This window comes from Oratosquilla oratoria, chromosome 31, assembly GCF_046742065.1.
Source record: "Oratosquilla oratoria isolate Oo_2021 chromosome 31, ASM4674206v1, whole genome shotgun sequence".
In the NCBI taxonomy this organism is placed as follows: Eukaryota; Metazoa; Arthropoda; class Malacostraca; order Stomatopoda; family Squillidae; genus Oratosquilla; species Oratosquilla oratoria.
Genome location: NC_134807.1, coordinates 23,548,951 through 23,603,950, shown reverse-complemented (window position 1 = coordinate 23,603,950; position 55,000 = coordinate 23,548,951). Strand labels below are relative to the sequence as shown.

Below are 55,000 nucleotides of genomic sequence, written 5' to 3'. Positions count from 1 at the left end.
TACCTACATTGCTACTAGTTTGGGAGCGCTAACCGTGGCCAAACTAAAGCGGAACGCACCTAGGAACGCACCTAGGAACGCGCCCAACTCTAGAAGGTAATTTAGTAATGGAGTCCTTCAGGTTTCGGTATTGTCATCCGTGATGGTTCTGATGTAAGTAAATGGCATGGAAAAGACTGGTTATTCTAATATCGCATGCAATGCCAAGATGGCTCGAGTCAGGTGTGAATATTTGTAAAATGGTTGTTAAATGGATGGAATAAGAGGAAACTTATGGTGTTCAACGACGGGAAATTAAACAGTTGCTCAAACAGAAGGAAAGGAATCTGTGATTCTTGATCATGGAGGATTCATTTAACACCTGGAAAATATGTTCCCAGGACGCCAGGAGACATACGAACAGTTGACCAACACGAGGCTGTAATATCACAACATTGACAAGAGATATGACGAGAAAAATCCACCCAAAGTTGGAATACGCAGTAATATCATGCTCTTCACTCTAAGAGAAAGTTACGAAATTAAACAGAATTCAAAAGATGACAACTAAAAGCGTTCTTATCCTTATCAACAGATCGTACGACGAAAGATTAACCAGAGAGGTTAGTATTGCATATTCTCGAAGTCGGCGTGACGTCAATATCACGTGACCAGAAGCCCGCCATATTCAACTGGAAGGAAAACACTGAACACAGTTCTTCAATTGTTCTTGGTATGTGGGCATAGCAGACTTCAAAATATCTTGCCAATACCAGGAAGCTTTGTTTCCTGAGGCTAATGTCCGATATATAGATAAACTAGCCATGTTTGGCTTACAACTGTGTCCACATAAGCTGGCAGCTGTTCAGTGGCTGAACAACTCAATAAATGACCAATGATGGAATATCCTTATTATTTGATTAAATATCCTCGTGAGTATTTTTTTTTTGTGATGTAGGCCTAGGAAGCTGTGTGCAAATATTTTTTATTCTAGCTTGTAAACTCTTGGTGTAACATAGGCCTACTCCTCATGGGCAAAAATTATGTGCATTTCACCTGAATCTATTGATAATTTCTGATAGAAATTATTTTATATATTTAGATGAGACAGCATTAAACTTAATATAATTTTAATTATGCAATATATATATATATATATATATATATATATATATGACGTAACCGGAGTAAGAAGCACAGGAGTCTTAGTCTTGAGTTTATTCCTGACTAGTTTCGCAGGTATGCTTTTTCAAAGGAATGCAAAACTAGTCATGAATAAACTCAAGACTAAGACTCCTGTGTTTCCTACTCCGCTTACGTCAACCTGTCAGAATGTCTCAGCAATATATTATATATATATATATATATATATATATATATATATATATAATATATATATTATATATATATATACATATATATACATATATGAATATATACATATACATATATATGCATATATGTGTATATATATATATATACATATATATATATATATATATATATATATACATATTATAAAGAGTAAATTGAAGTTCAGTTTATCTAACTTGATCATGTTGATTCCATATTTGTTTGAATGAATGAATGAATGCTGGGGCAATTATAACTAGCAATGCCCATTGTAATGACATTACACATGGGGTCAATGTGCACGTAAGACCTGTAATGGCATGGAAAATTAAACTTGGAATTAACATATTGTAGTCACAGGTTATTGATTGACACATATAAACATTTTGTCGATAAGATTTTTTAATATTAGAACTTAGATACCGGTTTATTGACACTTTCCATATTCTGTTTTCAAATGGAGGTATTTTCTCACAAGAAGCTATGGTCATGTATGAATTCCTCGTTTGTTGTTGTTTTCTCCTAATTAAATATGGCGTCCTGGTTGACAAGGCCGGTGACCCGGATGTGTGAGAATACTGGAAGAAGATAAAATGGCTACATCGTTGGTGTCTAGAACTATGAATCGGGAGGATAACACTGACAAAGTTTTATTAACATTAAACATTAACATTAAAAGTATTAAACCTGAGACATGATATTGAAAGACGAAATAAAGTTTTCCACACGGATGCATTAATTTGTGGAGTACATAAAAAAAGCAAGCGAACAATAGGATTTAATTTTATTTAAATTTTGCTAATTGCAGACAAAGAACCAGGGTCCCACGGGCATAGTTCATGCACTGGTAGTGCATGAACGATGCCCGTGTATATTACATTGAAGTAAATGTGGTAGATATACACTAAATCTTTCGCATTTCTATATAGGTTGGCTGTCAGTTTTGTCATCACTACGCATTTTCATACCTTACTGGAACACTCGCATTTTCGCCGCTTAGTATATCAGAGGGGATAAACTATCACAAAGATTAACACACTTCAGTAGTAATATTGAATTATTGTAAATTAGAATCTGGTTCGTGGTAGATGGAATCATACAATCTGCTCTGATTAAGTGCTGTAATATTGATTTTAAAATAATGTTGCAGTAGATGAGATTTTAAATTTATTAACAATATATCTATAGGGAAACCTGCTTTTTGAGTTTATTTGCAATAGATATTTACAGCTTCATGAGCACCCGACATGCATTCAAACCGACATATCAAACACTTAATCTGTCACAGAATTGGTCCGATAGGGTGGTAAGGGAACAGTAATAGGAATAAGAAGTAAGGACGGGTTCAACCGAATGCATGGAAAAGGCACAAAAACATTTCCTTGTATCTTATATATTTGCTTATTCATTTATCTATTTGTTTGTTATTTATTTTTTACTTCTTTTCCCTTACACTGCTTGCCTTCTTGTTGTCAACCGTCAGTTAGTGTTTATGTTGTTGTTGACAAATTACTACGTCTGTTTTGGTAGTGCAGTATTGTTTTTATCCATCCGACTAATATTATAGTGATACAAAATTTACATTAAAACAATCATTAATGCGCTGTTTAAGGATGACAGAGAATATGTGATAAAGTGACAGAAAATAGACAATTTGGCCTTCCCTGGGCATCCATGAAGAACATTCAAGGAAACTAACATCCTGGCATTACCTATGGAGGTATTTATAATTACTTCATTCATTTGTGGGGTAGAAGCGGTCAAGATTTTAATATAAATGATCTTAAAGCAATGTTTAACAATTAGAGACAAACACGGGAACTGAAGCTGTTGTTGCAATGAGGTCAATTAACTGCACATACGTACGTCATAAAACTAAATCTTTACCTCTTCTTGTATGCTACAATGCCGCGAGGAATTATTTAGCCTTAGCAAACTTAAGTTGATACCCCTACCTTGTCATGTTTTCATATCTACAGTATATTTGATAGCATAAGAACATAAGAATGAAGGAGACTGCAAGAGACCATAAGGTCTACACTAGGCAGCTCCGTATCCATCACCACCTGTCATCCCCATCCATAAAGTTGTCTAATAGTTTCTTTAAAACAACTGATAGTTTCAACGCTTACTACATGGTTACTAAGTTTATTCCATTCGTCGACCACCCTATTAGTAAACCAATTCTTGCCTATTTCCTAACTTTACAAGTTTTTATATATGCTGTGTTTATTGTTGCGAACACAGAAGCAATGTGACTTAATTATTTATCCAATAATCTGGAGTGAGTAGGAAATTTGTAAATTGATGGGAGTGCTCAGTATGTCCTGGTCTCACTGCTTGATATAACGGTAAATGTTTCTTACACCCAATATAACAAATTTGTTCTTTAGATCGACCACATATAAAACTACCTCTACAGAATCGGTAACGTAGCATACAATATTGCACTATATGATTGACAGTAAGTGTAGTATTGAAGACTTATGAACTGCGCATGACCAGTGTTTAGAACAGCGTTTCTCAACGTTTTTACCCTTGCGTAACTTTTGAAATAAATTGCATGTCTTAAGGAACCCCTGCGCAAAAAATAAAGATAAAAAAAAAAAAATGAAAAACACATACCATATCTTTCTCATTTTATTTTCATCGTAATAATAGGTTAGATAGGATGATGTCTATATTACATTATTACAATAACCAAGAATATGTCGTGCGTGTTTAATTATATTACGTATATGAAATTAAATAAAAAATCAAAAGTGCATTAGCTTTATCTTATTTGTTCACGAGGAACCCTTAGGGACCTTTTGCGGAACCTTAGGGTTCCGGGGAACCTTGGTTGAGAAACGCTGTGACATTGACATTGAGGAAGTTTTTAATGCATTTCAAATGTCCGGTAATTTAATAAAAATATATATGCTACATATGTTGGGATAAAGTACGTAAAGTAAACAGAATTTTGATATGACCAAAATTAATGTAGGGATCAGCACATTACATTGTTTTGGCGGGAGTCGACAGAGCTGTCACCGTGGTATTAATAATGTGAAACTGTTTTCAGCTTTGTATTCTTATATAACTAGCTTTTGTACAACACGTATGCCAGACCATTGTTCAGCATTCAGGTGCCAGAACACCACAAGGAAAACAAAAGGACAAGAAATTGGGTATTTCCGGAGCTCAAAGGTCAAAAACCTAAGACAAGTGGTGGAGTGTTGCTGTCAAGCCATCGTACAGTAAAATATACTCACAGTAGTTTCTCCTAATATGCATACGGGTATAATCTAAAAAGCCGCATTTTGAATTCAAATTACTTAAGAAAGAAGACATTATAGGATTATGTAGCTGTCAACAAGGTAAGTTACTTTTTTCGTCAGCCATGTAATGTAATGTAATAATAACGTTGCTCCTTATAAACTTTACCCCTACCTACAACGACTTATGAAAACGGACGTGTACGAATATTGTTACGATTAGTGAGAATAACGCTTCTCACAATACATAAAGGATACACGAAGAAGACGGATATAATTTAGAAATGTGGGTAAAATAACAGAATCACGCAAACACTAATATCATGAAATTTACGTTATCCAATAGTTCCTAACCTAACCGAATATAACGTAAATATTCCATAGAGATGAATAGATCTTTGAAATGGAAAATCGAAAGAAGCAAAAACGTGGTTGCTGCCTAGTAATTCTCTTCAGCTGTAAGGGTGCGCAAGTGTTAGAACTAATTTTGTTACAGTTAGGCTCACAGGTGTAACATCGCATAAGCTTTAATGTAGGTGATAAATGAGAAAGCAATTAAAAATCGAGACTGTTGGAGTCGCTCGTGTAGAGTCAAATGACGTTCAACTAACTTGTCATGTAAAGCAAGTGGGAAATCGCCATTAGTGTCATGACTAATATATTTCTGGATGCCCATGGATGTGGCCCACAGTGAAAGAATCGGAAAACAAGTAATGAAATCGCATCTATGTCCGAACATTTAAATTTAAACTTTTTAGAATAATTTACCATGTCTGTAAAAAAGATATGAATTAAGTTCGTTGATCTGTGAAGCGAATATAGATATCGCATTCGAATATTGGTTTATTTTTCAATATCCCAGGATGGTTTGTTTATTACGGTGGAAATAACCCATCACCACCACCTTTCTAGGACCAGGATAAGCATACCTACCTTATCTTACATACATAAACTTTCGTAGATTTGTGTAGAGAAATTCAAGAAGAGGCCAAATGGTCTTTGACTCTAACTCCGAATGTTTACGTGTGTTCGTAAATAATTTCTAAGTTCTCCCAGTGATTATTTAGATTTTTTTTAACAAAGGATAGCGTGTTTGGTGCTCTGACAATATACTCCGGGAGCATATTCCAGTGATTTAATGTTCTGTGTGTGAATTGCATTTCGTTGCCGATACATCATCTGCACTTTCATCCCTAGCAGCGTTTCCCAATCTGTTGGTGCTGAAATCAATTAATTATAGAGGGTGCTGGGAAGTGATGCACACAAAAATCACATCGATATATGTATCATTGATTACCTACTGGTGCATATTTGACTTTTTCCCATGCTATTTAATTTTTCTACGGTGTTCTTATTTCTTCTACAAACAATATTGTCAATTTGTTTCAGTTCTAAGGAGTCAAGAAAATGAATCATTAAGCAGTACACTTCACTTTCTTTTATCCTTCTAATAACAAGATAGGGGTGCTGGACTGCTTAGACATGACAACAGGGGGTGCTATGGTAGGAAAAGGTTGGTTGGGAAACGCTGGCTTACAGTATGAAGCCGTAGAAAACAAACAAATAAACAAACATATGACCATAGGGTGTTATGGTGCCCGTGGTGAAGTGAGGGATAGATTTAGGCGAGTGATATTATTGGAATGTAGGCGTGTTAGGGTCACAGGTGTTTTTGATGTAAGGGGCGGGGCATGGGTTATTCTGATGTTATTCTGATTGGAATGCATTATTTCTATAATTACTTAATTTATTATTATTATTAGTATTATCATTATCATTATTATTATTGTTATTATTATTATTATTATTACTATTTTTTATTTATTATTATTATTATTATTATTATTATTATTATTAATTATTATTATTATTATTATTATTATTATTATTATTATTATTATTATTATTATTATTATTATTATTATTATTATTATTATTATTATTATTATTATTATTATTATTATTATGAGGAATGGATGCTAAAAGGAGATTGTGTAAAGGAGTGATTGTGCTGACAGCACTGTATGGACCAGAAACATGGAACATAAGAGAGAAGTTTGTGTTTGAGACGATGTGCCTGAGGAGTATGATAAGGGTTACTAGGCTGGATAGAGTGAGAAACGAGGAGGTGAGGAGGAGAGAGGGGGGGGTAGAGAGGGAGTTGTTGTTGTCGTTCCCTAGACTGTCTGTCCGAGCAGTCCCGTCTCCCCAAAGAATGCCATAGCCGAAACTGGGTTTTCCCACAAATCCTTTATAGAGCGTATGTTGTGTTGTTTGCGTGCATGATTGTGTATAATGCAGTCTTCCATTATGTGTTGTATGGTATGGGGTGAAGTGTTACATCCTGGGCAGCTGTTCACAATGCGGTCATCCAGCCTCTTCTGGTAGCTTAGAAGTGCTGGGTGGTGACCGCACCGCAGTCTGGCCAAGTGGACTCTGTCCTTTCGTGGGAGAGAGGATTCAGAAGGGTGGATATCAGGGGGTCTGGCATGCAGCAGTGTGTTGTCTTTCAGTGTGTTAATGGAGCGGTGAGTGATATGATTATGAATATGTTTCCGGAGGCTGGTATTTGGTGGTTGTGGAGGAAGAGAAGAGAGTATCTGTGCGTGATAAAGGTCTTTGGGTGTTGTTTTAATGTTTCTTGGTGTGTGTGGGTGTTCTGCTATGTAGTGTAGCGGGTGTAATGTGTTTGTGGTGGCTGCGGCAAGTGTTTGTGTGCCTCTCATGTCGAGGTGGTCCTTGACTTTGAGGACTTTTGTTTCATGGTGTAAATGGTCTGTAGGTGTTGTATTTGTGCAGCCTGTAATTGTTTTTAGGGCTTTGTTTTGTATGATTTGAAGGGTGTTGTGGTGTGTCTCACTGAGATTAGGAGCCCATGCAGGACTCGCATAATTCATCACTGAGCGTATGCATTGTTTGTATATTGTTGTATTAGTTTCTTTGTTTTGTCCAAATGTTGTTCCAGTGATTGACTTAAGTGCGTTAAGTCTAGGTGTGCATTTGTTTTTTATGTTTGTGATGTGTTGTTTGAAAGACATGGATGTATCGTATGTTACACCAAGAATTTTCGGTGTGTTTGTGTGTGGTATTAGAGTGTTGTTGATGTAGAGATGAGGTATGTATTTGTGTTCTTTTGTCCAGTTGGTGAGAAGTGTTGCTGTAGATTTGGTTGGAGCTATTTTGAGTCTGTTTGTGATGAACCATGTGTTGAGTGTGTCAAGGTATGGCTGGATTATTTCTGCAGCTTTGTCTGTGTTACGATGTGTGCATGTGATTGTTATGTCGTCTGCGTAGGAAGAGATTTGTATTTCTGAGGTGTCTGGCGTGGGTAAGTCATGCATGTATAGATTAAATAGTGTGGGGGATAGAACTGAGCCCTGTGGTACTCCATTCTTAATGTTTCTGATGTGCGATGATTGGCCATTATATGACACGTAAGCATTCCTACCTGCCAGATAATTGGCCAGCCATCTTTTGGTGTTATTGTGCATGTCTGTGTTATATATTTTATAGAGAGGGAGTTGGGAGATAGGGTTGATGAAAAAATATTGGGAGGGTTTGGACACATGGAAAGAATGAGTGAAGAAAGATTATTAAAAGAGGTGTGGAAGGAGTGAACATGTGGGGGCGACCAAGGATGAGATGGATGGATGGGGTAAAAGGGGCATTTGGAAAGAAGAGAATATCTGTTGAGGGAGGAAGGGAGAATATAGGGGTGAATGGAGAATGGTTGTGTATGGATGATACTATGATGCATGGAAGGGAGTAGGGGATGGGGTGAGGGAGTATGTGTAAATGATATTTTGACGCAGCCCGAAAGGATTTCTCCCCGTCTTCTCTTTTTCTGCATGAGGGGACGGAGAGGGGTGTCGCCGATTAAATGAAGCGGATTTCCTGTGGATGTGCTGTCTTGCTACATTGCTTCTGATTCAGGGCAATGGGCAAGATACAGGGATGACCCATCCTCCAGGAAAAGCCAAGAGGGTGGGAATGGGGTGAATGGGAGTGGAGTATGTGGGGATGGAATGGATGGGAGTGGATTTTATGCCTTGTTTTTTGGTTAAATCCCTTGTAAGGGGGAAATAGCCATTGGTATATGTATGTATTATTATTGTTATTATTATTATTATCATTATTCTTATTCTTATTTTTATTATTATCATTATTATTATTATTGTTATTATTATTATTACTATTATTAATTAATTATTATTATTATTATTAGATGGAAAGTGAGAAAAGAAAAATATATTGGAACCCACTAGTGTTTCATGCAGGAAGACCGTTGCGTTCGAATTGTCGGAGAGGAGGAGCAAGAGGTTTTCCCAATTTGATACAAGTCCACAACAATTGCATTACAATGCCGAATACATTGGCCTTCAGAATGACGAGATACAAATGTGGGTATAGGTTGTGTATGAAGCGAGGGGTTGCTGGAGCTGGAGGTGATTGCCGGAGGAAAGATTGGCGGTTGTTACGGGGGAGGGGGAGTTGGGAGGAGTGAGGAGGAGGTTAAGGGTGTACGAACACGTTTAGTATGATACGGTAACATCTCGCTATGTGCACAGTATGGGAGAAATGACTACGCAAATTTCATGCATTCTATATGTTAAACTTAATGGATTCTGTTTCCACCTCTATGGACAAGAGTCACGCAGGTTTGATTTGTGATCGAAGAAGAGGGTGGCTTAGTTATAGGGTAGTTTGTAAATAATTAAAAATATACCATACATAAATCTGTAGCGTGACCCAGCTGGGAATTACTTGGCGTAAAGATATTTCATGGTCACCCCTTCATATGTAAAAGAGAATGTGAGAGAATTGATTTTGTCTTTTTCGTGTATGTATTGGTGATATTGTTAATCAGTTAGAGAAAGTGACGGGATGTTTCATTGGTTAAATTTACATGTATGCTGGCATTCTGAAATAAGTAAATAATAAATAAATAAATAAATATTATAGTTGTTATCATTGATAAATACAACAAGTATGATATGAGCGCAGTGGGTTTGTATTCTGATTTTCTGCCTCTTGTTCAACTCAACGAGTAGATTTTGTTTATTAATTCAACCTCCGTTATGACAATGCTCGTTAATATTTTTATTCTGGCTAACAACAGAAATCCTTATTCACTTTAGGGAAGGAACTTTGGGTACTGATTTTTTTTTTTAGAACGTTGCGTATCGTGATGCATGAGGTGGAATGGGCGGGGGATGGGGGATGAGGTAGTATATGTGGGCAAAATTTGACGCAGCCCGAAGGGATTTCTCCCCGTCTTCTCCTTTTATGCATGGGGGGACGGAGAGGGGAGGTTGACGATTTAATGAAGCGGCCTTGCTGTGGATGTGCTGTGTCTTGCGACACTGCTTCTGACCCAGGGCAGTGGACAAAGTGCAGGGATGACCCGTCATCCAGGAGGTGCTAAGATAAGAGGGAGGGTGGAGGGGTGTGGAGTGTATTCAGGGATGGAATGGGTGGGAATGATTTTATGCCTTTTCCTTTTTGGCTACCTCCCTTGTAAGGGGGGAAAAGCCTTGGTATATGTATGTATGTATGTATGCGTATCGTTCATGTCTCTGTTCTTCAATTTTGCAAGAAACATCTATTTTGAAGCGTTGAGGTCGGATTGAAGTTAAATGGGTTTTTGTTGTGTGACGAAGTGTGTGTGTGTGTGTGTGTGTACATTTAGGCCAGTGTTTCTTAACCGAGGGGTACGAAACCTTAAACCTGAGGGTACGAGACATGATAGCCAATGAAATGGAACTGTATATCTATAATGGGAAAGCAAAGCAAGGTTTGTATAACTAACCCTTTTCATATGTTCGCATTGTATTTGTATTGGATGGGTGTATGAGAAAATGTTCTGAGATGTCAAGAGGTACTAAGGGCACCGAGAAAGGTGAAGAACCACTGGTTTAGACTTTGTCACCTCCCTTAGCGGGGAAAGGGACTTTAGTCACTAGTACTTGTCGTGTACTAGCACAGGTTTGAGTCCTTGGCTGTACCACGTTTCAATTTCTGCATGTTGGCCTCCTCGAGTATCTCGATGTTGATGGCTTAGAATTAAAGTGTATTGTGGTTGATAAAAATGTGATATATATATATATATATATATATATATATATATATATATATACATACATACATACATACATACATACATACACACACACACACACATATATATATATATATATATATATATATATATATATATATATATATATATATATCCCTGTATATATGCGTGTGCGCGCTATGTGGGAGTCACAGAAGTCAGTTACAAGTCAGTTCGAAGGTACCATGGGAGTGGAGGACCAGGGTTGACCTAGGTTGGAGGAGGGGCTAGAGAGGTCAGTAGGAGACAGGTGTCTTATCGTTTCCCAAGATTGTATCGTCCCCTCAGGGGATAGTCCGGTGGTCTTGAAGTGGACACTTTCACCTTACGTGCCTCGATGCCATCACCAGAGCTGAATAAAATCGCCTGGCGACAGATGGAACAGCTCAGAACGAAAGGGCATCGTTGGTGAGACGGTCCGTGGTGTTTGCAAGAGAAGGAAATCTTGTGAGTTTTTTATTTTATTTTAAAAATCTATACAATTCAAGTGGCGTCATGTGGATCTTCGGAATGGAATATATGTATATATATATATATATATATATATATATATATATATATATATATATATATATATATCATGTATTACATCCATTCTTTAGATATGTAAGAATTAAGGTACAATTTGGACGGCTTTGAGTTTCTTTGTCTAGATCTAACTACATACGTTTGATAGTCTATTTAAGTAAATTATATTTACTCTTGCATAGTTTTTGTCATAATGTAAACATAACAGGTATAATTTAGATAATATATATATATATATATAGATATATATGTATATATATATAAATATATATGTATATAAATATATATAATATATATATATATACTGTATATATATATATATACAGTATATATATATATGTATGTATATATATATATACATATATGTAAACATTGCATGAACTAGTTTATACATGCATTCATAACATGTTTCATGTGTATACATATTTTTTAGGTATATATTTATATTATACGTAGATATATGCGTATATCCATGTAACTATGAAATATTTTCATACATGAAATAATGATACATTCTAACATATTTTGCGGTTTTAGAAGAACACGTACAGCAGCAATATATATATATATATATATATATATATATATATATATATATATATATATATATATATATGCTTGCGTGTGCATATAGTTACGCAGATCTTCTAACGGCGAAGAGAAAATTAGGAAAAAAGAAAACGTGAAGGTTGAAGAAAACGGACAGTAGGGTTGCTTACAATCTTAATGTTTCTTTTCCTTTTATTCCTCAGCAAACTTTGGTCAAACCAGAGAACTAAAGTGTGATGCGACGTAGGGAATGACAGGGGGTGGGGGTAGGGATGGGGGGAGCCTGCGGTCACGCACGCACGCACACACAAACACACTCATACACTTGCCTAACTATTTTTTTTTCCCAGGTGCATAGAATGTGTGTATGGTTCTTGTTTTATTTATTTATTATAACATGTTCGGCTTACTCCTGCGACTACAATCCCCTTCTAGTAAAGCCTTGGTTATTAGCTGTTCCCTTTTCCTAGTTTCCGTGAGTCATCTCTTCTTCCAGATTTAATTCTTCTTATGGTCTCGACTCGAGGTTGAAGCGCCTTCTGCCCAGGAGCCTGCAACAGCCTTCTGTCCCTCTACCTCTTCCTGGTTGACCAAAAAAACACTCTTAGTTCTTTTTGCTGGAGTCTTCCGAAAGTCGAGGGTCTGGGGTCGCATCTGCATTGACCACGTGGACAGGAGAATCAGTTGAGAACGAGGAGGGTGTGTCTGTTGGGGTCGTCAGCCGCTCGCCTCTCGAGAGAAGCCGATCTGCCTTCGGGTTGGGGTTGAGGTGGGGCATCATGGAGCACCGGGAGCTGTGGGGGAATGTCGTGGATCATGGGGGGATGAGCGGGGATGTCGTGAGTCATGGGGTGAGGGGGAGCGTTGTGGACCATCTCTGGGTGAGAGGGTTGGGGTGGAGGTGGCAAGTGGATGGTTTGTGGATGAGGAGGTTCCTCGTGGATGGGCTGAGGCTGGGAGGGCTCTTCGTGGATGACCTGGGTATGGGAGGAGGGCTCATGGATGACCTGTGTGTGTGAAGGGGCCTCATGGATTACATGGAGTGGCTGCGGAGGGCTCTGGTGGATGACTGCGTGGGTAGGGGGCTGGTGGATGACTTTGGTGTGGGAGGGGTGCTCTTGTTGGGGTGGTACGGGTGGGTGGGTGAAGGTGATGGCGGGGTGGACCTTGTGGATGCGGAGTGGGTTTTGGGGTTGACTGAAGAGGAGTGGGGGGTGGGGCATGGGGGCATCCTGATGGGGGTGTTCATGATGGTGGTTCTCCATACCGATATGTTCGAATGGTTGGTGCTCAGCCTGGTGGAATGGTGGGGGAGGTGGAAGAAGCATCTCTGGGTGGGGATTGTGGAGGTGTTGGGGCTGGGGGTGGGGGTGGAAGTGGGGGTGGGGGTGGGGCTCAGGGTGGGAGTGGGGCATCTGGAAACCGGGGTGGAAGTGAGGGTGCATCGGGTCCTCGTGCCGGGGGCCGCTATGGATGATCTCCGCATCAGGTTCGATCTCGGTGATGATGCCGTGGCGGCCATCAGGGGCGAAGCCTGGAGGGGGAGGAGGGACGCGGAGGAACTGTGGGGGCTGGAAGGGCTGTTGGAGCTCCTCCACTTCCTCCTCTTCCTCCTGTTGGTGGTGGGGGTGCATCATTTCCATGTGAGTGATGGGCATGATGCGAGGTTTCAACTCCATCTTGGGCTTCATGACTGAAAGAAAGAGGAGAGGTGAGTCCTTGCAAAGGAAAATCAACAGGCAGTACCAATCGTTCTATAGCAAGGCTGGCAGAAAAATAAATAAGATATTTGAATGAGAAATAGTATCTGGAAAAAACAAGTCTGCGATCTGCTTGTTTCTTGAAACTCATCGTTTATCTTTATGGAGGACAGTGTGCTCAGGTATAGAAAGGATAGTGGACCTCAGAACTGGACTGACTATGTCTCTGTGGAAGTAATAACGGGGATGAGGTGCCTTAGGTGGATGCCGGGCAGGCGACGAGTGGAGTTTTGTGGAGTTGGTGTCAGGAGGGCAAAGGAGAGACGAGGAAGAAGAAGAAGAAGAAGCAAAAAAAAAAAAAAAAGAAGAAGAGCAGTAAGGGAATCTGTGTTGACGTCCATTGAGGATGTACGGCTAGGAAGGGGGAGCGGAGGGGAGGGCGGGGGAGAGGAGGGGAGGGTGGCGGGGATTATTGGGACCTGCGCTATGGGTAGAGGAAGAATATAACATATTTCGCAAAAGGAGTTCCCCGGAATTCTATGGTTCCGGAATAGAGCGCATCCAAGGGTTCCGTGAAGTATTGTGGTGAATAGTTTTTGGGAAAATACATTTTGGGTTAGTTTTGTGTTTAGGTAAATATTCGTATTTTCTTTCTATATGTATAATATATATATGTATATATATATATATATTGCATTGTTACTAGCTATCGTTAGGCGATTTTATTCACCCAAGGAATGTCCTTCGCGCACTCAAAGGGTGCAGGAAGGAGGGAGAGAAAGATGGAGGGAGAGAGAGAGAGGGCGCGGTACTTACATGGAGGCAGAGGAAGGTTCAACAGACGCAGGTTGAAGGGCGGCAGGTTGACGGGCGAAGAAAGGGCGCGACCTCTTGCCTCGGGCATCGGGCGTGGCTGCAAGGGAAGCAGGGGCTCGGGCAGGATGCGCAGGGGCACGAGTCCCTGAAGGCGCATGGGTCCCTGAGACATGGGTCCCTGAGGGGTTATGATGGGTCCGTCCCGGCGGCGGGGCTCTTGCATGAAAGGAGGCATGTTGAGGACCCTCGGGGCGCCCGAGATGAATCGAAGAGGTCCAAAGGGAATGGGGATCCTGTTGACGGTGAGCTCACGGGCTCTGCCCCCGGTGGGAGGGCCGGCGATGGGTTCCTTCGGCTCTGGCCCGGCGTGGAACCTGGCCACGGGCTCAAGGGTTGCGCGGGGCATGGAGGCGATGGGTGGCAGAGGCTCGGGGACGACTTGGTTCTTAGCACTCTCACGGGCGGCGATCATCTTGAGGATGGGTGCCAGGAGACTGAAGGGAGGCCCCAGGCGCTTCGGCGCCGAGGGGCCGATCTCGGGAACGGGGCGGAGCATCGGGGGCATCAGGCGGCCCTCCAAAGGAGACGGGACCTGCAGCAGCTGAGGGATCTCTTCGCTCTCGGTGCTGTCGTCGTCGTCGTCGTCGCCATCGTTGTCGCAGGTCACGACGATGATCTTGCTGAGGATGCCTGGGGCCAGCTGCTGCTGGCGTCGCTCAACTTCGCAGTTGACTTCACGTCCGGCCTGCCGACAACATCATCATCATCATCATCATCATCATCATCATCATCATCATCATCATCATCATCATCATCATCATCATCATCATCATCATCATTATCGCCATAATCTTATTACCGTCATCAACACTATCATTACCATCATCATAATCATCATTATCATCATCGTCACCTTCACTCTTATCATCATCGTCATCACTTCCATTATCGTCAGTAGTATACAATGCACTGGAAACTAAACACACACACACACACACACACACACACACACACACACACACACACACACACACACACATTTACACTTACACATATATGTATGCATGACTATTTATCTTTATCATGAAATCCTCATGGTCGTACTTACCAGCATGGGGTTGCCGAGAAGAAGGTTGACAGGAAGCTGGACCCTCTTTCTCATTTCCTGCATCTGAGCTCTCATCTCCTCTTCCAGCTGCCTCCTCTCCTCCTCCATGAAAGCATCCTCCTCCAGGATCTCGTCAAGGACCTCCAGTTCCTGAGGGAGGGAGATGACGAAGGGATAAGCGGGAGTTAGGTCATAGTCAGTGGGTCCTCTTCATGTAGGATCTACTCGCAGAGTTCTCAGGATTGGTACATACATACATATACCAAGGCTTTCCCCCCCTTACAAGGGAGGTAGCCGAAAAGGAAAAGGCATAAAATCATTCCCACCCATTCCATCCCTAAATACACTCCACACCCCTCCACCCTCCCTCTTATCTTAGCACCTCCTGGATGACGGGTCATCCCTGCACCTTGTCCACTGCCCTCATCCTGTACCATACGAAAGTTCGACTATAGTAGTCCTATGCTTTATGTAGCGCTGTAGTGTTTGTTGTAAAAACGTCTGAATCCATATATTGAGAAAATAGGGAAACCTCTTGCGCTGACATACATTACCAAATAAGGGTATATATCTATGTAGTGCTGTAGCCTGTGTTTAAAAATATATTGAGTCCAGGTATTGGGAAAATAGAGAAACCTCTTACGTTGACATCCATTACCAAATAAGGGCATAAACCTGAAAATTGCTGGAGGACCTTGAACGCGTCTGTAGGGATCCTCGCCACCTCCTACTTGACGTACCTGCTCTGGCACAACGATGTCCTGCTCCCCGGTCTCGAAGTCTGCAGGGTCATCCTCAGGCTGCTCATCCTCTTGCTCCTCGGCAGACACTTCCTCAGAACCCTTATCCTCCTCCTCCAGGTTGTTGTTCATGTCAAGGTTGAAACCCTCGTTCTTGTCGAGAGCAACCTTACCCACCAACTGCTCATGTCTTGGTGCTAATCCGCCAAAGCTCGCCGATCTGATGGGGCCATCCACTTGGTGCTGGGGTAGGAAGAGGACAAGGTATAAAAAGATAGCAAACCCCTTTCTGGTTGGTCACTCTCTAAAGCACTGTTTCCCAACCCTAGGCTCGTCACCCCCACCTCGTTTTTCCTGGGGTCGCCAAGACAAATTCATATTAATATTATAAAATTCATATTGCCATGATGAAATTCAATCCTGTTAACTTTGTCTTTTATAACATTACATTACCTTTCATACACGTATGTTTATTATATTTGTCCCCTACTTTTGAAAGTCAACAACTAGTCATATATGATAACACATATACAAATAGATTAGTGGGGTTGTAGTCATATCATGAGGATCATATTGGGGTCGCCTGAAACAAGGTTGGGAAACACTGGTCTAAAGTAAAGAACTAAGCTTTGTTAATTTTAATCTGCAGGAGATTTAGCAGAGAACAAAAGTTACATCAACAGCTGTGGTAAAAGTCTTAGCAGAGTGCATACACTCGCGTGGAGATAAAACAAATATCGGAAATTATTTGAGTCTAGACTTGAGCAAAACCTGGAAATGAGGCAAGAGCCCTTGGGCAAGACTGATGAGGGAGATCTCGCCGAGGTGAAAGTGGCGTGGACGGCGGGAGAAAGGCCCACTTACCTCTTGACAGTTGCAGGTGTTTCTGGCCTGGAGCCATGCTGACGTCAGGATGAAGAAACCGATGAGGAAGGCGGCGGCCAGAACGGTCATGCACACCATGCGAACCACCTGGACCCAGCTGGCTCTTGGCTTCTGGTACGCCTACCAAAAAAGAGAAAGGGAAGGAGGGTGTTCATTAATGGCACTTGGTAAGGTTCTGTTGGACACATACATCAACAAAATGAAGCAATGTTTGTCATTTGGTTAATATTTTTCTTGTTTTGTTTTTATTTTTATCCGACCTCGTTATGGTCCAAAAAGGTCTCCTAGCTGTCGGTCTTTTGTCTTGCCTCTGTGACCTTTATGCGTGTTTTGAGTCTTACAGGCTTCCCAGCCTTTTTCTTACTAAAGAATAAAAATATTCTTGATTCTGCTGCAGTAACATGCAGAGGGCGTTTTGTTAAAACTGTGACAATCCTATCACAGTTGCAGAGTCCGTCGTCGTTTCGAAATTTCCTTCCATTTTAACATAATACATGTCGCCCGCCCGGGAGAAAGGCCCACCGCTTGACAATAGGTATAGGAAGAACTTGTAGGCGCACGCGAGACGACAGCGTGATGACGTCAAGTCGTCGGGAGTGCACGAAAATGTAGAACCAAAAACAAAGCTATGGTATACTATACTAATATTTCTCAAACTTGCATCCTTTGTGGACCCCTTATATCAACTTGCATATTCAGGCGAACACTTGATACGGGATTAAATAGGATACAAACACTTTTTCTAAGCATATAGTGATAAAAACACTATGAAATACAAATCATCGCCACATCCTGAGGAACGCAACTAACTAGGAAAAGATTAAAATCTCGATTAAGATAAATTGTGTAATCATTATTATAAAAGAAAATTGAGTAATGACAGGATTAATTGTAACGTGTAAAATTCCCCATCCTACGGTACTATACTGATGAAAATATATTACGCGAAGGAAAAATCGTTAAAACGGGAACTTATTTTCACGGCGAAACGCACAAATCTTTGATACGGTTAAAAACATATCTTGTTCAAAGTCTGTTCTACGTCATTTCAGAACGAACTCTTCAAAGTATACTACCAGATTTGAGGAGTCAAACTGCACAAAGAAGAAGAAATAGGAAGAGAGTTGTTTTCATTATTATTATTATGGTGTTTTAGAAATTAAAAATACGAGTTGTCTGTGTCAGGGTTCCCACGACGTAAGCGAGGAAAGGCGATAGGACGCCTTGACCCAGTCGCGACACTCCCCCCTCTCCCCCTCCTCCCCCTCCACTGCCCCCTCCTCCATCCCCCCACGCCCTCGCAATATGGTGACCCTTGTCGCAGGTGCACATATCATAACAATACTGCATGTATACGTGTACACACATACACGCACACACACACACACACACAACACACACACACACATGCACACGTTCCACCTTGGGCGATGGTTTGTTAACATGATGAAGACAATAGATTCTCTCTCTCAGTACTTATGTCTCTTTCGCTCTTCAATTCTGCACCTCCTCCCTCTTCCCATGACACGGTAAATATTCAGCTATTATCTGCAGATTGAAATACAGTCTTCTATTAGTCTGCCTCAAGTTCCTTTTTTTTTTTTTTGTCTTTACCCTCTCCCCCTCTCCACCGCGTGTCCTCAGCGACAGAGGACGAAACACCGACGACAACTACTCCAACCTCCGACTAATCGGCGCTACCGCCCACCTCCAGAAAAAAAACAAAAAAACACCGAAAAACCGCCATGGGAAACTGTTTCGTTTTCTCGACAATTTACAAAGAATGTCATTTGATATACTGGAGGAAAAGTATTATATCGGAGTCCTTCCCGGAAACTGTGGGTTGATGCAAATCTGCTTCAATTGTCGGAGAAAAAGTAGCCCAATGTGATAACGTCTAACAGAGACGTTTGGGAAACAATCTTCTCTTTGTTAAGGTGGCGGAAGTGACCCCCTAATTTGAATAAAATCGCCTGACGGCAGATAGAAATAATACTGCGGAAAACGCTTAGAAAAGGTTAAAGATTGCGGGATCAAGAAGGTGAATGGGAAGGAAAAGGAGGAGAAGGAGGAAGAGGAGAAAGCGAAGAGGTCAGGAGAAGAAGAAGAAGAGGAAGGAGGAGGAGTTTGTATTTAGGGAGGGAGAGGAGGAGTAGATGAAGTTTGTGCATTGGGACGAGGAGGAAGAAGAGGAGGATATTAGTATGTGGATAGGGAGGAGAACCAGCAAACAGGAGGAGGAGGAGGAGGAGGTGGTAGTGATTCAAGGCCATACCACCATCTTGGGCAAGCTCGGACTGGCTTATGTGTACGCACGCACACACGCACACTCATGCAGGTGGATGTATGCATGTATGTAGGTGCAGGTACAGCGTCCACCAAAATCTTCGCCGTCCCTTCACTTGTCTGTGTGGACAACTGGATGCACGGTCTTCTTGATAATCCTAGTTTCCCTTTGTTATTCCCTTGTTACCAGTTTTTTTGTCACCCATTCTAGGATCTTCAGTATTATCTCTATGTGTTTGGATAATATTGTATAATACGATTTATAATGCAGTGCCTGTAAATAACTCTTGTGGTGTCATACCCACTGGGTTTTAACATACATGTCATAGAAAATATGTACCCATCAATGCCTTCTACGCCGTTGTCGCTAGATATCAAGAGCATGCAAAAATTGTTGAGAAAGTTAGTATATATATTGCACGCGTTGCAAGAGTCACGTTTGGTCTTGAGTTAACCCTAATTCGAGAAAGAGCAAAAATGATTTTGTGTTTCAGGTTTTGTAATACCAATAGATGTGAAAAAGAGTTGTCCATCTGGGAGAATCCGCTTATTTTCCCGGAACTGCTTGTGCAATGCTTTTTTTTTTTTTTTTCGTATTCTGAGATAATGACGAAGATTTTTTTTGCGTAGATTATTGTCGATCATTGACAAAACCCTTGCATTTTTGTTTTGTTTTTGCTTTTTACTTTTCTTTTTTTGTACATCACTTTTTGTCGACATTGTGTCGTCGATAATGACGTCATGTCGCATCCCAATACACCTCTGGGACAAATCGTCTCACGCAGGGGCCTCGTGAAGTAACTTGAAGAGGTACAAGGCCAAGGGAATTCAACAAAATGCAATTGATAGTTATGAGTAGGACACAATGGCAGGATGAGGTAATGATTAAAATGGAAGGATGGCAAGGACACAAACAATGGGTTGGCCTGGTGACGTCACACATGAATATACTAAACAAGGAGGAACAAGAGCGAAATTTTTGAGTCGCGTTCTTGGGTTTGTATAAGTGGCCAAGGCTACTCCCTCCATGGTCAGAATAGACACCATATAAGGATGGGACTTTTATAAAATGTACAACGTTTCGCTTATTGAAGATTTGTCTGAGTGCTTGAAAAAGTTTCAAACGAAACGTTGTAGATTTAATCAAAGTTTCCATTCTCATTTGGTGTCTGCTCTGAGCATTTTGTCGACAATTGCCATTTTGAATCATACTCCCTCCACATTAACCGCTCTCAACACACACGTAATTCTTGGGGACATCAAACATAAAAGTTTTCAAAGCCCGGTCGTAATGGTGGAAACCCAAATATTCAGAATTGGAACAAAATAGTAGATATCCAGTGTACCAGTTTAATTTGACCACTGCTATTGAAAAATTGTGACATTGAGTGTATTTGGAATGTTCAAAACAAATAAAACATGAACTAAGATAAAGGGAAGATATGTAATACAAATTTGGCTTAATCCTGTAACGCGTTACAAAGTGAACACACACAAACACACATACACACACACACACACACACACACACACACACACACACACATACACACACGCGCACACACACGCACGTACATCTGTGAGCAACAGTGCATGAAGTCTAACGAAGAATTGAAAAAGAGGTTTTGAGAGGTCGGAAGAAGGAGAACGGGGTAGGGGGTGAGTGAGTGGTGTAGAGGGTATGTTTCCCCCCATAGCAACAGGGACATGAACAGGGAGGATGGGATGGGGGAGAGCAGGTAAAGGAAGGAAAAAACGCTTCTTGCTGTTTTTGGATCTTTACACAGCTTAAGGGCACCTGTTGCGCAGGCACGCCTTGCTCGTCTCTCTCGCTCGCACACACACACACACACACACACACACACACACACACACACACACACACACACACGACTCGATGGCGCAGTGGTAGAGTTCCCGGCCGACACTACGGCGGTCCGGGTTCGAATCCCACCCAGGGCTGAAATAATTTCAGTATCGCTGCGCTGCGAGTCGTTACTCCAACTCTCGTGGGCGGGGAGTTGGGTGTGTGTGTTCGTGTAAGGTCACAGCATTACCCATAGATCGGTCATATATGAGCTCCGAGCTCTCTTACGGGAGGGTAATAGTTGTCGATCACGAGTCTAACACGTGATCCAAGACCATGGTGAATCACACACACACACGCACACACACGCACGGACGCACACATACACACACATATGAAGTATGTCAAGAAATACTGTTTTCCTTACAGATGCATAGGGGGGATATTTGGAGAAAAGAATATAAGACCTTTCCTGTATATTGCAGTAAATACATTCACGAATGCACAAGCATATGCACATATGTACACACAGACACATTCATATACGTGCATGCACACACAAACACACGCACGCACTCTCTCTCTCTCTCTCTCTCTCTCTCTCTCTCTCTACACGGTTTACTGGTGTAGTGGTATCGTGCCCACCTGCTAATCCAGCATTGCATGATGGTACTCTGCTTTGTTGGGCAAGGAGTTGTGTGTGTGTGTGTGTGTGCGTGTGTGATTCACCATGGTCATGGATTACGTGATGGACTCAAGATCGACAGCTATTTCCCTCCCAGAAGAGAGCTCAGAGCTCGTATATGACCGATCTATGGGAAATTATGTGACCTTACACCAACACACACACACACCAACCCCCCGCCAACGAGAGTTGGAGTAACGACTCGCAGCGCAGCTGTAATGCCACCCCCCATACACAACGATACTGATATTATTTCAATCCTGGACGGGATTCGAACCCGGACCGCCGTAGTGGCTGCCGAGAACTCTACCAACTGCGCCATCGAGTCGTTCTGTGTACGTGTGTGCGCGCGCGCGTGCGTGATTGCGTGCGTAAGGTCACATCATTAAACAGAGATCAGGCCCTAATATGAGCTCCGAGTTCTCATGCGAGACGGTAATCATTGTCGATCACGAGCCCAACACGTGATCAAGTCCATGGTGATACGAGTACAAGCATGTACAGGAAAGTATACAGAGAAATGTGTATATAGCAAATATCTGTACACAAAAATAAGTATGTTTGTTTGATTACTGTATGTGCATTAAAATATATATAAAGAGAAACTTTGTGTATATAACAAACTTTCATAGAGGTGGAATGTATATATATATATATATATATATATATATATATATATATATATATATATACACACACAAAAAGGATGGAGCACATACGAGTATAAGCAACAGTTTGAACATAGTTTTTTATCATATTTTTTTTCATTTACTTATTAATTTATTCATCTATTTACTCGTTTATTGTTCACTCTTGTTGCTCTGTTATCGTTTCCATCAAGGATCCAAGCTTCCTTCTCTGAAGAGCCTTGGATGATTTATTGGATGATATCAACTCTATCACCGTCTTTTGTTTCATTGTTCATAAGTATCATGTGCAGGTTTACTCCAAATTGGATGGGGTGAAGCAAGCCAAATAGGTTTTACCCTTGAGCCGACAACAACTTTGAATGAGTTTCGGAAAAAAACCGCTTTGAAACGGTTATTTCAAAATCGAGTCGTCGTCGTCGTCGTTTTCTGTCGACGTGACGTCACGTTGTGCGCCAGGTTGATGGAAGGACACATACGCAGCAGATCGACACAGGTGGTGACTTGCCACCCCCAAATGCCTTCCTTCATGACACCTATTAAACCAACCGTGCGTACATTATAGGCAATGCAGTGCTCGTTCGTGCGTGTATAGTATATGTCAGTGAATATGTGCGTGTCCACGCATGCGTATAGTATAGAGTATACATACGTATATGTATATATATATATATATGTGTGTGTATGTGTGTGTGTGTGTGTGTGTGTGTGTGTGCGTGTGTGTGTGGTCATGTGTGTGTATTGTCCGAGGTTGAGCATCAAACTAAGACCACTGGAACACCAATTTATTTCTCCAACTATTCAGACATTATTCCTCTAAATGATAAGTGATTTTTTAGGTAAAACTTCAAAATAGGTCAGTAATAAAACATTCAACCCGCCAGACTATTTTATTCGTCCGTGGAAGATCCTTGGCAACGAATGAAGCTTTTTTCACTCGTTTATTTGTATTCATCAACTAATGTGTTTCCTTATTTGTTTGGTTAATTTGTATGTTTACTTATTTAATTATTTTCTGTTTTTTATTTAATTATTTATTTCTGTATTTATTTATGTTTATTTATTTATTTATCTGTTTGGTTGATTTTTTTGTTTGTTTAAGTCTACGGATGGCCGTGAGTCTGCGTGGGCGTTTCTATTGCCTTCGCCCGTCAATAAGGTGACGTCTTATGCAGACGACTTTATTCAGGTGAGAGGTCGATTTGAGGAGAAAAAGGTCTCTTTCGACTGAGATTAGTATTCGTCTCCCTAGGTGACCTCCACAGCTGATGACGTCAACTGAACGTGATGACGTCAAGTCGTCGGGCAGAGCGTCGTTGTATTGGAGAGGCTAATGATAGGTTGGTTCGTACAGGACAACAGGAACCGCCCTTCATATGTTATCAGCCCGGAACTTTTTGATATTATACACACAGAATGCACACGTCAAGCTTCACTCCTAAGTACTACACTCGCCGATGTTTTCTGGTAAACTGCAACAAGTGTATTTCTTTTTCGTCGGATATTTGCGATGTGGGCACGGCTTCCAAAACCCAAAAGAATCTGTGTCGTAAGTTTAAAACCGGTAAATAAGCTTGATGGAAAACGTGACCCTCTGCATTAGGGGTGTGTGTGTTGTTTTGGGTCATTTGTCTTCAGGTGAACTAAACGGACACCTAACACCGGTTCAAGTGTATATATATGTATGTATCAGATAATTTTTATGACCGTTGCGTGTAGGACACGAACCTACCGCTCAGATGCCATAAGGCTACTGGGCAGCGCTTTAACTCGCTCAGCTACAGACTACAAAAGTTTCTGAGCTCGAAACGCTACTGTAATTTCTGTAGCTGAGCGGGATAAAACGCTGCCCAGTAGCCTTATGGCCTCTGATCGGTAGGTTCGAGTCCTACACGCGACGGTCATCAAAATTATCTAATTGATGTGGCTGTCCACTAGCGAATTTCGCACATATGTACGTATGTGTGTCATTTTGATAGAGCCTATTTCCATATGTACGTATGTATATACTGTATATATGCTTATGCATATAAAGTATATATGTATGTATATTTGTAGTGGTAGAAAGGGATGTAGGTACAGAGGGGGGAGGGAGAGAGAATGAGTACTGTGAAAACAATGGAGATTTCTCCCCCTCCATGAGTACAGTCTTCCCGTTCACCTTGGGGAGGTGTCAGGAACACCTTTGTCACGTACACGAGGGGAGGGAGGGAGGTGGGGGAGAGGGGAGACGGTGTGTGCGTGTGTTGGGGGTTGGTTGGTTGCTTTTCACACCTCGTCCTTTTCGTTCTCCTGACTTCGACGACGGCAACTTCGGGGAGAAATCAACCTTGGCCGCACCCGTCACTTCTTGCGCCGAGTAATGGACTCCTCGGGGGATCTCGCTTTTGGGGATATTGACAGAGCTGGGCGCGTTACCATAGAAGTGGTGCGTTACCGAAAAATCTGGGGGGGGCATTTCTGTCAATGCGTTACCGATTTTTAATTTCCTTAGAGCGGTCCGCGTTACTGCGTACGTGTTTATGTATATGCACATGCGGATGTGGGTGCTCGCTACCTCTACCGTGTGTGTGTATGTGATTCACCACCATTGTCTTGGATCACGTGTTGGACTTGCGATCGGCAGTTATTTCCCTCCCAGAAGAGAGCTCATAGCTCGAATATGACCGATCTATATGTAATGCTGTGGCCTTATACGCACATATACACCCAACTCCCCGCCCACGAGAGTTGGAGTAGCGACCCGCAGCGCAGCGATACTGAAAATATTTCAGCCCTGGGCGGGATTCGAACCCGGACCACCGTAGTGGCAGACGGGAACTTTAACCACTGCGCCACGAGGTGTGTCTTTGCGTTGGTATACGTAAACAGATGCACACTGAATTTTCGTTTATTCTCTGTCGTTTTTATACTCATTACTTCTGCACATTTACTGACACGAACAAAAGACACGGACATTCCCCATAGATAGAAGTGACAATAGACTATAATAATGTCTTTTGTAAGACCGTATAACTTCATTGTTTTTATTATTATTTATCTATAAGTTAATCTATTTATAAATTTATTTAATTATTTATATATTTACTGATGTGTGCTTGTCCATGGATTTCATCTACTCGCTCTTGGAAGAGACCTCCATACCTCCTCCCCACTCCTCCTCCCTCCCTCCCTCTTCCCCTCCCTCCTCTTTCCAGCCTCACTTTTTATGGAGTACCTCATGGCCCGTTTCGCTCGACCCTCGTTCTGGTCTTCAGGCGTTTCCAGGTCACCGCTGTCGATCCCTTTGTTTTGCTCCGCTCGCTCCGGCTCCTCTAACGGAGGAGGAGGAGGAGGAGGAGAGCCATTCGATTGAAAGTGAAACTCGTGTCGTGGGAAAGTGTCAACACCTGGGTTTGGACCCTCGAACGCGTGACGTACGGTGCTACTCTGTTGCGTCATTAGGTACGCAGGGGGAAAGCGCGCGTGCACTCGAAGAAAATACACGTGCGCTCAAACATACACGGCTCGACGGTGTAGTGGTACCGTTCGCAACCGCTAAACCAGCGGTCCGAGTTCGATTCCCGTGCATGGCTGAAATAATTTTGGCATCTCTGTACTGTGAGCCGGCACTCCAACTCTCGTGGGCAAGGAGTCGTGTGTGTGTGTGTGTGTGTGAGTGTAAGGTCACAGCAAGACCCATAGATCGGGCAATATGTGAGCTCTGAGCTCTCATCCGGGAGGGTAATAGCTGTCGATCACGACTCCAACACGTGATCCAAGGCTGTGGTGTATCACACGCACAAGGCTTGATATTGTAGTAGGTAGCGTCGAGGGCTTGCAACGACAAGGGCCCGAGATCGACTACCACTCTAGGTTTGAGAATTTCATTAATATTGCGAGTCGTTACTTTCCCCTTTGAGCAAGGAGATGGAACGTGTATGCCAAGTCACAGCGTTGCCTATTGCTCGGTCTGTATACGAATGATGAACTTTCAGCTGTGATGGTAATGACTGTCGATCAGGAGTCACGCACGTGATTCGAGACCGTGGTGAATCACACACACACACACACACACACACACACACACACACACACACACACACACACACACACACACACACACACACACACACACACGAAAGAGTAAGAAGAGGAGGATAATTAGAGAGCAAGTGAGGTTAGTAAGACTTCCGAAGTTAATGTAATATAGGTCTGTCTGAAATCCCAGAGGACCGTATCTTGCGTCCAGGCTCGTGATGGAAGTGTTAAGATACTCCTAGTGGTGGGGGAGGGGGGACGGGGGGAGGTAGTTAGGGGCTGGGCAAAGGAAAGGAAAGGAGAGGAAAGCGTAGTTCTGTTTCGTCCAGCGCTTTCGTCGAAGTCAGAGTTCGAAGTCAATCTTCAGGCTTGGAGACCCCAAAGATCCTCGTTTCTGTAAAACCGTTATCACACTGGGACATTTTTCCTCCGATTGTTGAAGGAGATTTGCAGCTCGCAGCTTTCGGGAAGGAATCATATGTGCTGAAGGAAATTATTATTCCTCCAGCATATCAAATGACATTCTATGTAAATTGTTGAGAAAAAAATAGTTTGACGTAGTGATTTGACGGCGGAAAAGGTTCTCCAGGTGGGCGGTACCGATGAGAAATTGGAAGTTGGAGTTAAAATAGCTCAGTGTGATAGCCTCTTTAAGCGCGCACGCCTTCTTTGGCTGCTACAATCAGCTTGTAAGGTTTATTCGAAATTTCGCCTGACGATTTAATTCAGCCGAGAGAAATCCACGGCATCTTTACTCAGTGTGAGGCACTCTCCAGCTGTTGTGGTAAATGGTAGATTATTTTATTCAGTTGAGACTTGTTTCTTCCCCAGTTGAATAAAAACATATCTAACACCACAATTTTTGTCCATTATGTCATGGTATATAGGTGACATGTGTGTGCACACAAACGCGCATACACACACACACACACACACACACAAACTCAAAGCTAAAATCGTAAACTAATTTAAATCTGGATGAAGAAAAATAGAAAGGTAAATTAGGTAAATAGAAACACGCACACACAAACACACACACTCAAAGCTAAAATCGTAAACTAATTTAAATCTGGATGAAGAAAAATAGAGTGAATAGAAACACGCACACACAAAAACACACATACACACACACACGCATGTGCATATATACGTCATTTCCTTCACAGACCTCATTGTCCGTAGTGGCGATTCGTGTGGTGCTTTCCCTGTAATGGAAGTAAACAAAAGTTTGTCTTTTTTGTGAGGAACGACAGTTTTCCACGCCATTGTTACCAGACACCAAAACAGCACGCCATAAAGTGTGGAAGAACGTATTTCCCCAGCTGCGCAGTTGAAATGTCGACTAATGCGATTGGCTAAAACGGAGCGCGTCCAAGACTGGCACGCCGTGGGAGGATATGACTAAATGCAGTAATTTAGACTGGCGCAATTGGTTCCAACAGAACTCGTGAAAGAGGGAACGAGGATATGTTTAAACGCAGTAATTATACAGCTTTTCACCGCGTTCTGAGAACTCAAAATTGTGGAGAAAGTGATCGGCTTCCTCTGGGCGCCCCCGCGGGTGATTGACGCCAGCCAGTCGACCATCTAGCCGCGAATTTCAAACAAGATTCAAAGCAACTTGATCGAAAACCCGACTCTCCAGATCTCGAGGTCTCTGGTGTGGTTGCCATAGCGACAGGGCAAATGGGTGTATATTTTTTCTTTAATATTGTATAAACCAGGTGCAGGTGGTTGGGGCTTGATAACATAAAGGGAGAACGGAAAGGAAAGGCCGCTTGGCGACCGGATGGTGAGTTGGCGTGGCGCGCAACGGTGTGCGGGGGTTGGCGGGATGGGGTGGAGGGAGGGAGGGAGGTGGGGAGGGAGAGAAAGTGTGTCAGTGAGCTGAGACAGCAGCACTAGAACATGGGGTCCGACAACTTGCCAGGTTTTTGACCCCGACGACGTGCGTTCGAGGCTGCCTGGAAAATATCTCCCTCTTTCTTCGGGATGTAAGTGCTTGCTTGTCTTTTCGCAAATCATGGGGAAAACGCGGAGAATGACTTTTCAAGTCGAGTCATTTATCTGTCTATTCGTTATGTTTACGTATCCAGCTGCTTCTCACATTTGTGTTTATTTATTGAATTTTGATAATTGTTAATTTGGTTTTATATATTGAGTTACCTATTTATTAATTAATTATATAATCAACTTCTCCATATACAGTTAATTGATTAATCTACTTTATTTGTGCATTCATATATATATACATACATACATATATATATATATATATATATATATATATATATATATATATATATATATATATATATATTTTTTTTTTTTCATGGAACAATGAATCTTTTTGGAAAGAAGAAAGACAAGTTTCCAAGAATTTGAATGTTTGTTGTTTTTGTATTCAGTTGAGTTGTAAGGGGTGGTGCTTTCTTCGAACCCTGAGCATCAAAGACTTATAATTCTGCTTCCCCTTCGCAGGATGATGAATCCTTTAGGGTGATGTCCTTGCTAGGGTGTGGATTTTGGTCCGTTATGCTTTATTCCAGGGTCTTCTGGCTTTGGTGAAGTTAATCGTTGGAACAAAACGACGGGGAGGCTGTATCGCGTGCAATGGCTTGCCTAGCTCGTCTTGGAACAAAACGGAACGGGGATTGTTATATATCACAGCGTTTAAATTTCCGTGGATAATATGTTTCTCTTTCTTCACAGGGAGTCGGGTATTTGAATTGTGTACGTATACAGAAATAATGTACTGTAGACGAATGTTCATAGATTGATGTTCAAAGGAATGGATGAATACAAAGTACATAAACACACACAAACACGCATTATTGTCAGTGTATCACTGCTATTTCAATAAACCTATTATTATTATTATTATTATTATTATTATTATTATTATTATTATTATTATTACTACACACATTTATGCATATATATATTTTGATACATTTCATTAATGTGTAAAGTTCATGTCTACAAGATGTATTATTTTCCCTTGCTATCAAGCGGATCGTATAAAAAAGGACCGAACACGCATGCGCACAAGGCAACGACTTGATATATTTCAGTTTACCGTTTTTCACATCGTAACCCAGCATGAACATGTTACAAGAACCGTGAAGGTCTGGAATGATGAACTGACATGTTGCAGACGACATGACGTCAAGTCGAGGATGACGTAGTTTTGGAGGTGTGGAGAGACCTCGAGGAAGACCAAGAAGAACATGAAGTGATAGTGTCTGGAAAAATGTAGAGGATTTTTTTTTTGTGGGGGGGGGAGATCTAGGAGAAACGGAGATTAGTGAGAGATAATAAAAAGCAAAGTGACATGAGGAAAGTAATTTTGAATTTGGAAAAAAAAAACTTATACCCGTTGGTAAAAAGAAAATGAAAATGACATCGTCACGAAAGGTATAAGTTGTTCGTTTTAGTAATTTTTTTTCTTTTAACCCCAACCCCAGCACAGGCAAACTTCTTCAATCGATATCAGGGTAGTGGGAAATGAGAAGAATAAAGAGATGTGTGAAGTAGCTTCAGTCTGAAACCAAGGTGAAAACAAGACTGACAAAGAGATCTTGCTGTGATGGATCGGAAGAGTTCTATCGTGTGTGTGTGTGTGTGTGTGTGCGTACATAGTTGCGATAGTTGATAGCAAGCACGGATACACAATGAAGCCAACAGAGGAAGGGTGTGGGACGCCTGAAAAAAAAAACTGCTCACATAATTAGCTGCTGTGATTCTGGAACTTGAATTAGAGGACTATTTCGAAGCTAACAAGCTCAGTGATAGTGATAGTGGGAACTGAGATCTGGAGCGAAGGCGAGGCTGTTGAAGGCATGAATGAGACGAGTTGAATCACCGACGGCGTTTGCTAGATTAGATTGTTAGGGTAATGGAGGTGGCAAGTAAAGGCGATGAAAGCGACGCGAAAGCGCGTCAAGAAGGTAGAGAGCTTCTCTCGTGACGTCATGTCGACGTCCATTAGGTAACTTTCAAACGCAGTCACTCATTTCCCGTAATTTGCCAAGCGTATGATGATTCCATTTGTCTAAATATATATACATGTAAAGTAAATAAAAACACGCATGCAAGATTCTCATTAAGTTGAAAGTGTTATTATTCACTGAATGGGCGACGGCGAGGCCTTTAGATGTTCTTTAACTAAGGGTGAGGCCCTTAGGAACACTTCCGTGCGAATTAGGGGCGGAGTCCCCGTCATGCGGATGGATGTGCCCTCTTATGTGCTGCTGTTGGCGTACAGGCTTAAAATAGCGTTTCGCAAATTCGGATGTCAGCGCTTAACTTATATGAGAACTAGGTTAAAAGGGTTGATAATAGGCTGGGAACAATCGAGATAGAGACAGAAAGAGCGAGCGATCAGTCATTCTATCGAGGGAGAGAGAGCGAGCGATCAGTCACTCGATCGAGAGAGAAAGAGCAAGTCGAGATACACAAAGGGAAAAAGAGGAGGTAAGAGAGACAGAGAGAGAATGATGAACAAAATAAGTGACACATAAAGAGAGAGAGGGTGTTTGTGTGTGAAATAAGTTACACAGTTTGGCTCCACGTTTAGATAGCCTGAATACATAATTGCCCATTACGAAAGACAGCGAATGTGAGGGAGGGAGATACTTACTTGTACCTTTGGCAACCGGACGGGGGGAGAGGGGAGGGGACGTAGAACAACATTCATTTGGATGATACATTGCGACATACTGGCGAATTGTGTGTGTGTGTGTGTGTAGGGAGGGGAGGAGCTGATGAAGAGATGAATGCGATATTGAGTTGGTGTGCAAACAGCATGAAAATGATCTAAACCTCGTTTACTGAAATAAGACAAATGTTTGCATTCTTATTTTGTTAATTTACGATCTCTGGATCTCAGTTTTTTTTTATATCGAAAATCGCATTTTCTTTCGTCACTCGGCCATTCTTCATAACATCCGTAACTTGTAAACCACAAACCAAAATTTAGCACAACGTGAAGAGAGTGTTTTGTTTGGACAGGAGGAGTGGAGAAGGTGGGAGGGGGAGGGAAGGTGGGAGGGGGGAGGGGAGGGGCTGGGAGAACCTTGGCCTCATGTAGAGATGGAGAGATCGTATAGTTGAAGGACGAGGAAAAGTTTGGCATTCTATTTGTGGTACGACGTAGTTACAGGTTGAGGGATATTCCCTTCAGAAACCTTTCCTGGTGAAAGAGGGAGAGGGGAGGAGGAGGAGCCAGGAAGACGAAGAAAAGGATGGTATCATCTTAAACCTTCACCCCGTTTTCTTTCTTTCTGTCCCTCTTCCTTCTTGTCCTTTTCTTCCTTGTTTTTCTTTCTCTTCGTTCTCTTCCTCCCTCTGGTCATTTTCTTATTCTTCCTCCTCCACGTCCTTCTCTTCTTTCTCCTCCTCGTTCTCTTGCTCTCTCTCTGTTCTTCCTCCTCCTCCTCCTCCTCTCCTCCACGAACTTGTTCAGTCACTTACAGAACCCACTTTTCCCGCCATACTGGATCGACAACTCTCCTCCGTGTCTTTTTTTTCGTTCATCATCTCGCCTCTTTTTCCTCCTCAACCTTTCAACCTTCTCAGACTTTTCACTCTCTTAACCCCCCTCCCTCCTCTCCTGACCTCTTCACCTCCTCCTCCTCCTCCTCCTCCTCCATTAACACCACCACCTCTTCCACCCATCCATAACAAGTGGCTTTCTTGAAACCAGATATAGCAATCCAGCCTTAAAAAAAGAGAGAGATAGAGAGAGAAAAAAAGAGAAAGCAGTTACAGGTAAGTTCGCTTTCATGGTGAAACTCATGACTTCAGGCATACCTGAAACGTGTTTGGTTTTGTCCACTCTTGTGTCTCTCTATCTATCTATCTACGTATCTACATACTTATGTAATCTATTTGTCAGTCTACACAGCTGTCCATCCGTCGTTTTCTCTCTCTTTCTCGAATTTACAAACGCATATAACAACTCTCATTCTCTCTCTCTCTTTCTCTCTCTCTCTCTCTCTCTCTCTCTCTATATATATATATATATATATATATATATATATATATATATATATATATGTGTGTGTGTGTGTGTGTGTGTGTGTGTGTATGTATATATATATATATATATATATATATATATATGTGTGTGTGTGTGTGTATGTATGTATATATATATACTGTATTACTATCTGTATAATATATACACATGGGGCATATGAATACATACTGTAGTAAAGGTTCTACAGAACATATCCATGAACGATACTACTTCAATTCGACTACGTAAAGTAAAAAAGAAAACGAAGAATAAATAGATAAAAAATAAAATGAATAATAGATAAAAAAAAAAAGACATACGGATTTTCAGAGGTAAGTTGGTAAGGGATTTTTTTCAGTATCATATGGGGCTACATTAATCACCTGAGTTATGTGGATGATACACTTCATATTTAATAAACTACAAAAGACTTGCAAGACAAGCTGAGTGGCTTCTACAAGGAAGGTCTCAAAGTAGGTTTGAAGATGAATGAAGTTGAAACTACAATAACATTAAGTAAAACTATTATTATTATCGATGCGAAGAATTTGAATATAATTGTTTAGGTTAAATACTAAAACTGACCAAAGATTATTCAAATGAAATAAAAAGACGTTTCATAAATGGATGGAAAATAGCAAACAGGAACATTATGAGAGGCTCTCTAACTGTGTATGTGTTGTTATATATATGATATATATATATATATATATATATAAAATTGTGTTTGTGCATGTGTCTACTTATGTAGGTGTGCATGCGTGTTAGTGTGTGCGTGCGTGTGATTCACCTTGGTCTTTGGATCACGTGGTGGACTCGTGATCGACAGTTATTTCCCCCTCGGAAGAGAGCTCAGAGCTCGTATGACCGATCTGTGGGTAATGCTTTGACCTTACACTCACACACACACACACCCAATTCCCCGCCCACGAAAATTGGAGTAACAACTCGAAGCGCAGCGATACTGAAATTATATTCAGCCCTGGGCAGGATTCGAACCCGGACCGCCGTAGTGACAGTCTGGGACTCTACCAACCGCGCCACCGAGTCGTGTGTTTGTGTGTGTGTGTGTGTGTGTGAAGGGGAGGAGAACAGTATAGATCGAAAGTGTCCAGAAGAACATAATATCACGTCAATGTTACAAGAAAGTGACCATAACGATATGTTTGAGCGAAATCGTGTAGTAATGGCGCCTTTCTAGAACCATTTTGTGGTGCAGAGAACGGAGGGAGAAACGGGACCGGGTTCTCATGATTTCAATCTCGTCCGTTTACGTCGGGATGGGTAATCTAAACGGTTTGATGAGAACGATATAAATCTAAACCAGTTTCTCTCTCCCCCCCCCCCCCCCTGCGTGGAAGCATTCCATAAAAGCAGAACGAGAAAGTAAAATTCGGGGCGTTGCCATTGTCTTTGACCATCAGGAGCCTCGGGAACCTCAGAGTCCTGGTGTTATCAGAAAGATGATCATTGATAAGAAGGGTGGGTGGAATTTAAGGTCTGCTCCCAGCGAGGCGGGAAACGCTCTCCAAGCGACATGACGTCACGTTTCCCGCCCGTTGGCGCACTGCGTAGGCCAGTAAGAATCGACGCGTGTAAGGGAAGATGCACATCCGTTGGCTTCTATTATGTCCATTTTATGTGGATATTCTTTATAGCATGTGTGACAGACACGCAATATTTTCTGGTGGAGACCTAAGTGTCTCGCCCTTTCATGGGGGAGGCCCGGTATTACGTCCTGTTTACGGCGTAGAAGCCTCACTACCAATGCAGGCCGTTACTGTGTCCCTTGGGCAAGCTGTGTGTAAAGTCACAGGATTACTCATGGATCGAACTTAATATCACTCACAAGTTCAGAACGTGATCCAAGACCGTGGTGATCCACACACACACACACACACACACACACACACACACACATACACGCACACTGCTATAAAAGCTCGTAGACACATGCAAAATGACTTAATAAAAGTACCTATGCTTATTTAAGAAAATTTTTTTTTTACTTTTTTTTTTGGATATATATTCTGTAAGCTGGTGATGTTAGTTATTATGTCCTTTCCTTTTCTCCATCCCATAAGACTGTAGAAGATGCAGTCAATATTTCAGTATTTCAGGGACGTTAGTGAAACCTCTATGGACCAGGGTTACCCAGCATTTTTTTACGACTGAAGACTCATCACCACTCAGAAAATTAATTCTGATCACTTTTATCTTGTGTATTATCCCTTCCTTGCTTTTATCCATCTTGTATCTCTCTTTTACTACTTGACATTCCCGCCAGTTTTATTGCTTTCGAGTTAAGCGCGGATGTTTATAGAGAAAGCTTACGTCTTTCACGATCCGTGATATATATATGCGCTGGGTAATAAAAGTCACAGAATACTTATATCTGATGTTCCCAGGAAGCATCTGTGTCTCGTCATAGTACTTCCCGCAAGCGTTCATTGCAGTAAATGTGAACAACAACAACGAAGCTTCGAGTGAATGATTGTGTGTGTGTGTGTGTGTGTGTGTGTGTGTGTGTGTGTGTGTGTGTGTGTGTGTTACAACATCCCTAATTGTCGGATGGGGACTCGGCTAGAAGGTCCTACTTCAGTCAGGCGCTCTGGTCGGACTTCGGTTATAACTTTTTTCGTGTGCGAAAGATCGCGTGGTGCTTTGACGTCATAATGCATACTCCGTATACATAGATACATATATATATATATATATATATATATATATATATATATATATATTATATATATATATATATATATATATATATATATATATATATATATATTATCAACCACAATGCACTTCAATTCTAAACCATCAACATCGGAAGAACCGTGGAGGCACATGCACAATGTGGTCGATAGAAATGTATCTAGTCACTGGGACCCATTCAGTGTTGTACAATATATATATATATATATATATATTCATTCTTTCAGTGATTGTCTTGGTGGAAGTATATTAGATACTTTGTTTCTTTATTCAAAAAAAGTTGAGATACGACAGTTTTCTATGTTTTTCTCACTAGATACGGCCATAGCTGAGTAGTGAAGCTGAATTGAAATAACAATGACGATAATATACACAAAGAAACGAATAAACAGATAAAAGTGAAAGGAGTAAGGGCTTCCACGTGTTTCTTACATGTCTGAATAATAATAAAAAAAAACTTGGTTTCATAACGTTAATTGTAATTGTGTCTTTGGATGATTCCCACGGCCCCCTCCCTCCCTCCCCATGGTGGGGGTCGCTAACCTAAAGAAGATGAGTAGGAGGAGGAGAAAGAAAAAAAATATATAGAATTTAGGATCATTTTCATCGCCATTGGTCAAAGAAAACGAGACAATGAGAGAGATGGTTCAGTACACTGGAGAAAAAAGCACAAAAAGAATTTTTGTAGACTTTAGCATACGGAACAGTTTTTTATTTCTTTTCTTTATGAAGACTAATTTTAGACATATGAAGAGTGATATCCAACTACCTTAAGGATGTCCAGCGATTCAGTCCTGGGAGGAATATCGCGCTGAAGTCGTGGAATTAGTAAAAAGAAAATTTAAAAAGGGCACTGGTAGGAGAATAGATATTTTTATTACCATTGTATGTATGCATGTATGTATATATATATATATATATATATATTATACTGTATATATATATATATATATATATATATATATATATATATATATATATATATATATTGCTATGAAGGTTAGGCAGATGAATGGAAAAGGTGGTAGAGAAACGATGATTGGAGCGAGAACACTATTCCTGACGTTTCGACTACAAGTCTCAGGAATATAGTGTTCTCGCCCCAACCCGCGTTTCTCTACCACCTTTTACACACACACACACACACACACACACACACACACACACACACACACACACACACACACACACACACACACACACACACACATATATATATATATATATATATATATATATATATGTATATATATATATATATATTATATATATCTATATATATTAACAGTCTAGTCTCCGGTCATGAAATAATGTTGTGTGGCTTTGGTTCATAGAGATCTCAACAAAGTTAGTTAAATATTGGCCTGTATATTGTTTGCACCCATTCTCATAACCCTGTGTACATGTTAATTAAGAGTCTTCTATGCTGTTCTGTTACACCAACGCAAGAAAAGGGAGAGGAAGGGGACGGGGCCTGATGGTCTCACGAGATGGAGAAGAGTTAAGACCTATGATATCGATTGTGATTGTTTACCAAAAATGTCGAGTTGGAACTAGTGCGCATTTGCGCATGCGCAGGTCGTTGTTTTCCTGTCAGGATGTGGTGGAGAGGAGACTTATTGTTGATTCAGTCATGGGCACGGAAGTCTGCATGCCTGCCACGTCAATTGGCCTGAGGGAATTGTGTTCATGCGCGGACTTCCCCGTGTTCGACGTGTCTGTGCATCATGATTTTTGTGGGTCTTGTATCACACTGGGCTGTTTTTCCTTGAACCTCCGAATAATCGACGGTAGCGCCCATCTCAACAGCTTTTCTCCGCCGTAAAATCCACTATGGCAAACTATTTTATTTTCTCAATAATTGAATAGTATGTCATTTGATATACTGGAGGGTTTTCCTTCGTCCAGCATGTCAGGTTCCTTCCCGAAAGCTGTCGGCTGCAAATCTGCTTCAACAGTAGGAGGAAAAATAGCCCAATGTGACGCCTTTAATAAAGCGTCCATCGTTCCCTCATCTTACTCATTTTTGTGTGTCTCTCTCTCTGTTTATAGACTTTCATCCACTGAAACTGTGGAATATGACTGGATGAATAGCTTGCCGTCCTTTGAAAGGTCCAGGTAAGGTACAGTTGGCTTCATTTATAAGTAGTGTGTTGGCTGGCGTCTTTTACAAGGTCGTGGCAAGTTTATCACTTTATGATGACCGTTTGCAATATGAATGAGTCTGCGAAGTCGTAAACTTACGACACACACACACACACACACACACACACACACACACACACACACACACACACACACACACACACACACACACATTGCAATACATATGAGTGAAGGCAAATGTATGTTTTACTGTACACGTGCGCCATCTGTGGATGTCTTTCGGGGAGGTTGCTTTTACACAATCTCTAGCGCTACCCTTTCTTTGTGTGTTTTTGCATTCTTGCATGAGCGTGCGTGATGTTTTCCTGGACACGCTTTGTCTTTGTATTTTTGAATTGCGAAGTCGCATGGCGCTTTTTTCCTCATCGTGTTTTTCTCTATCAGGTTTTATATACTGTGTTGGGTTTTTGAGTATTGGGATTGATATATATATATATATATATATATATATATATATGTATATATATATACATACACATGTATGTATGTATGCATATATATATATATATATATATATATATATATATATATATATATATATATATATATATATATATATTAACATTGTCATTCTTTTGGTTCCGTTTGTTTACAATGTCTTGGACTCTGCCGTTTTTTACAATGTCTTGGACTCTGATCATGGAATGTAATTTCCAGCGCTCTTATACTGTGACTTTTGATCTCTTGGACTGTAGTTTAAGCCCCGGTCACACATACACGACTGAGTTCGGTTGAATAGAAAAGACTTCGTTTACAATTTGTTTATTTTTCGAACCATCAAATATCATATCACCTTTGTGTCATATGATGAGAAGTCGTCTACCATCTTTTCAAATTCACAACATTTGGCATTTTCACTCCTCATAATGTTTTGGAAACTCCTTAACACCTGCCCTTATGAAGTTTCATATCCTATGCTGAAGAAAACACAAGGAAAATAGCAGAAATGAGATCGAGCGTTTTCGTCTGTTCAGACATTTTCTGAATAGACGAAAGCGCTCGGTCTCATTTCTGTTATTTTTTTGTTTTGTTTTTGTTTTTTGTTGTTGTTGCATAATTAGAATCACGCGTTCAAGTGATTTCTTCTGCGTTTCATATCCTACATTGATATAGTATTCTATCGTCTATACGTACATAAACATGGCAGAAAGAATACATTGTGCGTCTTTATATATGAAATTTCAAACCATACTTTGCTGTACACCTGCACATGTATGGAAATTTGCCAATGTCATGTCTGAAAGAAGAGTAGATTTAAAATTCTGAAATCCCGTTTCATTGCGGACCAATGAACGTAAATCGTGAATAAGTTGTGTTCGTTCCAGCCGGAGTTTTGATTTTAGCTCCAATGTTGCGGTACAATAAGTGTCAGGTTTGATTGTGTTCGCTTGTCCCCAATGCAGACCAACATTCCGGGGTACGAAGAACATTGAGGAACAAGAGAGAGAGAGGGAGAGAGAGAGAGAGAGAGAGAGAGAGAGAGAGAGAGAGGTGATGTCGAGAGAACTACAGGAAAAAATAATTATAATGATGAATGATTGGCCTTGATGGAGATGATTGGCATCCTGAGGAATGAGTTGCCATGTCGTGATTAAGTTGCGCTGCCGTTGCCTGACGACGAGTCTGCACCGCTCCCTTCTCTCACGCTTACAGCTGGTTTGCGAATATCATGGTTCTCCACCTGAGCTGTTACTCACGCACGGACACACACACACACACACACACACACACGAGGATCTAATAAAATGGGATGATAGAAATACAAGAGGACACGGAAAGAAAATCAAGAAAGACAGCTGTAGATGAGATATGAAAAAGAACAGCTTTCCTCACAGAGTAATAGACATTTGGAACAAGTTAGATGAGAAAGTGGTGTGTACAAAAACAATACATGAATTTAAAAATAGTTTAGATAAAATGAGATATGAAGACGGGATAACACGAGCATAGCTCCCCTTCCCGTAAAATACAACTAGGTAAATACACACACACACACACGCTGTTGGTAGAGTCCCCGACTGTCACTTCGGCGGTCCGGGTTCGGGAATCCTGCCCAGGGCTGAAATAATTTCAGTACCGCTGCGCTTCGAGTCGTTACTCCAACTCTCGTGGGTGGGGAGTTGGGTGTGTGTGTGCGTGTAAAGTCAGCATTACTCATAGATCGGTCATACGAGCTCTGAGCTCTCTTCCGGGAGGGAAACGGCAGTCGGTCACGATCCAAAGACCAAGGTGAATCACACACACACACACACATACACACCCAATTTAAGGCTAGGTATGATTAATTGGAGAGTAGGGAGACTGGACCCAACAACGTTGTTCCTTTCCTGTATACAATTAGATACAATTAAGTAAACACACACACACACACACACACACACACACACACACACACACATACTGCCTCGTTCATCCTCCATCTACAGTATAAATCGCAATTGGATGAATAGGTACTGAGTCACAGCTTACTGTAAACTAATATTGTGCACAAATTAATATAATCTGTGAACATATTTCGTCTGCATTCGTTGTAACAGTGTATACCTGTCATTCGTGCGGTCGCAACGTTGTTTTGTTTGTGCACACATTTCTCCACGGATGCCAGATGTCGCTAGAAGTGTTTGCTAATTCAGAGCTTGTGTTTGCTGTCGCCATGTGCATTTGCGGAGTCAGAATCTGGTTCGTCATGCATTGGAACAATGCAAGTGTACCATGTGTTTTATAAATTCTAATATATTTCTATGTACGGTAGTTCTATTTGTAATTTAGGTGTTTTTTTCGTAAGCAAAATAATATTGATACAACAATTATATATATATATATATATATATATATATATATATATATATATACACGAGGGTATTTGTGTTGACACGTCACAATAGCATGACGTTAATTATATCTACGCGTTTTTGTCCCCATAACTACATTGACGCACATTTTAATGTTTGTTCTGGCTAATACAGGGCAATGCTATTCAGCCCAGAGGCGGACTTCAGTCTGAACAGTGTTTTAAGCCACCGGAACCCCAGTTTTTGGTCCAAGAGGACCTGTTGGCTGAATCGTCTTGCATTAGCGAGGATAAACATTAAAAGTTGCTTAATCGTGGCGAAGAGGAATCTGTTGATTCATGGTCCTGGAGTCTGACTCCCCCCCCACTCCCCTGGAGCCTTGGCAAAGTTGTGGGAGTGTCCGGGACATGATGTTTCCGGTAATGGCGTTGCAACACTTCAAAAGGGATTCGAAGGGAGTTGTTTTAAGTATGATTTAAGTAAGTTATAGGAATGAGAAAGTTTATGGGCCTTAATAAACAAACAAATAAATAACAAGATAAATAAGAGGAGGTGAAAAGAAAGCGACGCTACTAATAGTGTATACACCTTCACATACATACATATACATATATATATATATATATATATATTGCAATCAAACACTTGAAACATGTATTCCAAATACAGGAATAATCACTAAAAAAATTAGACTAAGAACATGTAGTTACATCTGTGCCAAGTGCGAAAAGTCTACTTTGATAGTTTAACTTTACTGGTGGTTATTTTTGCTTACATATGTATGCATGTAATGTACGTGTGTGTGTGCAAATTGCCAAAAACAGTTCTTCTGCATTTCCACAGCTGACCGTGTGTCCCCCGAGGCAGCTGTGGAATCACTGAAGTCACCTTGGAGCGCCTTCACAACGAGACAGACCTGTCGCATATTACGGAACATGACGGCACGTCGGGCCGCTCGCTCTTCTCTCAATTCTGGCCTAGCTGATCTTGTCTTAGTAGAATTTTATTTTATTTATTCATTTATTATCATATTTTATTTATTTGTATTCTTATATTATTTATATATTTATTATTATATTTTATTTGTTTATATTCTTATTTTATTTATTATTTATTTATTTATCTATTTGTTTATTCATTTTTGGGTATGTGGATGGGTCAAGAGTTGTAGACACGTTTCCTGAGCGAAAATAAGTTCCACAATTCTGTGTTCATCCTTGAAAGTCCACTGCAGGATCACTGGACTACCCCGTGGAAGAACGGTGCAGCCTCAGCACAACGGTATAGATTATACAGAAGAAGCCAAGAAAGTAACGGTCATGGTCATAAATGTAAAGAAATTCCCGAGTGTTTCCATTTACCATAAAACTCTCGCGTTGAGTTTGTTGTTAAATACATCAAGAACTCGTTTTCTTAACTGTACTGATGAGGTTCCACATGTTTCTTTTATCACCCGAAGTCCACTCCACCTCCTCTGCCGACCTTTTGGTCCATATCGAGCTCGGGTGTGGAGGAAAATCAGAAGTAAACAAACATAACGACAAACAAATTCAGCCTTCTATGTTGGCTTACATCAGGATGATAATTTCCTTAAGGTCGGGTGTGGAGTAAATGAAAAAAGTAAACAAATTCAGGTTTTTATTTTGACTTCCACCTGACTGACAAAGAACCTGAAGTTAATAAAGGCGTGACAACACATGATGTGGTTGGTGACTGTCACCTTACGGAAATCATTTGACGTTTGGCAGACTTAGAAGTGTTTCGCCGTGCATCACGGGATGACTCATTTGACTTAGAGTCACGTGAGAAAGGCTTTAGTCAGTGGAGGTTTGATGACTCCTTGTTTTGAGTCTCCCTCTCTCTCTCTGTTTTTTTTTCTCTCTCTCTCGTTTCCGCGTGTCCGCGCCATTTGTCACGAGTTGCCCAAGCAGTGAACGTCTTAACGGTTCAGTTCCCGTGGGTAACCGGCGGTTACGTAACGACGTTGGGCTGACCAGACCCTTGTGATGGTGGAGAACCGCTTTATCGACTGTCATAACCCCCCACCCCCTTTTTTTTCTAAATTGGGGTCCACTCGAGTGCGGCCACAGCAACAGTCTTAACTGGAAGACCAAAAACAAAAATGTCCAAAGACTGAGGTCTTCCTTGGACTGAATGAAATTGTTTGGCGCCAGCCTGGAATAAATATACAAGAACGGCCAGCACCGTCTATGAGATGTGGTCAGGTCTTTTGATAATGATATAATGATAATTTATAATGGCTTTTCGATATCGAAGATTCGAAATGTCTTTGTATAGTCCCAATTAGGTGGCTCTCGATTTTTCTTTCTGTCGTAAACACTTATTTGTGAATGTTTATTAATATGCAGACGGTGAGGATCACCCTTTGAATAGTTTCTGGCTGTCGTCATGTGATTTTATTCATCTATTGAAGGGTTGTACACTGTCTAACTCGTCAGCATTTGTTCAGATCCTTTACAGAAATCAGCGTTTTTGTTTCTAAACGTATGAAGAATTTAGAAGTCATTTTTGGTCATACAAAACTGGGTCACCACAACCTTCATGCCTTCATTCGAAACCTTGTGTCATGTATAAGAACAAGAGAACTCGAAGCACAATCTTCATTGGTGAAGAAGATAACTGGAAGGACTCTAAAAGACAGCTCCTGGAAGCTTTTGGCGAAGTGTTGGGTTGAGGTTCTGGGAACTGGTAAGTGAAGTTATTATTTTTGAAGCCAGATGATGTCATCGTCTCTTTGCTGACGGGTTTAATGCTTTGCAGTTACTTGGCTGAGGGTTGCAAGACCAGTCTGAAGACAAGAAGACTGCCAGGGGCCATACGGTGGGTGATTGGGTCAGTTGTTTTATAGCTGTGTGTGTGTGTGTGTGTGTGTGTGTGTGTGTGTGTGCGGGGGGGGGAAGTGACAAAACATGCCTATTCGTTTGTTATTATTTGTCTGTTTGTTTATTATTATTTGGTTGGTTTTCATTTATTATTAGTGATCTGTCTATTTATCATCACTTACTATTTACCTGTCTGTATATTATTTAGCTATACCTATGCGTTTATTTATCTTATCTATTATTATTTATATTATTATATATATTTTTATCATTATATTTTTTTTTGCATCCGACTTCGTTATGGACCAAAAGGTCTCCTATCGGCATGTTCCGCCTTTGTAATCCTTTTTAAACATTAGTTTGGTCACCGAGAATGTGTTGGTTAAGTAAACGTTTGGATAACCTCACTTTTTTTTTTTTTTTTTTTTTCCTCATGGTGCCAGGCGTCATGACTTCATCCGACCTGAAAAATAATGAGTCTCAAGTTTGTTGCTAACGGAAGCAGAACCGCGGTCAAAAGACTTCGTCACCTGCCCAGTCATTCTTCTGGTCGCGGGAGTCGAGGTTGTCTTTTTACGAGCGGTTGAACGTGATTCGTTTTTTCTCCTTCTTTTCTTTTTGTCGCCAAGCGCGTGATTGGCTAGCCTTTCGTCATTGTTCTGGGATTGACCAATAGCCTCGCAGAGGGCTCGATACGTAACAGGAATCACTGGGTACGTGATAATGATGTCATATGTGATATTCATCCACGTCCAAGGAATTTCTTTGTGCTTGCTCATTAAAGCCCCTTAACATCCTGAAGGAGACGCTAGTAGAATTCCAGAATCACGCAAGCACGGATGTTTAACAAGAAATTTATGTTGCCCAATAGCTCCTAACCTAATATAAGCTAAACTAACCTAACTTAACCAAACATAACATTTCTATAGGAAAAATAGATCTTTCAAATGCAAATCAAAAAGAAGTGGAAAATGTGTTTGCGTGTTAGTGAAATATAACAGAGACGGTGTATGTCTGATCATGCAACTGCCAAGTTCAGTTGCTGATCATGCATACATCATCTAACAACCGCCTTGCATGACGTTCGCGACATATGCAACTTCGATGCAAAGCTTTGGATACCAGTGTACGACATACAGTTCACCAAAACCGACATATGGTACACACATTCCATTGTTCTTGATTACCAATTTACAGTGGTAATTGAACATGATGGCATAATAGGTCAATTGGTAGAGCAGCGGAATGTTGAACAAAGGAACCCCAGTTTGAAACCCGATTGACTTTTACTGGGTGTCGGTTGCTTGTGATTATCCACATGTTGTTCGTATTCTGAAACTTCCCCTGTGGCAGTTTGCCTATAGAAGTGTAGAGAACTTGATGGTCCTATAGCCTACTACGGGGCGTTATTATGAACATGATTTGTCTATGTAAATGCTGACATCCCATCGATGATTCTAAGATACTGACTCCAATATGCATATACATACATATATATGTATAATATATATATATATACACACACACACAAAGGAGTCAGACTTCATAAAGATGCAAAAGGCATCAATCATTTAAAATGGAAGTGTCTTAGCTGAATAAACTTGAATGACGCCAGCAAGGAAAATGCATAGCAATCCAGCCGCCAATTATTTTTCCTCTAACTGAATAAAATCGCCAGGCGACATTACAATATTTAACGAAGTATATCGGTCACTGGAGCTGGGATTAAGTGCCTGAAAGACGTCATTTGTGAGTTTAGGCTGTGGCAGTGAGTGGAGGGGGGAAGCAGGTAGTAGGAAAGGAGGGAGTGGGGGAGGAAACACGGCTCGCATTTAGAAAACGTGTCAAGAGAAACTGCAGTCGAGGAAAAAGTCGGGCTGGTTGGTTGCGACGTAGACAGAGAGGAGAGGGAAGAGCAGAGGGAAAGGGAAGACGACGAGGAGGAGGAGGAGAGTGGGAGGTAGGGAGAGAGGAAGGATGGGAAGGTGTAATAGAATAGATAATAGAAGTAGAAATTAAGGGAGGAAGGGGTGGAGGGTGAGGCTGAGAAGATGGATACTGGAGGAGGAAAACGACTAGAAAATGAACAGGGATAGATGAAGTAGATGGAAAAGAAGAAACTGAGAGTAGAGTAGAAAGAGAAGGAGAAATGCATTAGGCATAGGAGAAGAGAAAATAAAAAAGAGAAGTTTAAGGATAGGAGTGCTGTGGTTAACAAATAGGAGAAAAGAGAAAAATACATTAGGTGCTCTTATCTACCAAATTCCTTCGGAAAAATTATTCAGAGTTTCTTAATTTAACGCCCACGGCACGAATGTTGCCTTCAGCCTGATTAAATCTGGCTGCTGACGATACGAAACATGTAAAGATGTTGAGGCGTTGGAGTGAAGTACAGGTCGAAGTATGAAGGTGCAGTTGGATAAACACCGAAGCGATATGACGTCATGTCTGTTAGTTGATAATTTTGTTTTTCGTTTTATTAAACCTGTTTGGATGTTTCTTTACCTCTCGATTTTTTGTCTACATGTGACCTCTCTACAGACCAAAAAGTCCCCTGTAAGCATATCTTGCCTTTGTAACCCATTGTAATTCATTATTGTAATGAAGAAATTTGGACAAGATAGATGAAGACAGTGTTCCATGAGTATTAAGCAGGAGTGAATGGAAGGCTCAAGGAAAATGAGTAAAATAAGCTATGGAAGGGAAGGAGAAGATGTGATGTGAGAATAGACGAGAACGTGGTTGGAGCAGCAAGAGGAATTGAAAAACGACTAAACACAATTTCCTGTGAGTTATGATAAGACAAAATTTTGAACGATGTAAAATATCAAACAACAACAGTGACAGCACGAAGGTCTTGAAATAAAATGAGCAAGGATATTTTTATCTTTAATGGAGGACAGAAAATAAACCCCAGTGGCAAGAACTCAAGGAGAAAGAGTTGTAGCAAAGACAAGGAGGAGGTGGAGGAAGGGAGGAGCGGAGGGAACGGGTGAGAGTTGGTGGTGAGTTGGTACCAGTCGGAGACAAGCTACCGTCTCATGCCCGCCTGCCTACCTGCCCGCCTACTTGGGAATGTATTGCACGTTCTGGGGACTACCCTCAGCCCAGCATCCTTGCGATTTCACCCAACGAAAGTGATGCACATTAAGGGAGAAACCCCCCTTGGTGTGTGTGTGTGTGTGAGGAAAAGATGATGAAGAAATTGTGTCAGAAACAACGCAGTTCGATGTTGATACTGTAACGGTGTGTGTGATGGGTAGTAATGGTCACAGCTGGTATAGAACAAAGAGTGGATATTATCAACGTGATTGGTAACTGATGAAAAAGAAGAAAGAGTAATCAGTAATAAAGTTCCTGTTTTCATTACTCCATCATCGTTTCCTTTTTATGTGGCCAGATTCATTCTGAACCTAAATATTTCCTCTTCTTTTGGTCTGTATTGAGAAAGGATTCTATCATCACTCCTTTTTTTATGTGGTCAGGCTCATCGTGTGCCTAAAGATTCCGTTTTCTTTTGAACTCCCACTTTGGGACTGGGAATGGATAAGATGATGTCTGAGGGGAGGGGGGACGGAGGAAGGTAAGCTTTACGAAGCGCATTCAAAACCGGTCCTTGAGTCATGGCCTGCAGGAAATGCACACCTGGTATACTCGTTACCGCCTTCAGTATGGCAGAAGGGGTCCTCGATGTCTGCTGACGTCATCGATGTCGACCTTTCGCTATCGCCCCCCACCTCACATTCGCCAACGGTTGAGATGCTGTTGCCATCCGGTGATGTTGCCAACCGTTGATCTCGCCAATTCGAAGCTTGTCGGTACCGTTGTTCATGTTCAGTTTTATTGCTTCTACGGTGTGGGATCAATATACGTGACGACATGTGAGACCACAGCATTCGAAACTATGATGGAATTCGCAATCGTCATCCCAGCCTAACCGTTCGAGTCATGAAATCCGAAGCCGCCATCCTAGTCTGAGCGTTCAGGTCACTTGTGAAATTCACTTCCCACAGACGTCCGCTTCGGTATCATTTGCAACCGACATGACGTCAGCAGGTTCCTCGTGGCATTCAGAAACAACGCCACCTCACCGAGCTTCTAGGTGGTTAAATGGTGGTAGTGGTAGTGGGAAAGGCAGGATTAGCCTCTACCCTCCTTGTTCCTTGTCTTAACAATTTCAAACTGGTTTTATCCTGATTCTTTGATTAGGGAGTGATGGGAGGGTGGTGTTCCCTGAAGTGAATAACATCACATAGCAATAACCTGGATGTGTATGAATAATCACACCACTTCCGAACGGGCTAATTGAGTGGATGTTTAGGGTGTCGAAATTTTTTTTTAATTAAAGGAAATTGCGTGGCGGGAAGCTGACTAGATACCTCCACTCCCGCACAAATCAAAAGGTAAATCATCTTCGTGAGCAGAAAGTGTAGGCAGACACGAGAATGAACTTTCATCAAGCGTCGAGATGAAGGTGGACCAGGGAGGTGGATATGGCAGGGGAAGCACTTGGGCATTGGTGCATGACGGAATCGCCCGTTACAGCTGGTCTTTGTCGATCTTGTTCCTGCACTATATCGTGTTGCATTGCACTGTATCGATTTGTACCATATTGCTCTGTTGTATGTTAGAGTGCAGACGCTTCTTCGGATGAAGTGGATGATACTCCTAAACAAGATATCCGGGAAATGCATTTGCTCCTCTATGGGATAGGTAAGATCCCATATATGGATCCTCTGGGTAGGTGAGGAGGTAGACGAAGGGGTTAAAGAGAAAGGTAACTGAGAACCGGAATTAAGAGAAAAAGAGGAACTCCTTTCAACTCACCATTTTTCTCCGTTCCTCCCCACCCACCCCCTCCACCCAACTTCCCATGCAGGCTGTGTGGCTCGCCTTGAAATGTGTGCCTGAACCATGAGGGTGGGGTTTGAGTCGGTGAGACTTGTTCTTCCTCTGTGAGCCACAAACCGAGGTTCATTGTAGACGACTTGCATAATATTATAGTGGCAAATAATGATAGTTCATAACGAGGTCGGGTGAAAGAAAACAATTGTCAGATCATAGCATATAGTTTAGGTGTTTATGTTGCAATGCCACTTGGTTAGTTCTGTGTATATCCCGAAGTTAGTCTTTCTTAATGAAGTCGCCTGGCGTTAGTCACGATATACTTGCTAAGGACGTCACTGCGTCGATGGGGCGGAAAGTTTCCTTTCGTGGATTCTTGAATTTGGCGCGAAGTCACAAACAGATGAGAGGTGAGCAGCCATTGCCGTTGTCAAGACTCCCGCGGTTTTTCGGTTTCACCAACGCTTGTCGCGCGGTAAGACAAGTGCGAAATGGCCGTGATCCCTGTAGTGTGCATCCGGCATGATATTCCAAGTCCTCAAATGGGTTAATCCTTCACGACCACGCACCGAAGGTCGTGAATAATGGGTGCGGGAGTCAGGGTACTCCTGCGTTGATCGGTACCATGTTCCGGTTCATTTGTAAAGTGTAAACAGCGGCCAAGGTGGATACATTTGCCAACCTCTGTCGTTTTTTGTAACTTTTTTTGTGTGGTTTCTACAACCATTGCAACATTCACAGCTGTCGAATTAATATAACCGTGATTTCTTGTTGGACTAGAACGCGCTAGCTTTCACAGTCACGGTAATTATGAAAATAGACTTTCAAGTAAAATGTTCGTGTCTTGAGACCATTCAACACATGAATTTTGTGTCTGTTTTCAGTTCCGGGTAATGGCAAGCGATTATGTGCAGCTGATGTGGGTTGTCTCTGGGTTGAATGAGGTCCGGATCGATCGAGACCCTCCCCCACCCTTTAGACCGGAGTCGACCCACCACAGCATGAACAGAAATTCATAAGCACGGCACCATGTTCAAGGAGGTAAACGTTCATCACGGGGGACTATCGAGGTGTTCAGTCGTCCATGACAACAGTTACTGTTAAGATGTTCAATGATCTATAGAGATTTTTGCCACCGTCATCACGTCCACAGTAATTTCTGATAGTAGGTTTGTGTTTCTCTTAATGCCTCTAGTTTGCTCATCCGGTTTCGTGCATTATTTCATCGATCAAGGTTTTCATGGATCAAGAGATCACCTGGCTTATTTTGATTTTTCTTCCCGTTTTCATTTTACACCACATGAGTGTTCCAGTCAATATATTCTTTTGAAGTTTCCCCCAACTGTCCTCGGTCGAACATCATCCAAAACGACGAAAACCGTTACAACTTAGGATGACGTCAAGGGGTTGTCCTTGCCACGTTCTGTCTCCCCAACCAGCATCCAGGAAGATATGATTTTTGCGTCGACGTCGTCTTGCGTGGTTTTCGGTAAAGATTTGACATCGATGTCTTTGGCTCGTTAGTCACAGTCACCCTCTCGACCGTAGAGAAGTCTTGTCATATATCAAGCCGTGCCGCTTGAAGGTTTCTTTAAATGTCAAAGGGCAATTACCCTCATCCCCCACCATCTTTCAGTAGACAAAGGCTCTTGGGTCCGTCAAGTTTTTGGGCTGAGGTTGTCCAACCAAGTGTAGGACCTTCCTTAATATTGAGTTATTACTAGAGAAAAAGAGAAACATGAGTATATGCTGCGGAAACTGGGGAATGCGAACAAGACTTTTTGGGGGTTCAGAGTTTTATGAAAGAATAGGTCTATCACGTCAGTAACTGTTGTCATTACCGTATTTCTCACAGAACTAAATACAGGTGACCAATTACAGATAATATTCTGTTGTAAGGCGATTTTATTCAGCCGAAATGAGACCCTAGGGTTGTATAAAGTAAATAGTGTTTTCGAGGTCCTCATGTATTTGGAATATTTCGTTTGTCTAAGGAACTTCTCTTTACCTAAATGAAATAAGTGTGTGACATCGAGAATGAAATACGAAGCAATTAGATATTAATGCAGAATTTCTTGACGTTTTTCGACTCGGCACCTCCTATATAATCAGGTCTAGGTAGTGTAGCAGTATCTATATATCGGGTTAGAGGAACCACAGCTTCTACATTACTACAAGGAACAGACTTCTCCAGCATCTCCCAACGATTTATTTCGGCTCCCTTGGGGGCTAGTAACACCCTAGGTTATGAAACACTGGTTTAATCATTGACAAATGTTTGATTTGTTCACATGTTTCATTTTAGAGAACAATTCCTCTAGGGGACGGATTTTCCTTCTGTTTTTAAGGGGCAGCATCCCTCTCTCCCCAAAAGTAAAGAATAAATCAAACAAATTAAATAGAAAATAAAATAAATAAGACGAATAAGCAAAATAGAATTACACGGCTGGGTTGGCTGCCAAGTTGCAGAGGCATCCATGACCCACATTTAAAAAGTCTTTAAAGGTAAAGGGTGATTTTTGTAATCAAGCATTAATGGAGTTTATATAAGTGGAGGTGGCGGTTTTTGGATGCTGCCAAGTGCCCCCTGGCGTAGGTTTCTTTCCTCAGCTGAGTAAAGGAAGGTCAAACCGGCAGACATGGAATCAATTCTACCATCCATTCGAGTACAACAGTTGTAACTCTCACAACATTCGAATTCAGGAGTGTAGTGATTTCTCTCTCTACCAGTGAAAACTGAGCTATCTTTCAGCCACTGAGGATGACCTGTTGAGGATGCTGATGAAAATATATGGGACTTGGAGAAAGCATATGTACTTGTTAGAGAAAGTTCTCGAATCTGTGACCTCAAGGTTATGTAGAATAAATAGGAATGGTTAGAATGGAAAGGTTGGTAGGCCTGAATTCAAGGTCCTTCCGGGTTCCTTGGTAATACTTTGTTCGTCTTCATTGTCCCTTGTGAAGAAAAATACCCCCTCTCCCCCTCACACGAACAAGAAAAATTCCGAGTACTAACTAATTGAAGAGTCGACATGGATAGTTATCTTAGCGTGATAAACACAGGGGAAGAGTAGACGATTAACGGTCTTTTGGAACTGTGAACGTACTTTACGTTATTTTAGGAAAGCGGGTCCGAATTGTCTGATCTGAGCATGACCAGTCTCCCGTTAGGAGATGCCATCACGGGAAATAACGGTTTAAACGGTCACATGTCGGTAACTCTCCGAAATGTTGTGTTGTGAGCGAAAGAGGGGGGGAGGTGTGCTTTAACAGATGGAAGGGGCGTAGGTAAAGGTGTGGAAGGGACTGTGATTTTGTGACCATCAACAGAAACTTTCCCCTTCGGCCATAGTTTGTCCCCATAGACGCAAACATAGGACGCATGGTAATCACACGCGTCAGCGCGCATGCGTTGCCTCGTCACACGCTTGTACCCGGCCATGTTGCTCATAGACTAGCGCTTACACACGCACGCAGTGGAACTGACGATTGTTTGTTGATTTTTGTTGTAAAGGTGATTTTAGAATAAGTGTGATCATAGGAGAGTAAAAGATTGGATCTTGCGAGTGTTGTTCTCTTCCTGTATATTACCATTAAGTAAACACACGGGTACATAGATCTAATGCTCTTTTTCCACAAGGAGAGCGAAGAGAGCGTGACCCTGACGCTCTCTCCATCTCTCTCGTCGAGTCACCAAGGCAGCGCAGCAGCATGGCGGTCGACTTTCGAATTTCACTTTCCTTGCAGCAACTTGATACAGCGAAACTCTCTCTCTCTCTCTCTTGGCAGCCAACGTCGTATATATTATCATGGCTAACGGCAGACGATATCACTCTTTCAACCGAATAAAATAGTCTATTTATTGGTGAGGACAATAGGCATGAGTCTAGCATAGCTTAAAACTATGTAAAGGCACGTTTCGGGTTTGAATTATTATTATGTCTCTGTATACAGTAGTTTCCTTGTGGTTAAAGTTGTTTCTTGTAAACAAAATTAAGTTGATGCAGCTGCAGCAGAAGATTATTTTCTTAATTATGGTGACTTTTGGGAGAGGATGATGAGTTTTGGAATAATACATAGATTCGTCTGTCTTGTTCTTATCGAAATAAATCAAGAAAGTTTGAGAGAGGACAGGAAATTTTAGCGTTTTTTTACACGTCATGTTTCACACATTTTGATTTTGTCTTGTTCTTATCAAAATAAATCAAGAAAGTCTGAGAGAGGACAGGATTTTTTTTCTTTCTTTTTACGCGTCAAATTTCACACTTTTTGATTTTGTGAGTGAAGGAAAACCTCACGCAACAGGTGACGAAGTATCATTTCCCAACCGAATTCACATAGACTCTTGTTTGAGTAGGGGGGGGTTAAAAATAACATTGCCTATCCATTTACGTACTACAGAAACTCTATACATTCTGTTTTTGCTTACACCAGATATTTTCAGCTCGATGTTGAAGATTGAATGTGTGCGTAAATTCACCATTGTCTTGGATCACGTGTTGGTTTCGTGTGTGTGTGTGTGTGTGTATGTGTGTGTGTGTGTGAGGAAAACTGATTTGAGAAAGTGCGTGAATTATTCCATTTAATCTTTGAGACTCCCCAGAACTTAATGAAAGAGGACAATGAAAATAGGACTTTAACCAAGAGGAAACTTATGAAGTGACTTGAGAGTACTGAAGAGTATAAACTAATTCCCTTTCAGGAGCGACTTAGGGTTAGGAATGATTAAGGGAGGAGTTAGGGAGGTTAGTTCTGGGAGAGGTCGTCTGGTGGAGGTTATGGAAAGGGCTGTAGGTCTGGTGAAGGTGAAGACCACTTTGATTTCACTGAGGCCTTGTTAGCCTTTTGGCGTACCCCAAGGATCACTGATGCCACGCGTGGCTGAGTTCCTCTGACGTAAAGATCGATTGTACAGGGACATGCCGCTTGTTAAGGGGTCAGGGCATTGGCTAGAGGGAGTATTCTTCAAGTAAGCTACACCTCAGTCACTTGTTAGAAATCTTAACACCTTAAAGGAGACTTGATGGAGTCAGTAGGTGGACTAGGCTCAATCGGTCTCTTGAATCACGACAGTGCAAATAATTCTCAGATAGGTAAATATCCCCACTGCCCTCTCCCTGTATATCTAATACTTCAGAGAACACTCAGATTTCTTCCGAAGTGCCGAGGGACACGGCCTTTTGGAAGAACAACAAAAAGTTCCTCTTTGACTTACCGGTGGAGGAGATTCTGTGTAGGTCTCCGACGGGGCGTAGGTCGGAGGCAAGGACACCGTCTCCGGCGTCATGTTGTCACCCTTCTCTCCCATCGCCCACCAGCAGTAACAACAACAATAACAATAACAACGATAACAGAAAAAAAAGGGACGGCAAAGCTGGACGGAAGGGGGGAAGAGAAGGAGAACGGATGGTGGTAGTGATCACCTCGGCTTTGTTGGTGAAACTCCCTGACGGAACACTGGGCGGCCCCTATTTATAAGATTCCCGTCCTCCTCCTCCTCCTCCTCCTCCTCCTCCTCCTCCCCTCACCCGCCTCCTCCTCATTCAACTCTCTATTTCTACTCAACCTCTTGCTCCAACCTATGCTTCCTCCGCTTGCAACCAGATTTGTGTGGATTTCCATCTTGAAGACTAAGATAGGATCGGTGGTTATGATTCATAATAGTTTCTTGTTTATGCCTCTTTATTTGGTAATGTAAGGATAGAATTGTCCGTCAAGCTGTCGCACACACACACACACACACACACACACACACACACACACACACACACACACACACACACACACACACACACACACACACACACACACACATGTGCATAATTGGGATAATTTCCCCCCAGATTTTTACGTGGGCTTTGCAATGGCAAATATAGACTTTTTTCCTCTGTCAGCTCCGACCATTCAGATATATGTGCGCATGCGCGAAACAAGGGTCCTTTTTAGGTTGGCCGCTTCCGAAATTGCGGGTCGGTCCTTTTCTGAACAATATGCAGGTTGATTGGGACCCCATTGTGGCTATACCCACACTCGCCTGCTTCATAAAACAGTTTGCTGCTCAGGTATTGAAGGAGGTTCTTGGGGGAAAGAGCATTCCACGGAATACAACAGTGACAAGGATAATCTTGCACCTTGCAAGAAGAAGAAGAAGTCTGACGGCTCCTGTTACACGGTGGCTACAAATGTAAACATTCCGTGGGTCCTGTCAGGAAAATCCGGTTTATGGTAAGGCAGGCCACTGGGGCACGGGTACAAGTTCCATAGTGGATTTGGTTAGAGCTCCCTCCTCCTCCGTGTTTGTTTATCTCCGTCGTGCAGTCCTTTACATGCTTCTTTCGGCTTGGTCTTGTATCTCTCTCTCTCTCTCTCTCTCTATTTCTCTTTTTCTCTCCATCTCCAACTCTGTCTGCTTCTGTCTCTCTCTTTAACCGTCTCCCTCTCTTTTTCCCTTTCTCTCCACCCCTTTTCCCTCCTCCCCCTCTCTCGCTATTTCTCCCTCTCTCCCTTTCCCCCTCTCTCTCTCTTCCCCTCTCTCTCACCCCCTCCCCCATTATCTCTCTCTCTATCTCTCCTCCCTTTCTCTCCCCCCTCTATCTCTCCTTTAGCTCGTCCATTCCATAGATCACTTGATCACCTGACATCGTTCTCCTCCGATGCTCTCCATTCATTCCCTCACACTGCTCTGCCATTTTTTCCCTAGTTTTGTATCTTCCCGTATTTCCATCATCCCTCGTATTTTCTGAAATCCTACACAGTAAAGAAAATCATTAATGAAATTCTTAGACACTTCACCTCGTAACTAAAAAAGAAGGAAAAAAAATGAATGTAATAATTATGTTTGAAAGTTAACTAATTCGATATCAAACTCTTGCCGGCCAGAGTACGCAGCGCCCGCGAAAATATTATAATAATAAAAATAATAATGAATAAATAATAATGGTAATGATAATGATAAATTAAGACGTTATATTTCGTTTCTTTGGTTTATAATGATGTAGTTAAGTCTTCCATACACGACCAAAAATATTGAGTAATAATTCGTATCATGTGCATGATATAGTAATAAAGTGCCGGATGTTGTGACATTGAGTCAAACTAATAGGTATTCAAATGGATAAAGAGCTTTAACAAGGGTG

The 55,000-nt window shown here is 41.6% G+C and overlaps 1 protein-coding gene across 2 annotated transcripts; it reads right to left on the bottom strand.

Moving 5' to 3' along the window:
- Window positions 1-11,941: 11,941 nt before the first annotated feature.
- On the bottom strand, window positions 11,942-53,326 carry LOC143041493 (uncharacterized). Of its 2 annotated transcripts, none has more exons than XM_076213439.1 (6): window positions 53,080-53,326; window positions 17,013-17,153; window positions 16,149-16,394; window positions 15,409-15,558; window positions 14,301-15,045; window positions 11,942-13,477 (listed from the first exon to the last, which is right to left on the bottom strand). In XM_076213439.1, exons 1-6 carry the CDS (start codon window positions 53,170-53,172, stop codon window positions 12,465-12,467), a joined length of 2,388 nt encoding a protein of 795 aa, XP_076069554.1. In that variant the 5' UTR covers window positions 53,173-53,326; the 3' UTR covers window positions 11,942-12,464. The 2 variants fall into 2 exon arrangements, with proteins under 2 accessions (XP_076069554.1, XP_076069555.1); XM_076213440.1 differs by having other exon boundaries at window positions 16,149-16,391; window positions 53,080-53,325.
- Between the last annotated feature and the right edge of the window lie 1,674 nt (window positions 53,327-55,000).

What these genes read in the sequence shown, in the direction of transcription:
- LOC143041493 (XM_076213439.1), bottom strand. Translation starts at nt 53,172, where the DNA reads ATGGGAGAGAAGGGTGACAACATGACGCCGGAGACGGTGTCCTTGCCT. An exon ending in ACACAGAATCTCCTCCACCG is followed by an intron (nt 17,154 to 53,079) that starts GTAAGTCAAAGA and finishes CTTTTTTGGTAG; the next exon opens with GCGTACCAGAAGCCAAGAGC. An exon ending in ACACCTGCAACTGTCAAGAG is followed by an intron (nt 16,395 to 17,012) that starts GTAAGTGGGCCT and finishes CTCTTCCTACCC; the next exon opens with CAGCACCAAGTGGATGGCCC.